The sequence below is a fragment of the Fukomys damarensis genome, unplaced genomic scaffold, assembly GCF_012274545.1.
Source record: "Fukomys damarensis isolate Sample0158 unplaced genomic scaffold, DMR_v1.0_HiC HiC_scaffold_39, whole genome shotgun sequence".
In the NCBI taxonomy this organism is placed as follows: Eukaryota; Metazoa; Chordata; class Mammalia; order Rodentia; family Bathyergidae; genus Fukomys; species Fukomys damarensis.
In genome coordinates, this window is record NW_022900951.1 from 62180114 (window position 1) to 62252202 (window position 72089).

Here is a 72089-nt window from a genome sequence, read left to right on the forward strand (position 1 = left end):
ACAATAGAAAGAAATGAAAGCAATAAAGATAGGAAAGGAAGAAGTTAAATTGGCATTATTTGCTGATGATATGATACCCCACACACAATAAAGAAAGAACTTTGTGAAAAGACATCTAAACTTGATTGAAAGATTCGGTAGAGTAGTTGGGCTCAAGGTAAATACTCAAAACTCAATGCTTACTACTTCTCATACAAATGAGGTGATGTCAATTAATTCCAATCTTTGTCTTTCACTTATTGATCCAGGGTGCATTGACAATAGTTTAAAGGAATACATACCATAGTAATGTGATATGAATTAAAGGTAAATGTAAAACTATAAATAAAACATAGGAAGGACATAAAGATTAAGTCATGAAGGAGCCCAGTCCAAGAAAAACATACCTGAAAAGATTTTATATTTCTTATTAGATGAGATTATTTGCATGTTTTTCAACATGCTGTGTAAAAACAAATATATACTCCTTTGGTCAATTTTCATAAAAATCAAATCAAAAGAGATGCTTAAGAGTTTTCTTGATATAAAGACCTTCCTAGAAGAAGCACAACATGTTAAAGTATAATGTCTTCAAAAATAGATATAGTTCCTCATGTACTGCTACTGTTTTTGTCCCTTTTTGTTTTTGTTTTTTTCCACTACTGGGGATGAAACTATGCTTCCACAAGGCTAAATTCCTAGCTCTTATTACTGCTACTGTTAAAGAGACCAAAATAAACATTAAAGCACAAATCACCAATTTTCCCAGCCCTGGGAAATTTTATCATCAAGTAATGGGAACTTTGAGGGTATACTTAGAAAGAAAGGAAGCATTCAGAGCTACTGGTAAAATGGCACCAGACTATTTATTACTTATTTTAAAGCAATAATGATATATAAATTATCCTATCTAACAACTATAAGCATTTTAATTTTTTTAAAAGTTAAGTGGAGGTAATTGCAATTTATCAACTGTTTTGTTTTGCCAAAGCTTTGCACCTTCTAAATAACTCTAGAATTGAGGTGAAATTTTCTTTTGCCTGACTTCTGATCTTTAATTGGTTCCCCTTTTAGGGAAATGTCAGGAGAGGCTACTTTCATACAAAAGGGAAATGAAGTAAACTTGCAACAATTTCTTCTGACAATATTAAAGTGTTGTTTGTGAAAATAAGGTGAGATATGGTGCTGATGGCTAATTGTCAGGAGAGGGTTCCTTTTCTTCATATATCCAGAATTTGTTTCCAAAGCCCATCAGTTTGAAAATTTCTTTATTGAGAGAAGGATACTATCCTGGAAAAACTGATACGCACTGTCAAAACTCACAAAAGGTGGATTGTTACCAGACAGCTAATTAACAATTATTGTGAAGAACACAACTATCATATGGTCTGAGATGGGTGTTGGTCTGTCAATCTCTTTTTAGTATGAAAGTCAAATTTGAAAATTAACCACAGATTTGAGCTCAATAGATATTTTAAATCAAAGTTAGGAATGGGTCTTCATGGTCAAGCTTGTTTCATTTGACATATGTCAGCAAGGATAAGACCCTATCCCTTTATAAGTCTTCACAAGTCATAATCATATCATCAGTCAACCCACGTTCTCTTGTTCTAATGCTGAAAGTTTTTCTTTTCCATTCATTGAGACCTTGTGATTTTTACTGGCCATCCCTGAGTGAAATGGTTCCATCTAGTTCTCTAATGGTCTGATTTTGTAAAGAGAGCTATTGTTGATCATTTGTCCCCCTACAAGAATGTTGTTATCCTTTGGTTTCTTAATCAGTATATTTGATTCTAACGCTGTCCTCTTTCATTCTTTTACAAACAGATAGTGGATCAAGGGTCTAAACGTTAAAGCAGAAACATTAAATCTTTTGGAAGACAAAACAGGTAAAACCCTTGAAGATGTGGGTATACAAAGTATTTTTAAACAGAACATTTTCACAAGAAATAGCGGCAAAGATCAGTGAGGGATCAGCAAGGGATTATATCAGACTAAAAAGCTTCTGTACAGCAAAAGAATCAACAAATAGAGTGAAGAGAAAATCTAAACAATAAGAAAAATTTTGCAAGCTTCTCCTCAGATAGAGTACTATAAAAAGAACTAAAACAAAAAATTAGCCATCTAAAATTAAATAGCTGGTCAAGAAATGGGCTGGAGAAATGAACAAACACTTCACAAAAGAAGAAATACAAATAATTAACAAATATATTAAAAATGTTTAACAGCTCTGATCGTTAAAGAAATGCAAAGAAAATCAATGCTCAGATTCTGTCTTACTCCAGAAATAATGTCAATCATTAGGAAATCAAACAATAACAAATATTGGTATTGCTGTGGTAAGTAAGGAATCCTCCTGTATTGTTGGTGGAAATGTAAACTAGTACAACCGTTATGGAAATCTCTGTGCAGATTTCTCAAAGAATAAAAATATAGAAATTCCATACTTCCCAGCTCTTCCTCTATTAGATATCTTCCCCAAAGAGATTAAGTCATCATACTACAATGATACATACATACCAGTGTTTATAGCAGCACAACTTGTAATAGCTAAATCCGGGAAGCAGCCTGTATACCCATCAACTGATTGGATAAACAAAATGTGGTATCTCTATATAATTGACTATTACTCTGCTGGAAAGAATAACAAATTTGAGGTCTTTGTAGGAAAATGGATGTGCCTGAAAAATATAATACTGAGTGAAATAAATCAAATACACAAGCTTAAATACTGTATGGTATTTCTTACTTGAGTGAGGCAAAGTACAAGCAAAGAAAATGATAAAGGATGGACAGGAAGGGATAAGAGGAACAATCTCATCCAATAGGAAAGTGTTCAAAGGAAACAAGTGTTAGGAGGATGGGAAGGGGAAATGAGAGGAATAAATATTTCCCATTTATAAGAGCCTAATAACTTCAGTCAGTGTAAACATATATTATAACAGGAGCTAAGACAAATAATATCAACAAGTACGTAAAAGATGATAGGAGAATAAGAGGAAGAGGGGGAGGGGAAAGAAGGGGAAGTGCCTCAGAAAAAAACTGAAACTGTAATATATATATGTGTAACCACTTCCTAATAAGATTATAAACTGCATAAATTACAAATATGTACTAATAAAATAATCTTTTAAAAGCTGAATGCTACCCTTTGTCCTTATGCACAATAATTTAACTTTTCTTCTTTGCTCTAGCTACTACTTAGAATTATCTTTGCAGCTCAAGACCCTGAGTTCTGAGTGTGATTTTCTTACATGCCCCTAGATGCTTTGCACCTTAGTAAGCCTTCCTTCGCAGGATTACTCTCAGACTTTGTTGAGATGATTGTCTTTAATTGTTTGATAATTATTTGCATATTTGCATGTAATTATCAGAATCTGACTATACTAGAGACTCGGTAATCAATAATGTTGATTTATTTCATTATTTATGCATTTATTGAATATTATTTATTCATCTATTACCTCTGTTATTAATTCAATAAACATCCATAAAAATCCTTATTGCTGATCTAAATAGGGATAGAGTGTTGAGAGACATGGTCTTTACCCTCCAGTCACTTATAGTACAGTAAGAGGATAGGAAATATATCATCAACTAAATATTAAATTGTCTCTATAGATGAAGGAGTTAAGAGGTTACTCTAGATGGAGTAGCTAGAGCAAAAGCAATGTTATTGTTAATTTTGAGTTGTATTATTCAGGTTTCCTCAGCCTTTGTCACTTAAACTTGAAGGAGTAATAATTTTCATATTTTTAATTAACCTTTCATGTGTTTTGCTTGAAAATTTCATCGTTTCACAGAGCCTAATGGAATAGAGTGAGACAAGTTGTGAATTGTGGTAGAAGACAGGCTGAAGAACAGTGAGGAAGTCTGATATGCCTTCATTGTTTGTGCAGCACTTTTCACTCCTGTTTGAATAACTCAGTACCAAGAATATTAAAAAGAAGCAAAACTTGATTACCATCATCTGCTCAAGGGACTTACTTTCAGTCTAGGCAAATAAGATTTCTGTGGTGAGACACCAAATGTACTCAACTTCCTCTTTTAACAACCAGTTTTTCAGTCATCAACAGGATGTGTGGGTGTCACCCATAGTTAGGCTTTTTTTTTTACTCTAGCTCATTGCAAAGAAACAAGAGTGCATACCCCATCTGGGCTTCAGGGTAAGTTACAGACTAGCCCTTGGGAGCTGGTGATTCCATGTGGGAGGTTTGGTGGGAACATAAAATTCAATAGAGAAATTGGGAAATTGAAATGGTCCCTGGTTTCTCATCTCAGAATTTTACACCGTGAGCAAAGGTGACTGCTCTTGTATCTTATCGTAGTTTAAAATTAGGGTTATTGCCATTAATCCACACCAGTGCACCAAGAGCATGGAGTCTGTGATGCATCTTACTCTTTGCTAAGGCCTCTTCTTTTCTTTTCTTTTCTTTTTATTTTTTAAGGCCTCTTCTTAGAGTGGGAGCTAGAAAGATTGCACAAAGTAGAAAGCAATGAGTTGCTCTAATTAATCTAATAAAGGGGATATGAATTTCTACTGTATATAGTTTATCTACTTTACTAATGAGGATGTTCATGTATAAGATCATTAATTTTGTAAGTTTAGCTTGCAGAGATACTTAGATCATTAAGACCCTTAAGATTGCCCAGCTAGCTAGTAGCAAAGCTGGCACTAGTATCCATGCCTTATAATACATATAATACATATTACATTTCTCCTACAAGGGGCTGTATCTTCCAGAAAATACTGTGGTGTATTTAGGACCCTGATGGTTTTTAGGTTAGGAAAAGATAAAATATACCAGATGATTTCAGAGTCTGCCCAGAGGGGTTACTTGAACATTTAAAAGATAATTTTTTGGGTCTAAACATTGGCCCTACTTGATAGAAAAGCCCCAAAGTGAGCCATTTATATTTTTAATGATGATTACTCTTAAAGAGTGTTAGCATCTCTCCAGTTCTGAGCTAAGCTGACTAAAGTGAAAAGGGAAATTCCAGTTTCAGGGTGGACTCTGCAAAATCAAGGGAACCATGGTCAGTTTATATAGGATAAGAAATGACTGTGTTGAGCTTTCTCTTTAAAGGAGGAAAGGGGATTTTTGTTTCTACTCTTTTCAAAGTTTTTGAGTACATGGATACATTGCTTGGGGGAAGTTGGTACATGTACATCACCCATCTCAATTCGTGTTTTTTTTTTTGCTTGTTTTTGGTTTTTTGAGACAGTGTCTCACTATGTAGTTCAGACTGCCCTGGAACTCACTGTGTAGCCCAGGTTGGTCTCGAACTCACAGGGATCCTTCTGTCTCAGCCTCCTGAGTGCTGGGATTACAGGCAAGTGCCACCACGCCCTGCTCAATTCCTTTTTTCTTCCCCTTTGCTTTCCCACCCTCCTCCCTCCACCTATCTTGTTCCTCTTTCTTTTTTATTTTTTGGTACAAGTTTGCAGTACGTAATGTTTGCATTCCTTGTCTGGAGTGGTACATGAGCATAACACATCCCAATTCCTTTTGTTTTTCATTCCTTACCCCTTCTTTCTCTCCCCCTCCCTTCATCTCTCTCTCTCTCTTTTTTTTTTTTTTTTTTTTTTTGTACCGGGGATTGAACTTGGGTCCTTGCGCTTGCAAGGCAGGCCACCAAACCAATGAGCTAAATCCCTGGCCCATCCCTTCATCTCTTAATTGCCTTTCTGTTTCATAATGATATATCTCTCTATTTCCTATAATCAATCTTTAATTTTTCTCTTTAGTTTTACTCTAGCTGAGTATTCACAACTTCAAGAATCTTGCAAGGGAGGAAATTTTGATTTTGGCTGTTCAAATGGATGTGGGGAGTCACTGCCATTTCTGTTAATTAGGGAGTTTATCTAAGCAATTAAATACAGTAAAATTAGGCACAGATAAAGTAGGTAATATTCAGGTATACATGAATATTTTGAGTTACACTGAGAAACCAGTCATGTATTTAGAATGATTGTTTTTGACACGATTCAGGTCAAACATAGGTCCTTCTGTGGTCACTTCAATTTTGTGGGGTCCAGCTGAGAAAGTCACTGAGCTCATATTCGATTCTTCACAAACCCTCTCAATGGGGTAGTGCATGAGTCCAAATGAATGAACACATTTCTAGGTGGTTTTTGGTGGTGCTTTATGACTAGTTGTGTTTGAGGTGAGTGAGCAGAGGTCAAAAGGTTTACTTACACATACCTTTACTTACTTATACTTACTTTTGGCCGAAAGGTTTACTTATACTCTAGATCAAGATATTTTATAGGGAAATGCATGTCTCATTAATTCACATGGATTGCAGGGAGAGTAATGAAGTACATACATGAACATACAAGCTGTCAAGAAGTCTAGATTATAACCCATTGTGCCAATGACATTTTGTGTAGCCTTGGAAAAATTGCTTCTTTAATATGGTCTCAATAATCTCATCTATAATAATGGAGGAGGGCTTAGAAAAGATGGTCCTAGTAGTGAAATGATTTTATTATAAGCTGTTAGATACCTGAGAAGAGATAGGTCATGGATTAATAAATAATGGGTCCATGTTAAGGAAATATAACTAGAATGAACCTTCTAGAAAAGTAGTTTATATTATCAAGGGAACCAAGTAATCTTCCCTAATCCTCATACGTTCCTTTCAGGTAATCTGATCATAATAGCTTCAACTTTTGGATCACAGGCAATTATTTTTAAAAGATGATAAATATATGATAAAATACAAAAAGCAAACATGAGAAATGGTTCTAAAATCTGACTTTCACAATGAAAATTATTTTCATTCCACATTTCAAATCTTTTAAAGCCATCACTCCCTTTAATAAACACAAAAATTTCACTACAAGATCATTGTGGATTTGATGTCCTAGGAATAAGAGCCTGGACTTATAGAAAAATCTACCCATGAAATTGAAATTTTCCAAGTAGTGTTGTGCCTAATAGCCAAGGAGATTTTATGGATTTATACTTCTAGCTGTTCATATTATAGAAGAAGTAATTTTGTTTCCCAAATATGTTTACTATAATAATTAATATTTTTTCAAATAAAAAATGTTTTCCATACACTCACTGTAAGAATGACTGTCCTAGACATAGCCATGCCTAACAACTGTTTCTTTGAGGGTACTCTAAACTTAGAAAAGTATAGGATCCAACTAAATCCCTAGAGATGACTGTATACAAATAAATTGGAAATGAACTCACATTTATTTAATGATTTATTATACACCAGAAATGAAAAGCATTACTTTCCCATACATTTTCTATTGTACATTTACAATTACCTATATATCAATTATAAAGTCCTACTTTTCCAAGTGGGAAAAACAATGCCCAGAGATATTAAAAGAATTGTTTCAAGCTAAAGAACCAATAAATGAGTCATGTGAGTCATGACATGATCCTAAGTCTGACCAAAGGAGATGATTCTATCTATAAAATGTTTTCCCAACTGCAATCATGATATCTAATTAGGCCTTCTTTCTAAATGATTAAAAATCCATAAAAGCCCTGCATGGCAATTCAAACTTAAAACTTTAAGATGTTATATTGTGAGTAGTCTAATTGCTTTAATTTATTTCAGGGATAAATATAATTTTTATTTCTTCTAATTAACAGAGAAAATGTCTAGTCTTTCAAAATATATTCAAATCTCTGTTTCTGATGTCAAGCAAAGTTATATGAAATGGATTTGAATTACTTCAGAAAATAACAGTTTCCAATTCTAGCCACTACTTCTTGGCTCTGGTTTAAGTGACAGAATGAGTAACGTGGTCATGAAGCTCAGACTAGCTTGTTTAATTCATGTGGGATAGTCATATAAAGCAAAATAAATTTTTTCAAATGACACACATATATTGTCTCCTTGAACATGGAAAAATCCTCCCAAACAACCTATTTTCTCTATTTAATTTATCATTCTTATACAAGATGACAAGCCCACAGGCTGACCCTATTGTCAAAGAAAAGAGGAGAAACAAAGTTGATAAACATGTTTACTTAACAGTGCTGGTGATTTAAAGATGAGAGTGAAAAGAAGAGGAGGATCAGGAGGGTGAAGATTTGTAGAGTTGATACTCTACAAGAGAAATAATATGCACCTCAACCCCAGAAACTAAATTCCACCCTCCTGGCAGCCACTTAGACCTCACCAGCCTAAAGTAAATGAGATAATTTTTGAGACTAGTTTCCTCATCTATTAAATTGGAAAGATATCTTCAATGATTATTTATAATTTTATTAATGGCAGTTACTGTACATAGATAAGTATTTACACTCATTTACTAATATAAATCAATATATAAGATGGAATGGTTGAATTAGGGGTGGTGTTGGAAATGCTGGTGGTATTATTTGAGGATAGAAGTTGTGAGGGCAGTGCTCATAAAGTCATGCCAAGTTAGAACTGAAAGGGAGGTAAAGATCATTTAATTTATTAACTTTATTGGTACAGTGTAGGTATACAGTATGATGGCATTCAACATTGGAAAATTGTAGCTTTGCATAATTTATCCTGGTTCTTATTTCTCCCCTGTTACCTTGCCTTCTCTCCAACCCCTCCCTACTTACAAAGTTTCTGTTTCTGTTTACTCCTTTTCTCATTTATTCCTTTCCCTACACCTCCAACTTTCCCTTCCCCTTTGGACATTTTCCACCTATTTCACATTATATATTATACATGTTGATCCTTATTTACATTTTTGGTTTCTCACACAAGAGAAATTATTCAGTATTTACACTTGTGTGTCCTATTTATTTCACTTAATAGTATTGCGTCAAGTTCAATACATTTAGACTATAAATGTCTGTAGTTTCTCATTCTTTATGGCTGAGTAGGACCCTTTTATATATATAAAAAAACATGTCTTCTTTATCCAGTCACAAGTTGATGGGTAATTGGTCTCTTTACAAGATGAAGCCATTACAAACTGTGCTACTATAAACATAGGTGCACATATATCACTCTGGTATGATTTTAAAAATTCTTTTGGGAAAATATCCAGTAGGACAATAGCTGAGTCAAATGGGATCTCTAATCTTAGATTTCTGAGGTATCTCCATATTGATTTCCACAGTGGTTGCACCAGTCTACACTTGCACCCACAGGGGAGAAGGGTTCCATTTTCCTTACAACCCCACAATCATTTTGTTATTGTTTAATTCTTGGTAGCAGCCATTCTTTCCAGGATGAAGCAGAATCCCAGTATTGTTTGAATTTGCATCTCTTGAATGACCAGTGAAATTGAACATTTTTCTTATGTTTTTTTCTATTTCTACTTCTTTGTCTGAGGAGTGTCTGTTCATTTCCAGTTGCCCATTTTTGAATTAGGTCTTTAAATTTGGGAAATTTGATTTTTTTCGAGTTCTTTATATATTCTAGATAACAGACCTTTGTCTGAGCAACAGCTGGTAAAGTTTTTTTTTTTCTGACACTATGGGTTGTGTCTTCACTCTGCTGGTCATTTCTTATAATGTGGGAAAACTTGTCAATAAGATGAGATCCCAGTTGTTGATTTTTTTTGGTGTTAGTGCACGTGCAACTGTGATTTTGTTTATGAATCTTTTTCTACACCATTGTCTTCAAGAGGTTTACCTAACCTCTCTTCCAGCAGTTTAATGTTTCTGTCTTAATATTTAGAGCTTTGTTCCATTGTGATTTAAGTTTAATTCATGGTGAGACATATAGGTCTAGTTTTAGTCTTTGCAAGGTGAAATCCCATTGTTTCCCAGCACCATTTATTAAAGAGACTATCTTTTCTTCAGTGAGGGTGTTTGGCTCCTGTGTTGAAGATGAGGAGGCTGAGTGTGTCTGGAGTTGTTTCTTCATCTTCTAACCTGTTGCACTGGTTCTCGGGTCTGTTTCTCTGCCAGTACCATGCTGTTTTTTTTTTTTTTTTTTTTTTTAATTCAATTAATCACAGTAGCTTTGAAGAATAGTTTCAAATTGGGGATTGTGCTATCCTCTGCCTTGTTTGTGTTGTCTAGAATTGCTTTAGATATTCTAGGTATCTTCTGGTTCCAAGTGAATTTTTGGGCTGTTTTCTCCATGTCTGTGAAGTATGCTTTTGTAATTTCAATTTGGATTGCATTGAATATATATACTAGTTTTAAAAATATGGCCATTTTCACTATGTTGTTTCTTCCTAACCAGGAGAAAGGGATGTATTTCCATTTTCTGATATCCTTTTTGATCTCTCTTTTAGAGTGCTTTGTTTTCAGAGTAGAGCTCTTTAATTTCTTTTGTTAGGTGGATTCCTAGGTATTTCATTTTTTTGAATGCTATTGTGAAAAGAATTGTTTCTCAGTTCCTTTCTCAGTCTCTTGTTCATGTACAGGAAGGCTATTGATTTTTGTGTGTTAACCTTGTATGCAGCTACTCTACTGAATTTGATTATTAAGTCTAGAAGACTTTTGGTGGAGTTCTTGGGGTCTTATTAATAGTATTATGTTATCTGCAAATAATGACAACTTAACTTTGTAATTTCCTGTCTTTATTCCTTTCAATTTTTACTCTTGTCTAATTGCTCTGGCTAATGTTTCCAGAGCTGTATTGAACAGGAGTGGTGATAGTGAACAACCTTATCTTGTTCCTGATTTTAGCATGAAGGATTTCCTTTTTGACCATTCAGTATGATGTTGAGTGCTGATTTTTTTATAGATGGTTTTTATTAGTTTGAGATAAAGACTGTCTATTCCAATTATTTGTAGAGTTTTTATCATGAATGTTGGATTTTGTTGAAAAATTTTTCTGCGTGTATTAAAAGATCATATGTTTTTTTCCTTGGCTATTTAATATAGTGTATTATATTTATTGACTTGCATATGTTGAACTATGCCTGCATTACCGAGATGAATCCCACTTGGTCGAGGTGTATGATCTTCTTGACGATCTTCTGCCTTTTGTTTGCCATTAACTTCTCGAGGATTTTTGCATCTATGTTCATTAGGAATGTTGTCCTGTATCTTTCTTTTTCAGTTAGGTATTTCTCTGCTTTTGGTATCAGGTAATGCTTGTTCCTAGGAATGACTTTGGGATCATTGCCTCCCTTTTAATTTCATTGAAGAGTTTAAATACTAGTGGCAATAGTTCTTCTCTAAATGTCTTTAGAATTCAGTAGTGAAGCCATCAGAACCAGAGGTTTTTCATCACTCATAAGTTTTTAATTATATTTTTAATTTTGTTTATTACTATTGTGCTGTTTAGAATTTTTAGGTATTTTTTGTTTAACTTTGTTAATTCATATGTGTATAGGAATCTGTCTATTTCTTCTGTGTTTTCCATCTTATTGGATTGTAGGTTCTTAAAGTAGGTATTGATGATGTTCTGGGTTTTATGCTGGGTCCATTGTAATTTCACCCTTTTTATTCCTAATTGCATGGATTTGGGCCTTTTTTTTTCTTTATTTGATTAGGTTGGCTAAGGATTTGTCAATTTTGTTTATTCTTTTAAAGAACCAACTCTGTTCTCCATTGATTATTTGTATCATTCTCTTAATATCCATTGCATTGATTTCTGCTCTGATCTTTTAAATTTCCTCCTTTGCATGACTTTAGGTTTGTACTGCTCTTCTTTTTCTAGAAGTTCGAGGTTCAGCATTAGGTTGTTTAATTGAGCTCACTTTGTTTTCCCAATATGAATATTCAGTGCTATGAATTTCCCTGATAAGATTGCCTTCATTTTGCCCCATAGATTCCAATATGTTGTATTCACATTGCCATTTAATTGTAAAAACTGTCTAATTTATTCTTTAATTTCCTCTGTGACCCATTGCTTATTCAGAATTGTGTTGCTCAATTTTCATGTGTTTATGAAATTCTTGCAGTTTCTTTTGCTATTGTTCTCCAATTTCATCAATTATGGTCTGATAATATTCAGGGGGATTCCATCAATTCCTTTGCACTCATTTAAATATGTTCTATTAGCAAGTGTGTGGTCTATTTTGGAGAACAACCTGTGCGCAGCTGAAAAGCATATGTATTCTGATTGTCTAGGGTGGAACACTCTATAAACTTCTGTTAAGTTCATTTGTTCAAGAATTTGATTGAGTTCTAGTATTTTTTTCTAATTGATCTATCTACTTGTGACAGTGGGATATTTAAGTCACTGCTACTATTGTATTGGTGCTTATTTGATTTTTTTATGCCTGTTGGTATTTGTTTTATATAGTTGGGTTCAGTAGTATTTGGTGCATATGTATTTATGACTGTAATCTCTTCCCCTAGGATTTTTCCCTTTGTAAGCATGTAGTGTCCTTTGTCCCTCTTTTTTTTTCAGCTAATTGAGTTTATTCATTGTTGGGACCTTGTACCTCTACATGACAAGTCTTGATTCTCATTTTTTCCCCTTACCCCTGCCCTCCCTTCACCCCCTCCTCCCCTCCCCATCTACAAACACTTTATTTTCATCTTTTCATTATCTCACATTATTTTCTTTTCCCTTATTACCCTTCCCCTACCCATCCCACCTTCCCTACACCTTTAGCTCCTTTGTCCCTCTTAATCAGAGTTGGTTTGAAATCCATTTGATCTGCAAAGAGGATAGCTACTTCTGTTTTTTGCGGGGGTTCCTATCACATGGGGTATTGTTTAGCATCCTTTAACTTTCTTTTTTACCCTCATTGAGTTTATTGGTACATTTTAGGTATACAGTACAATTACATTCATCATTGAGATCTTGTACCTTTACATGACAGGTCTTGGTTCTCATTTTTTTCCCCTTGTCCCTGCCTTCCCTTCACCCCTCCTCCCCTCCCCCTTTACAAACACTTCATTTCCATTTTTCATTTTATCATATTTTTTTCTCTTATTAGCTTTCCCCTACCCTTCTCCACCCTTTAACTTTTAGTCTGAGTTTCTTTTATAATTAAGTGTGTTTCTCATATGCAGCATATCGTTGGATCTTGCTTCTTGACCTTTTTTGCGAGTCTGTTTCTTTTGACTGGTAAATTGAGACCATTAACATTGATGGTTATAACTTATATGTATTGACTTATCCTTATAACTTTTTTATTGTTGGTTTCTCCCTCATTGCATTTAATTTCGTGTCTTGCCTGATGTATTTATTCTGTTGGGCTTTGTGATGTTGTGACCTTCATTTTTTTCCATAGAATATTGTTTAAAATTTTTTTGAGTGCAGGTTTTATTTTCATGAAGTTCCTCGGGTGTTGTTTTTCATGAAAGCATCTTATTTCACCATTGATTTTGAAAGATAGTTGTGTAGGGTACATCAATCTGGAGAATTTTTTCTTTTAGGGCTTCCAATACTTTACTCTAGGCTTTTCCTGACTTGGGGGTTTGTTTAAAATGTCTACTCTGATTCTGATGGGCTTTCCTTTGTATATGATTTGTTTCTTTTCTCTAACTGCTTATACAATTTTGTTTTCTGTTTGGTTTCTGGAATAATGACTACTATATACCTAGGTGTATATATATTCCTGGGTAGTTGGAGTCCTATTTGCCTCCCTGATCTGTTTGACAAATTCTTCTACACTGCTTGGAAAATTTTCTGCGATTACTTCTGTGAATATTTTTTTCTGTTTTCTAATCTGTAAAAGGTATAATGATAATCAAGTCACTAACTCTGATTACTGTGAAGAGTAGAGATTTCAAATTAATTTAACTCACTTTTGACACATATAATACATATATAAACTTCTTGAATTTAGTATTTCATTCAGATCTAAAATTTTGATATGAATTCTATCCCAGAATAATATAAACATACATAAAATGTATTTTTGTGAAACCATTGCATTAAGTTAGTTGGTTGAAAAGAACAGATGCCTTTGGATAGATTTTGTAGGTATCTCATACTGTCTTGGATTTAGCTCCAATGAATAATATTTAAAGACCTGATAAATTTTTGTTCAGACATAAAATTTAGTTAACTCCGCAAAAGAAAGTGATCAAGGCTTTAAAACTCTTGTAAATATGGGATTTCTTTTGGAAATTGAAAGTTACATCTGCAGGTCTTGAACCTCTTAGGTGTGCACATTTCAGAGACTCTGTTATGGCTTATGTCTAGATATCCCTTCCAAAGCCTCATGCAGTCATAAGTGGGGATTTTTCAGAGGTGGCTGGATCTAGAGGGTGTGATATTGGGATTAAGGATAAGTAATTACTAAATCAGTCCATTAATTGGTTTGGCGCTCACCCTAAGCCCAATAGCCTAAATAGAATATAAAAGATGCAGAAAGAATATGCTAAGGTTCTTTTGACATGCTTGTTGGTTCCTTTGCTTGCATGCTTGCTGTGGGCATTTCTCTTCTGTAATGCCCCTCTGCCTTGCCACACTGCCTTGGAGCCAACTGATTATGGCCTGAAACCTCTATAATTTGTGAGTTAAAATAAACCTTTCCTCTAACTTTGTGTATCATGTATTTTGCCTCTACAATGAGAAAAGTAAATAAGACAGATTCCAATGTCAGTATCCTTTTCTTTGCCAATTTTTCTACAGAGTAGGGAGAGAAAAATTATGGCTGTTGCCTGAAAGAGTAGCTCATGGGAGAAGTTTGAGAAGTAAAATTACACAAGGTTCTGTTAACTGTGTACTTAGATTCCACATTCTTACCTTTATAAATGAGTGCTTATGAGCCATGCCCTTAATGCATACCTAACCCTCTGCTAAGCAAAGTGAGTGATATATAAGTCTGAGGTATGGAATGTTCCTTCAGAGAGATTACTTTCTCACAGTTCATCCTATAAATCCAGTAGAAGTTTAAAAATGAAGGGAGTAATACTAGGATTGCCAAAGGAAAATGCAACTCACTTGGAGTTGAGACATGACATTGTGTTGGCATAAAATATGGACATACAATATAGGATCCAGGAAAAATGAATTTGATGAGTTTTAGTCTTAAATCTATGCCAAACTCCTCATTAGGAAAATTCTTAGAGGTACATTTTAAAGTCAATATTAGTTCATAGCTTGTGGCTGAATTTTTTATTTCTCTGCTGTAATCTCTCTTTTGTGAGTGTCTTCATGAGCTGTAGTCAAACTAGTAATTTATTTTCCTGATTGACCATTGGTAAATTGTGCTACCAAGTGTCATCCAATGGAAGTGCTTGCTGGTAAAAATGTCATGGGTGTCCTCATTCACCTTACTGGCATTGTGTAACTTCTGGCTCTTCCCAAAATAAAAAATCCATGAAAGGTAAATATTTTAAATCTATTCAGGATATCAAAGAAGCCATAACAGCACAACTCATAAAAGACAATTTTCAGAACTGCTTGAAAAAGTGGTAAGAATGATTGGACAAGTGTGTTTGAAGCCAGAAGAAGTATTTTGAGGAGGTTAAGAACAATGGGTCTTCTACTGTAAAAAATAGTAAAATTTAAACATCTTCTCTAGTTGTAAGTCACACATCATAAACAACTGTAGTAGATGACACAGAAGCAAACTCACCACATTTTTTTTAATATGCCTTGTATACCTCTTACAAATGCTTTGAAGAAGAAATATAACACGAGGCAAATAACTGGTTGAACAACTATTCTGAGAAGTTTTTTAAGTACAGAATAAAGGCAACAAAGAGCAAGAACAACGTGCATAGAACAAAAATAAATATTTTGGGATTGTATGACATTTGATGGTGACAAAGCTCTAGTTGAGAAAGAAAGAGAGTGGTGATCTGGAAGTGAAAGGGAATAACTATTGTAACAAGATCTTGAGGTAGATAAGAGGAATAGAAATATGCATTTGGCTGTGCTACGAGGTACAGTAAAGATTAAATATGTGTTGAGAGAGGCCAATGGATGAAATTGAATTGCTTCTCAATAACTTCAACTTCTCTGTGAGAAGAGGAATAAACCTATCTGCTGGGAAATGTGTGAGATGGAAGAACTTGAGAAAAGTGGAAGTTTACTTTAGGTAGAGTTGTGAAGGTGCTGAATAGCCACTATGATAATAGAAAATACTAACATGATACATGGGAAAAGAGACTAGAGCAAAATCCTTAGACTAGAGATTGTTCATATTTACTATGATTGCAAATATATCTTGTTATTTTTCCTATGGCTGTATAAGCATTTGGACAGAAAGAAAGGAAATGGATTGTGGACTTGAACTTGGATTAGGGATTTGCCATGCTTATGCAGTAGAAAAATACAGAACCTGACGGGTATAGTTCTTATGTGAGAGTATATGATGAAGTATTTAATGTAGCCTGGATAGGTGTCAAAGAAAGATGAAGAAATATGCTAAAAGAAGTCAATATATAAGGACATTTGAAGTCTCCAGGAGAATATGGAGCAAATTAGTGTGCTTCGATTTGAAATGGAGTTCCACCTTTATTTTAGAGAGAAAACTATTTGAAGAGTTAGGAATTAATGAAACTTGGCAGAGTAAAAAATTGCAAAGTACTGGAATAAAGAAGAGGTAAAATCATTCAAATTGTTAGGAGAGGTGAATGCTGGTAGATGCTGTATAAGGAAATTGTTTAGACATATGCAAAGCAGTGTTTTATTTCATAACATGTTTTTTTTTATTTTTAATTTTTTTCTCTGAGTATATTGGTACATTTTAGGTATACAGTACAGTTACATTCATAATTGGGATCTTGTACCTTTACATAACAGTTCTTGGTTCTCATTTTTTCCCCTTCTCTTTGCCCTCCCTTCACCCCCTCCTCACTTCCCCATTTATAAACACGTTATTTCCATTTTTTCATTTTCTCATATGTATTTCTTTTCCCTTATTGCCTTTCCCCTACCCTTCCCACATTCCCTACACCTTTAGCCTTTTTCTTCCTATTTCACATTGTCAATTATCTCATTAGGATCTTATGTACTATTATAGTTTTTCACACCAGAGAAACTATTCGGTATTTAAACATGTGTGACTTATTTATTTCACGTAGGAGTATATCCTCAAATGTATCAATTTTCCTGTGAATGAGTCTAATTTCTCATTCTTTATGGCTGAATAGTATACCATTTTATAGAAAACCCACATCATCCTTATCCAGTTTCCAACTGAAGGGCAAATGGACTGTTTCAAAGTTTTAGCTATTACAAACTGTGCTGCTATAAATATAGGTGTACATATATTACTGTGCTATGATTCTTTTAAATCTTTTGGTAAGATACAAAGCAGAGGGATGCCTGGGTCAAATGGAAACTCTAGCTCCAGCTGTTTGAGGTATCTCCATATTGATTTCCATAGTGGTTGCACCAGAGAAGGGTTCCTTTCTCCCCACAACACTGCCAACATTTGTTATTGTGCCATTTCTTGATAGCAGCCATTCTTTGTGGGGTGAGGTGGAATCTCAGTGTTGTTTTCATCTGCATCTCTCGAATGACCAGTGATGTGGAACATTTTTTCATATATTTACTTGCTGCATTTACTTCTTTGTCTGAGAAATGTCTGTTCATTTCAGATGCCCATTTTTGAATTGGGTCTTTATATTTGAAGGGGGCTGATTGTTTTGAGTTCTTTATATATTCTAGATAATAGTCCTTTGTCTGAGGAGCAGCTGGTTAAATTTTTTTCCCACATTGTAGGTTGTCTCTTAGTTCTGTTGATGCTTTCTTTTGCAGTGCAGAAGCTTTTTAATAAGAAGAGATCCCAGTTGTTGATTCTTTCTGCTAGTTGCCACGCTACTGAGGATATGTTCATCATAAAGTCTTTTCCTATCCCGGTGTCTTCAAGAGATCTGCCTAACTTATCTTCCAGCAAGTTTGGTGTTTCTGTTTTAATATTTAGATCTTTAATCCTCTTGGATTTTTATTTATTGCATGGTGAAAGATAAGGGTCTAGTTTTAATCTTTGGCAGGTTGAGATCCAGTTTTTCCAACACCATTTATTAAAGAGGCCATCTTTCTTCCAGTGGGGACAGTCAGCTCCTTTGTCAAAGGTGAGATAGCTGAGTACATCTGGAGTTGTTTTTGTGTCTTCCAATCTGTTCCACTGATCCTCAGGTCTGTTTCTTTGCCAGTACCATGCTGTTTTTATCACAGTAATTGTAGTATAGTTTCAAATTAGGAATTGTTATACCCACTGTCATGTGTCTGTTGCCTAGGATGGCTTTTGCTATTCTAGGTCTCTTAGGTTCCAAATGAATTTTTGGATTCTTTTTTCTAGTTCTGTTAAATACAGTGTTGGAATTTCAATTGGTATTGAATCTGTATTGCAGTTTTGGTAGTAGGCCCATTTTCATTATGTTGATTCTTCCTACCCAGGAGCAGGGGATTTCTTTCCATTTTCTTATATCCTCTTCAATCTCTTTTTTCAGAGTGCTGTAGTTTTCAGTGCAGAGGTCTTTTGCTTCTTTTGTTAGATTGATTCCTAGATACTTCATTTTTTTTATGCTATTTTGAGAGGAATTTTTTCCCTAATCTCTCAGTGACTTTGTTATTTGTGTTAAAGAAGGCTATTGATTTTTGAGTGTTGACCTTGTATCTGGCTACTCTGCTGAAAGTGTCAATTAAGTCTAGAAGGCTTTTGGCAGAGTTTTTTGTGTCTTCAATGTAGAGTATCATATTTTTAAGCAAATAGTCACACTAACTTTTTCCTTTCCTATCTTTATTGCTTTAATTTCTTTCTCTTGTCTAAATGCTATGGGTAATGTTTCCAGAATTTTATCAAAGAGGAGTGGTGAAAGTGGGCATCCTTGTCTTGTTCCTGACTTTAACATGAAGGTTTTCAATTTTTGGCCATTTAATGTGATGTTGGCTGTTGGTTTTTCATAGACAGCCTTTATTAAGTTGAGATATAGACCATCTATTCCAACGTTTTACATTTGGTTTTTGTCATGAGTGGGTGTTGAATTTTGTCAAATGCTTTTTCTTCATCTATTGATAGGATTATGTGGTTTTTGTCCTTGGTTCTGTTAAGTGTATTACATTTATTGACTTACGTATGTTGAACCATCCTTGCATTCCTGAAATAAATCTAACTTGGTGGGGATGTATGATCCTTTTGATGATCCTCTGTATGCTGTTTGGTAGTATCTTATTAAGGATTTTTTTTCATCTATATTCATTAAGAAGATTAGCCTGTAGTTCTATTTTTTAGTTTCATCTTTCCCTGGTTTGGGAATCAAAGTGATACTTGCTTCCAGGAATGAATTTGGAAGTATTGTTTCCCTTTCAATTTCCTTGAAAAGTTTGAAGAATAATGGCCATAGTTCTTCTCTAAATGTCTTGTAAAATTCAGCAGTGAATCCATCAGGACCTGGGCTTTTATTTGTTGGTAAATTTTTAATTACATTTTCAATTTCACTGATTGTAATTAGGGTGTTTCAAATGTTTCTGTCTTCTTTGTTCAACTTTGGTAATTCATAAGTATCTAGAAATCTGCCCATTTCTTTTGTGTTTTCCATTATTATAGAGTGCAGTTTCTCAAATTTGGTATTGACTATCCTCTGGATTTCTGTTGGATCTGTTGTGACTTCACCTTTTTCATTCCTGATTGCATGGATCTGAGCCTTTTCTTTCCTTTTTCTGATAAGGTTAGCTAAGGGTTTATCAGTTTTGTTTATTCTTTCAAAAAACCAACTCTTAGATTCATTTATTTATGTATCATTTTCTTAGTTTCCATTGTATTGATTTCTGCTCTTATCTTTATAATTTCCTCTCTTGTTCGAGCTTTGGGATTTTCTTGCACTTGTTTTTCTAGGAGTCCAAGATAAATCATTAGGTTGTTTATTTGAGCTCGCTCTTTTTTCCTAGTGTAGACATTCAGTGCTATGAATTTGCAACTTAGAACTGCTTTCACTGTGTTTCATAGATTCCTGTATGTTTTATTGGCTTTTTCATTTATTTGTAAAAACTGTCTGATTACTTCTTTAATTTCCTCTGTGATCCATTTATTTTTCAAGAGAGTGTTGTTCAATTTCCATGTGTTTGTGAAGTTCTTACAGTTTCTTATGCTATTGATGTCCAGCTTGATTGCAGTAGATCTGATAATATACAGGGGAAATCTTCTATTCTTTTGCATTTATTAAAACCTGTTCTGTGAGCTAGTATGTGTTCTATCTTAGAAAATGACCTATGTGTAGATGAAAAGAATGTGTATTCTGATTTTGTGCAGTGAAACACTCTATAGACATCTATGAAGTCCATGTGTTCAAAAGCTTGGTTCAGTTCTAGTATTGTGTTGTTGATCTTTTGCCTAGATGATCTGACTATTTGTGATAGTGGGGTATTTAGATCCCTCAGTACATCTGTATTAGTGCTATTTGGTTTTTCATGTTTTTTAAAATTTGTTTTATATAGCTGGGGGCATTTATATTTGGTGCATATATGTTTATGATTGTCATCTCTTTCTCTTGATTTGTTCTCTTACAATGATGTAGTGGCCTTGTTTCTCTCTCTTAATCAGTTTTGGTTTGAAATTAAGTTGTCTGTGAATATGTTGCTACCCCTGCTTTTTTCTGAGCTCCTGTCACATGGAGAATTGTTTTCCACACTTTCACTTTCAGTCTATAAGCTTCTTTTTGCACTAGGTGTGTTTCTTTTCTTACTTTTTTTTTTTTTGTACCAGTGAATGACCTCTGGTCCTTGTGCTTGCAAGGCATGCCAAAGAACTGCTGAGCTAAATCTCCGGCCCTGGTGTGTTTCTTGTATACAACATATTGTTGGATTTTGCTTCTTAATCCATTCTGCCAGTCTATTTCTATTGATTGGTGAGTTGAGGCCATTGACATTGATGGTTATAACTGATATGTACTGACTTATTATTGTCATGTTATTGGCCTTTTGTTGACCCTTTTTACTTTTCCCCCCCTCTCCTTTTAGTTTCTTGCCTTTCCTATTTGATTTGGTCTGTTGGGCCTCATGGTGTTGTGATCTTCATTGTCTTTTTCTAGGATATTGTTAAAATTCTTTGTAGTGTTGTTTTAGTATTCATGAAGTTTCTCAGGTGTTCTTTGTCATGGAAGTATCTTATTTCCCCATCCACTTTCAAAGAGAGTTTTTTAGGATACATCAGTCTAGGGTAGAGATTGTTTTCTTTTAGTACTTGAAATACCTCACTCCAGGCTTTCTGACCTGAGGGTTGGTGTTGAAAAGTCTGCTGTGATTCTGAGGGGCTTTCCTCTGCATGTGATTTGTTTCTTTTCTCTTACTGCTTGTAGTATTTTGGTCTTATGTTGGGTTTCTGAGATCTTGACTATCATATGTGTAGGTGTAGATTTTTTTTGATCATAGCTAGTTGGAGTCTATTATGCCTCACTTATCTGCAAGTCAAATTCTACCCCCCTGTTTGGGAAGTTTTCTGTCATTAATTATTTGAACAGCTTTTATAAATCATTTGAATTTTTTCCTGCTACTTCATGGATTCCTATCAGTCTCATGTTATTCTTCTTTGCATCATCTAGGAGTTGGTGGATTGATTTCTCATGATCCCTTACTGTTTTTTTTTCAGCTTTAATTGAGTTTATTGGTGCATTTTAGGGATACAGTACAGTTACATTCATTGTTGGGAATTTGCACCTCTACATGACATGTCTTGGTTCTCATTTTTTGCCCTTGTCCCTGACCTCCCTTCACCCCCTTCTCCCCTCCCCATCTGCAAACACTTTATTTCCATCTTTTAATTATCTCACATTTTTTTCTTTTCCCTTATTACCCTTCCCCTACCTGTCTCACCTTCCTTACACCTTTAGCTCCTTTCTTCCCATTTCTAAATATCAGTAATCTTATTAGGATCTTCTGTATTATTTCAGATTTTTCACACCAGAGAGACTATTTGGTATTTACACATGTGTGCCTTATTTATTTCACTTAGGAGTATATCCTCAATATGTGTCCATTTTCCTACGAATGAATCTATTTTCTCATTCTTTATGGCTGAGTAATATTCCATTTCATAGAAAAACCACATCTTCTTTATCCAGTTTCCAAGTGATGGGCAGATGGGCTGTTTCCAAGTTTTAGCTATTACAAACTGCCGTTATAAACATGGGTGCTCATACTTCTCTGTGATATGATTCTTTTAGATTTTATGGAAAGATACCCAGCAGAGGGATGGCTGGGTCAAATGGAACCTCCAGTCCAAGCTCTTTGAGGTATCTCCAAATATAAAGACCCGATTCAAAAATGGGCATCTGAAATGAACAGACATTTCTCAGACAAGGAAGTAAAAGCAACAAGTAAATATATGAAAAAATCTTCCACATCACTGATCATTCAAGAGATGCAGATGAAAACAACACTGAGATTACACCTCACCCCACAAAGAATGGCTGCTATGAAGAAATCACACAATAACAAATGTTGGCAGGGTTGTGAGGAGAAAGGAACCCTTCTCCAATGTTGGTGGGAGTGCAGACTGGTGCAACCACTATGGAAATCAATGTGGAGATCCCTTACGGTTTTTAAGAGACCTCTCTTTTCACAGTTACTGACTGTGATCCTATCTTCTATATCTGAGGTTCTATCTTCGCATTCTTTTATTCTGTTGTGAACACTTTCAGTAACATTTTTAATCTCCTGGATATCTGTTTGAATCTGTTTCATGGATTCCATTTCTTTCCTACGTTGGGCATTCATTGTTTCCATTTCTTGCTTATGCTGGGCCTTCATGGCTTCTATCATGGTCCTGAGCTTTTTTTTTTTTTTTGTCAATTTCTGTTCTGGAGTCTCGAATCATGACTTTCATTTTGCTCACTATCTCTATGATTATCTGGGAAATTATTTTTTTTCTTTTTATTTCTTATTGAGTTTATTGGTGCAATCTAGGTCTGCAATGCAGTTACATTCATTACTGGGATCCTGTACCTTCACATGACAGGTCTTGGTTCTCATCTTTTTTGAATTTTTCTAGAGCCTGATTGATCTTTTTTGTTACTTCCTGTGCTGTGAGTTCAGAGTGTCCTGGTGGTTCACTATCAGACTTTTCATCCTCCTTTGCCCTACTGTTTGCCATTGGTGTACTGGAAATCTGTCTTTGTGCCTTGCTTAAGTGTTTTCTCATTTTTATTTTTGCTGTCGGGTTGTACTTTTAGCTTTTGAGTCTGTAATGACTCATAGACATTCTCATTTTCACAATATCAGAGAAAACAACTTGTTAAATCAATCACTATCCTTTATCCCAATCAATACAATCAGCAACACAATAGGATAAAGCATAACTTGCAAATTGACCACTTGTGGTAGTCATAAATCTATTACCTTTAAACCATGTGAATTAAATTAAAATCAAGAAGCAGCCCAAAACATGTCTGCAGGGAACAAACTCCTCAACATAGCATATTTACCATTCAGGATGGGGGCCTAGACAGAGTTAGGACAAGAGTTGTAAAAAATAAAAGAACTACAGAAGCTTTGACGAGAAGGCAGAGGACATAGAATCACCACACGATCTTTAGGAAACTGTCAAATTTAAAAGTGATATACATAGTGCAAGTATAAGGACCAGAATATATCCCCTTAACAGCAATAGTGGCTCACTTTCCCTTGAAACTACTGACCCTTTAGTGAGGCACAATGATAGAACAAAAATTTTAAGAAAAAAGAAAAAATGATAAAAGAAGAAATCTGAGTCATGGCAGGAGTGGCAACAGAAAGGGAGATGAGGGACAATATGGTGGAGCAAGAGACTGAGTTGGTGAAATAGGAGAGAAAAAAGAATTTTTAGAGTGGAATGAGGAAAAGAAAAAAAAATGACTTTGAAGGGTGTCTTTCAGTCTATATCTCTGCTGTCATAATACAAAACATGTGCAGCCATGTGCAGAACCAAATCCCCTATTCAGCTAGCTGATGGCAGACCCCTGTGATGCAGACTGACCTCAGGCTGCAAGGTCCAAATTGAGCTCTCTGACCTCCTGCAGGGTTGAATTTCAGACAGTTCTACTACAGGTTTTCCTTGCCCTTTCTTTAAAGATGTTCAAAGTTGGGAGCTCAGAAAATTACCCTTTATAACCAGATATGCCTCTGTAGAGTGGGTCCAAGGACTGGCACAATCAGAAGGTCTGACGGGGGTGTGTTCATGGGTGCTGGCAAGGCTACACTCCTGGGATGGTGGCACCCTCAGTGAAGGGCACAGCTACCCGGTCCCTCAGACTGGGCCCCGGCAGGCTGGAGGGTGAAGAGATGTTGGTGGCTTTCCCGAATATCACCTTCCTGGCCCTGGAGCAGCAATGGCGGTACCCTCAGGGGAGGGCATGGCTACCAAGTCCCACTGATTGGGCCCTGGCAGGCCCGAGGTAGAGCAGATCTTGGCAACTTTCCTGAATCTCACCTTCCTGGAATTCTTCATAGCATTTCTTATGTAATATAATTATCTTTGACTCTTAGCATAGTCTTGAAAACTGGTTAGTTCCATATCTGATTTCTGCTGTAGACTCTAATATTCTTGTCATACCAATTTCAGAGCTTATTCTTTATCATTTAGACCCCTGCAGCAGTAGAACTATCAGCTTTGTTGTTGCTGTGGACAGTCATGATTTCTGCTCTGAAAAGTCTATGCCCAAGTAAACCCTCAAAGTTTGGCAAACCTTTACTGCTGATCACTTTATTTACGGACAAATGATTTGGACTTCCTGTGTTGCATCTTTCTTATCCATGTTTCATGTTGTCAGTGTGTTAATGCTAAAATTTAAGTAAGGCATTAGTATATCTTTTCTCAGAATCATTTGTGATTCCCTATACAGTGCATTCACAAGCTTCTATGTGCTGGTCCCTCTAGCTTTATAACCTATTTTCTTTGTCACTGCTTCTCCCTAATCTCATCTTCCATTCTACTTTACCTCTTACCCTGTTCACCAGCTCAGATAGAATACTTACTATTCCACTTTATTAGTTTATTTTTATTTTTGTACATTGGCATTTTTACATGTTGTCAACCCATCCCCAAATCTCTCTTCCATACTTTCTTTGTATACATCCTATACATCTCTAAAACTGCTCATTGAACATTGACATGATTGGAGATGCACTTTCAGTCTTCCTCTTATGTGAATTGCTTCCAAAATAACATGTTTTTAGCTCTGTTAGCTCTTTCATGCCACATTTAAAAAATCTACCATATTTAGTTTAGTACTCTTAGGTTTAGCTCTTCAGGGAAATGTAAACTTCTTGAGTGCAATAACTAGGTATTATTATTATCTGGAACTTCCCCATCTACCATCCTCAACAATTCACATATAAGATTCACACTTAGCAGAATTTCAGTTTGTTAGAGGAATCACCAAGTCTTCAGCCCCAAATTAATGATATTGATAACAATTAGGGTAGGTTAGTATGATTATGGAAACATTTCTTGAAGAGAGACAACTTATAATTTTGTCTCCAATCTTGTCTCTACAGGTGCCTAGCTTGATACATGAACCATCTTCTCTTGCTTGCAGTGCTCTATTTCATATAATTTGATAGAAGTAGTACAACATGGTGAGAAGCACATTGAGAAAGAAGTCTACACATTTGGGTTCTGATCCTATGTCTACCATAATCTGACCCTTTATCCTTGAATTGGAAATGTATTTCTTTCCTATATCTCCTTATCTGCAAAAACTATAGTAGTGATATTATTGTTCTACTTAGCTCAAAGGGATGATGCTCGGCTAACATGAAGTTATTTTTGCCATGTATGCTACTCATTTCAGTTCTCATTTCAGTTCTCATTTGTCATGTATGCTACTCACTTCAGCATTATTTCTGGTGGTAGAGATTTTTTATGAAAAATAAAACAAAATTTCATTAGAAAATACTAAGATAATAACGACATTTCATACTCTGTGTATCATTATTTTTGAAGTACTTACTCAGAGTAGAAGACAGACCAAAATGATTTTTTGGGGTACAGGGGATTGAACTTGGAACCTTGCACTTGCGAGGCAGGCGGTGGCACCATTGAGCTAAATCCCCAGCCCAAAATTATTCTTACAAGAATATTTTAATAGCTAGATGTTGGAAGTTGATTAAAAAAATGTTTCCAACAAACGATACATGCTCCTTAGAGTTTGGAGAGTTTGGCAGGGTTAATACAGAGCTTGTGGAATTTGTATTAATTGGCTAATTTATTGCAAATTTATACTAATTGAGTGATGGGATTTCTGCCACAATAGAACGCACAACTGCCAATGAAGTCCCTGTTCCCAAATGAAACCAAGACAGCCTCATCTTTATTCTCCACATTCTGGTCTTCACAGCTCTATCCAGAATATTCATGAGGCTCTACTTACAGCATTCCAAAGTTGCTTCAAACTGCATCTCCAGACCTTTCCAAATAATCTCACAAATCAGTTCCAAAGGCTTCTAAACCATGTGGTCAGATTCAGTCACAGTACAGAATTCTGGAACCAATTTTCTGTATTTTTCACTTACTTGCTGATATACAACACCTAAGAGCCACAACTTAAAATGGATTAGGCTGAGTTTGGCTCATGTTAGGGGATTCAGTCCATAGCTCTCTTTCTGAGACAGCACCATTATGGTGTAAAGACGACAGAAGAAAGATGTTCACCACATGATGGACAAAAAGCAGAGTCGAGGAGCAGTGCCAGGGAGGAAAGTTAGCGACCAGATTTAATACCCAAGGTCATGCCTCCATGACCCACCCAGATACACTCAAAGGGGTATCTATTTAAGTTCCTCAGTGGCTTACAAGCCAGTCAAGTAGACATATTTAAAACTAACAACACAAGTTCTTTAAATAGGAAAGATAGGTGCAGGGAGTATCGATGCTAATCACCTAAACTGAAGACAGCATTTTAGGGAAACAGCAAGTAGCAGAAATTTATTAGCTGCTATGTAAAGGCATATATTATTTTGCCTAACGCTTCTATCCAGATTTTGATTAATAGCTTTGTGTTATATATTCAACTCAGTCCAATTTTACTAATATTCTTTGAATGGTTAATTAATTATAGGTTGGGTCTTGGTTATATACTGATCAACAAACACATTTTTATGATTTTCATGAAGTTACCACTGCAAGTGAAATAGCCAATAGACAAGTAAACAACATCTGAACTACAAATGTTCATGAAATGAAGTAAAAGAATAAAGAGCATGAGGATATGTAATATGTGAGATTCCCTTGATAGCGTTGGTGATGAATATCTCTCTTACTTGAAAACTGAGATTAAAAAGGGATAGTATGGCCAGGGATTTAGCTCAGTGGTTCTGCTGCCTGTCTCACAAGCACAAAGTCCTGAGTTTGATCCCTGGTACCAAAAACAAACAAACAAAAAACAAAACAAAACAAAAAACAAAACAAAACAAAACAAACACAAAAAAAACAAAGGAGGCAGAAATAGAAAGATCTGAAGAAAGAGAATTCAGATAGAACAACATAAACAGGTATTGAAGTCTTTGTAATACAAAAAGCTTGGCTTGTGCTAGGAACTATGATATCTCAGTGTAGCTCAAATGAGAATTAACTGATGTCTAAAGATCCAAAAGCCATAATAGATAAAGCCTTTAGACCATAGTGATAAGTTTAGAATTAATGCTAACAGAAAATGAGAACTAGTAAAGGATTTTAAATAAAGCAATGACAGGGCTAGAGATTTAGCTCAGTGGCTCCGCTGCCTTCCTCACAAGCTGAAAAATTTCATTAAAAAAACTCAACCTACCTTCATTCAGTCTGTAAGAAAGAAAAAATTTTGGAAAGCAGACTATGAGACAATAAGCTCACACTAAACTGTGAGATTCAGAGACATATAAAGTCACAATAAAAAAGAGGTGTGAAATTCAACTCTAGCTTGCGGTTTTCTCCAATTAGGTTCTGTTATTTAATATAGAAGTGCAATCAAGTGTACCTCTTAAGTAAGTGAAACTGTTCATACCAATGAAACAAAAATAAACAGCTATGTTTATTAGTGCAAAAGTGGAAGTTTGATTTGAATAAGTGTTTTTAGTTCTTGGAATTGAAATGCACTTGTAACTTTGCTCTCAGTGTTTTTATGCATGATGTATGATGCAGTGCCCATACTGAAGTCAAAGTGGGTACTGGGGAGGGATGGTTGGCATGCATATGAGTGAGCAGGTATTTACTTCTGTCCTGAGAGACAAACTATAGGAGTTTAGAGTCATAAGATCATAGTGTCTTAGAATGGAATTAGAAAAGCTCTATGATATAGTGTTTTTCACATGTCAAAAAGAATGTCATTTAAGCTAGCTGCATTCTACTATAGCCTCTCTTAGTCAGGAAGAGGCCAGTGGCATGGTGAAACTAGCAAATCTTCTCTTAGTCATTTTCCTTATCATTTCTAGTGGCATAGAGAGAGCAGAAATGATCTTGCTTTCTTAATCACTTTCTTCATCATAGGGACAAAACATTCAAGACCCACAACTTAAAGGTGGACACATTTATTTTGGCTCATTTCAGCAGCCTTAAACACAGAAACTGGCATGGTGTATGGGCTTGGATAGAGGAAAGCTGCTCACATCATAGCAACCAGGAAGCAGAGAGAGAAAAAGGAAGAGCCAGAGAGGGAGATATACCCTTCTAGGTCATGGCCCCAGTAACCCACTTCTAAACAGGTCCCATCTCCTAACGGCAGGTCAGCTGTATCAGCACACCCCTCTGATAATTCCATTACCTCCCATGAGGCCAGCCTCTGAATGTATGAGGCCCGGGTAGGGGGCATTCCAGATCCCAACCACGATACCTGCATTATGCTAAATCCTATCAGTGCAGTTTTAAAGTTTTCTTACTTAAGACAATTTATTACATCTCTCTGTACCTCAGTTTTTTCATCTGCATTCTGAAGGTAATAATAATTCTATGTCTTCCAACATTTCAAATAATTAAATTAGATAATATGTGTGGAAACTTCTTTTGTTGATTCTTTTTTCATTAAATTTATTGGTAATTTTTAGGTATACAGTACAGTTACATTCATCATTGGAATCTTGTACCTTTACATGACACATCTTGTTTCTTATTTTTTCCCCATACTGCCGCCCTCCCTTCACCCCCCACCCTTCCCTACTTACAGAGACTTTGTTTCCGTTTTTCCTTTTCTCATATTTTTCCTGTGTTTCCTTGCACTTGAAGTCCTAGATATTTCTTTTAAGAGATTTGTGGACATGATAAACTCCTTTCTTTGCTTTGCTTTTTTAACCTGTATTAAATAGAGTCCAAATTAAATCATTTCTAAAGGTCCTTCTCAGTCTGAATATTGCAAAGATAATTAAAATCAGATTTAGTCAATTGCTATCCTTTGATTTTAATCTGAAATTTGTACAACTTCATGACCAGACCTTGAGAAGCTCTAAAAATTACCCTACTCTGTCCCTATCCTAATACACAATAAAAACCCACACTAAAGCATATAACATCACTAAAGATGTCAAAAAATGTCTCCCTGTAATTAGTACTTTGATGATTGAAAAAATTAACTCTTAAATTATTTTCAGAATTTATTTTGGTAGTCCTGCTTTGCTGGTGCCTTTAGAGATGTTCTCTGTGATTGTTGGTAAATATATCATACTCATGGTATCATACCAGTACAAGGTTCCTCTTCGAGGAAGAAATTGGTCTTTTTCAAGAGGACATGGGGAGAAATGCACTAGTTCAGTTTTAAAATTCATATATTGAAGTTTTTCATGTAAATGTAGAATGAGATATAACCCAGTGGGGATGGACTGAAGGAGAACCTCAGAGTCAGAAGCTATTATAATAAAATAATGTAGGCTCAAGTAGGCAGGCCATTTTCTAAATTCTGACATTTCATTGTAGGAAGTCAGGACCCAATGAGCAAGGTGAAGAAAGGAGAAGCATGGGTATCTAAAAGATGAGGTTGAATTTCTTCTATTGCTATTGTGAATGAGCAGCATTCACTCTAACCAGTGCTTTTGATAAGGAAAATTTTGAGGAGAAAGAAATATAGTCAAATGTTATATTGTTTCTACCTTTGTGAGAACAATAGATTGAATATTTCAAGAAAACCTTCCTGGTAAGACTTAATGTGGAGAATCTGAGAAAGCAATTATGAGATAATTCCACCATTCCTTAGTTGATTCCCTGGGAGACTCGTCAGTCATAAATTTTGCTTAAGCCTTTGCATTTTATTCTGTAAGTAGATCCCTTCTAATTTTAATATTCAATCTATTCTGGGCTGGGGCTTTAGCTCAGTGGTTCCACTGCCTGTCTTACAAGCTCAAGGACCCAATTTCAATCCAGGTACAAAAATAAATCTAGGTAAAAGAGGTCTAGTTGTTGACTAAGGACTACTTAACTGTTTCACTCATTGTTTTCTTTGAACAGAGATCATAAACCAATGACTTACCTTGATGAATATACTGAAATATTCAAGATGGATAGCAATGGTATCAGCAATACTGAGACTACCTGCAATATCACTAATATGAAATTTCAGTACTCCCTCTATGCAACAACCTACATCCTCATATTCATCCCTGGTATTCTGGCCAACAGTGCAGCCTTGTGGGTTCTATGCTGCTTCATTGGAAAGAAAAACAAAGCCATCATTTTCATGATCAACCTCTCTGTAGCTGACCTTGCTCATGTGCTGTCCTTACCCCTTCGGATTTACTACTACATCAACCACCACTGGCCTTTCCAGAGGGCCCTTTGCCTGCTGTGCTTTTACCTAAAGTATCTCAATATGTATGCCAGCATTTGCTTCTTGACATGCATCAGCCTTCAGAGGTGCTTCTTTCTCCTCAAGCCACTAAGAGCCAGAAACTGGAAGCGTAAGTACGATGTGGGCATCAGTGCTGCCATCTGGATCATAGTGGGGACTGCCTGTTTGCCATTCCCCATCCTGAGAAGCACTGGCTTAGGCAACAACAGTGACTCCTGCTTTGCTGATCTTGGCTACAAGCAAATGAATGCAGTGGTTTTGGTCCCAATGATTACAATTGCTGAACTTGCCGGATTTGTGATTCCCGTAATCGTCATTGGATGTTGTACATGGAAAACCATTATATCCTTAAGACAACCACCGATGGCTTTTCAAGGAATCAATGAGAAGCAAAAAGCACTACGGATGGTTTTCATGTGTGCTGCAGTCTTTGTTATCTGCTTCACTCCCTATCATATTAACTTTTTTTTTTATACCTTGGTAAAGGAAACCATTATTAGCAGTTGTTCCATTGTCAAAAGTACACTGTATTTCCATCCTTTTTGTATTTGCCTTGCAAGTCTCTGCTGTCTTTTTGATCCGATTCTGTATTACTTCATGGCTTCAGAGTTTCGTGACCAACTATCTCGCCATGGCAGCTCCGTGACCCGTTCTCGTCTCATGAGCAAGGAGAGTGGTTCATCAGTGGCTAACTAAAAAATAAAATAACTTTTTAATTATGAACCCAATGTTCTTAGGATTTTTGAAAAGGCCAGATTTATCAGCCAGATAATTTCTTTAATTGAACCTTTGAAAGAACAGAAATAGATTTTTTGGGGGTGATAATTGTGGTCATAAGAAGAAGGATGTTGGAGGCAGAGTATGAAAAATGTGGGATGAGAATGTAAGATAGAATTTAACCTATTTCTTTTTTTTTTAAATTTAAGGCATCCTATTAGTTAAGAGCCCTGGGATCTTGCTGAGTAGATCAGAACAAGGTAGAAATTACATTGTTACTCAAGTTTGTTCTGGATTTTCCATCCCTTGCCTGAGCATAATTTTTTACAGATATTTTTAACCAAATAAAAATTGTCTACTTTAGATTAAAAATTTATTCAGTGAATTGCATATTGTTAATAAGATACAGTCAACAAAGGTGTCTTTTTTAGCAGGTAAAATGAGACCTCATTCATATGATCTTCACTTCTCAAAGTATCCAGCCTAATAGATAAAGTCATAGGCAAAGGGGCATGAAGGATTTAAGCAAAATGTATATGTTTCCAGACTCTAACCTTGTTACTGGAGTAAGGTTATGTAAATTTATCCATTCCTTGAAAATTTATTGAAGGTCTATTGTATTCTGGGATATTACTTTTTTAGCTCCTTTCGTATATAGCATATTATCTGGCCCCTGCATTATTCTCATGTGGAAATTAATAAATGGAATACAAATGAATAAATGGTATCTCAGAGAAATGAAACATCTTGCATTGGGACAAACAGTGGTAAGACAAAATTTGCTCAGAATATAGCACAAATGCTCAAGTTATTCCCTTTGATTGTGTTATATGTCTTGAGTTAATGCTGCTTGATTTCAATGGTGAAAACAGACAAAAGCTAAGACATATTAGATGAAAGCCATTTCAATCTGATTTTCAAAGTCATATCAGTATTTAGGTTACAAGGTTTCCAATGACAGATACAATGTTCTAATAGTGTACCAATTTAAAGCTTTCTGATGATAAAGGAGTGTAATAAGCTCAAATATTTCAATGTTTTCTACAAAACATACTTAAGGAATAACAAAGTTCATATAAAACCCATAATTTCATTAAACACAGTTGTAGTTCTGAATGATGAACATTTGATAAAATATAGACTTTAAAATATATGCCATATTCTTAATACTACATGTCACTCAGAACACATTTATGAGACTTTTAAGAAGCTTTTCTGTAAGCAGAGCACACAGTATATTTGAAATGGAAGCTATTATCACATTGTGAATGAGTATGAGAAATAATTTGTATCTCTTCCTGGAAATTTTCTCATATTAATTCTTCCAAAGAGTATGGATATTGTTTCAGCATCATTAAGGTAGATTTGAAGTTAAGCAATCCTTCAGCTTGGAATTTGTGAAGCTCAATTCATCACGTTTACCTTGTATATCTGATATTGTTTCTCCTTACATTTTCTGCATATTTTCTAAGAATGTAGGCCTTTGGTGTTCAAAGAAGATAAGTTTTTTTTATATACTGGGGGACAAACTTGGGTCCTTGTGCTTGCGAGGCAGGCAGCAGAACCACTCAGCTAAATCCCCAGCACAAAAAAGATAAGGGAAATGGAAATCATTAGAGTGCCTATTTGGACAGACTGGCTATAGAAAAGGAAGAAGACAAAAATAAAAGTAGGAATTTTTTAAAAAGTTCGCTGGTTGTAATTATTATAAAGTAATAAAATGTGTGTGTGTTTGTGTGCCCATGCTCATGTGTGCAAGCTCATGCACCTGCACTATATTAACCCTTATCTGTAGGCACCACCTAACAGGGCTTCCAAATGTACTTGGAATTAAGGGCAGCATTATCAGAATCACTGTATGCATGGCTGCAATTTAAAGAGATGACTCTGAAAGAAATTTATTTGGAAATACATATCCTGGTATGTTTATGGAGAAAAAGAACCTCATCCATCAAGGATCAAACTTCATATTCCCACCTTTCAAGTGGTTGCTGATAGGTGCTGCTTCATGGACTGACTATGTGGTTTAGTGGGTAAATTAAAATATGTAGCTTTTTTTTTGGGCCACTATTATGATGGATTCTTTGGGTTGTTTATGATATATTAATCCCTTATGTTGTCAGAGAGAAAAACAAAACAAAACAAAAAATCCAAACAAGCAATTGTTGATTATTTGTTTGAATTTAATTTTATTGGCCCACAGTCCACTTATCTCACATTCATCATAGGGAATTTATACCTGTACATAATATATCTTGATTTTTAACCCTTCTTCATATGCTTATTTACAAAATTTTTTTTCTCATTTTTTACTCCTATTCCCTTTTCTTTCTTTTTTAATGATTTCATTATTAATTTAGATGTTTAAGCTCTCGCACTAAGTTTTTACAAGCTGGTGGACACTGACAAATTATTTCTTCCACAGAACTATAACCACACACTCCCAGACAATATAAATATATGGTTGAACTAACATTAATACACATCACCATTTTATCAATTACATAATAATACAAACTATCAAGTATCCAAATATTAAGTTACACAGCTCAAAAGGCATATAAAATATTACATGTCTGCTCAATTCATTAGCAGAAATTCACTTCTGTTTATTGCAAGAGGTTGGGAAGAGAAGAAAAAAATAACATTTCAAACAAAAATACATTGGTAAATAACTTCTGATAAGTATGAAAAAATTACAAGAATTTCAGAAATTTTATGATTGAGAATGGTTCTGGCTATAATAACAAAGCATCTATACATTTTAAAAATATTTACTAAATTAAAGAGCACATTCTACATGTTCTGCACAAGACAAAGGCAACATTTTACTAAAAATATTTACTAACCCAATCCTAGGCTTTTTTCAGGCCCTCCCTGTTAAGCTGCACCTTGAAGGCAAGCATTAAGTTAACCATAAGCCTTTTTGGTCTGAGATATTAAAGACATGTGCCTCTGTAACAATGTAGATTTTCAAAATAGAGGTTTCCCAGAACTGCGCAAAATAAAAACCTTGTAGAAAGACATATAATAATCATTGTAAGACTTGGTAAAAATAAAAAAGAACCATTAATGTTTCCTCAAACCTGATGCAGAATGGTATGAGTGTGAGATGTAACCATAAAGCAAGCAGACATGTTTGAAATGACTGAAGGAACAAACCACTGTCTAGAGTGTTCTCAGTTCCCAGAATTTTGGTTCTATGTGATATTAAGAATATAAGAGTACTGTGCTGGGTATTTAGCACCTACTTACTAAATTTATTATGTATCTTCTTTTCAGCTGCACATGGGTCATTCGCCAAGATAGATCACATACTAGCTCACAGAACAGGTTTGAATAAATGCAAAAGAATCAAAGTTATTCCCTGAGTATTATCAGATCATAGTGCAATCAAGCTGGAGATCAATAGCACAAGAAACCATAGGAGCTCCACAAACACATGGAAATTGAACGACACTCTCCTGAACAATCAATGGATCACAGAGGAAATTAAGGAAGATATCAGACAGTTTTTACAAATAAATGAAAATGCCAGTACAACATACAGGAATATATGGGACACAATGAAAGCAGTTCTACATTGAAAATTCATAGCACTGAATGCCCACACTAGGAAAACAGAGTGAGCTCAAATAAACAACCTAATGATGAATCTTAGACTCCTAGAAAAACAAGAGCAAGAAAAACCCAAAGCTCAAAGAGAGGAAATTATAAAGATAAGACCAGAAATCAATGCAATGGAAACGAAGAAAATGATACAAAAATAAATGAATCTAAGAGTTGGTTTTTTGAAAGAATAAATAAAACTGATAAACCCTTAGCTAACCTTATCAAAAAAGGAAAGAAAAGGCTCAGATCCATGCAATCAGGAATGAAAAAGGTGAAGGCACCACAGATCCAACAGAAATCCAGAGGATAGTTAATACCTACTTTGAAAAACTGTACTCTAGTAAAATGGGAAATACAGAAGAAATGGACAGATTTCTAGATATTTATGAATTACCAAAGTTAAACAAAGAAGAGAAAACATTTGAAACACCCTACTTACAACCAGTGAAATTGAAAATGTAATTAAAATTTTACCAACAAAGAAATGCCCAGGTCCTGATGGATTCACTGCTGACTTTTACAAGACATTTAGAGAACAACTATGGCCATCACTCTTCAAACTTTTGAAGGAAATTGAAAGGGAAGCAATACTTCCAAATTTATTCCTGAAGCAAGTATCACTTTTATTCCCCAACCAGGGAAAGATGCAACTAAAAATCTGAACTACAGGCAAATCTCCTTAATGAATATAAATGAAAAATTCTTAATAAAATACTAGCAAACAGAATACAGAGGATCATCAAGAATATCATACATCCTGACCAAGTCGGATTTATTCCAGGAATGCAAGAATGGTTCAACATATGTAAGTCAATAAATGTAATACACTATATTAATAGAATCAAGGACAAAAACCACATGATCCTCTCAATAGATGCATAAAAAGCAGTTGACAAAATTCAACACCCACTCTTGATAAAAACACTGCAAAACGTTGAAATGGATGGTCTATATCTCAACTTAATAAAGGCTGTCTATGAAAAACCAACAGCCAACTTCACATTAAATGGCCAAAAACTGAAAACCTTCATGTTAAAGTCAGGAACAAGACAAGGATGCCCATTGTCACCACTCCTCTTTGATATAATCCTGGAAACATTAGCCATAGCAGTTAAACAAGAGAAAGAAATTAAAGCAATAAAGGTGGGAAAGGAAAAAGTTAAAGTGTCATTATTTGCTGAACAATATGATACTCTACACTGAAGACACAAAAAACTACCAAAAGACTTCTAGACTTAATTGACACTTTCAGCATAGTAGCTGGATACAAGGTCAACACCCAAAATCAATAAACTTCTTGTACACAAATAACAGACTCACTGAGTGGGAAGTTAGGGAAACAATTCCTTTCACAATATCATCCTCCAAAAATTAGTATTTAGGAATCAATCTAACAAAAGAAGCAAAAGAACTCTGCACTGAAAACTACAGCACTCTGAAAAAAGAGATTGAAGAGGATATAAGAAAATGGAAAGATATCCCCTGCTCTTGATTAGGAAGAATCAACATAGTGAAAATGGCCATACTACCAAAACTGCTATAGAGATTCAATGCAATGCCAATTGAAATTCCAACACTATATTTCACAGAACTAGAAAAAAGAATCCAAAAATTCATTTGGAACCTAAGAAACCTAGAATAGCAAAAGCCATCCTAGGCAACAGACACATGACAGTGGGTATAAAAATTCTCAATTTGAAACTATACTACAATTACTGTGATAAAAAGGGGATGGTACTGACAAAGACATGGTACTGGCAAAGAAACAGACTTGAGGATCAGTTTAACAGATTGGAAGACACAAAAACACAAAAAACAACTCCAGATGTACTCAGCTACCTCATCTTTGACAAAGGAGCTGACTGTCCCCACTGGAGGAAAGATGGCCTCTTTAATAAATGGTGCTGGAAAAACTGCATCTCAACCTGACAAAGATTAAAACTAGACCCTTATCTTTCACCATGCAATAAATAAAAATCCAAGAGGATTAAAGATCTAAATATTTAAACAGAAACACTAAACTTGCTGGAAGATAAGCTAGGCAGATCTCTTGAAGACACTGGAATAGGAAGATTTTATGATGAACATATCCTCAGTAGCGTAGCAACTAGCAGAAAGAATCAACAACTGGGATCTCATCTTATTAAAAAGCTTCTGCACTGCAAAAGAAAGCATCAACAGAACTAAGAGACAACCTACAATGTGGGAAAAAAATTTAACCAGCTGCTCCTCAGACAAAGGACTATTATCTAGAATATATAAAGAACTCAAAACAATCAGCCCCCTTCAAATATAAAGACCCAATTCAAAAATGGGCATCTGAAATGAACAGACATTTCTCAGACAAAGAAGTAAATGCAGCAAGTAAATATATGAAAAAATGTTCCACATCACTGGTCATTCGAGAGATGCAGATGAAAACAACACTGAGATTCCACCTCACCCCACAAAGAATGGCTGCTATCAAGAAATGGCACAATAACAAATGTTGGCAGTGTTGTGGGGAGAAAGGAACCCTTCTCTGGTGCAACCACTATGGAAATCAATATGGAGATACCTCAAACAGCTGGAGCTAGAGTTTCCATTTGACCCAGGCATCCCTCTGCTTTGTATCTTACCAAAAGACTTAAAAGAATCATATCACAGTGATATATGTACACCTATATTTATAGCAGCACAGTTTGTAATAGCTAAAACTTTGAAACAGTCCATTTGCCCATCAGTTGGAAACTGGATAAAGATGAGGGTTTTCTATAAAATGGTATACTATTCAGCCATAAAGAATGAGAAATTAGACTCATTCACAGGAAAATTGATACATTTGAGGATATACTCCCAAGTGAAATAAATAAGTCACCCATGTGTAAATACTGAATAGTTTATCTGGTGTGAATAAACTGTAAGAGTACATAAGATCTTAGTGAGCTAACTGACATTGAGAAATGGGAAGAAAAGGGGTAAAGATGTGGGGAAATTGGGAAGGGTAGGGGAATGTTAATAAGGGGAAAATGAGACAATGAAAAAAATGGAAATACAGTGTTCGTAAATGGGGAGGGCAGAAGGGGTGAAGGGAGAGCAGGGACAATGGGAAAAAATGAGATCCAAGACCACCTGTCATGTAAAGGTGTAAGATCTCAATAATGAATGTAACTGTACTGTATACCTAAAATGTACCAATAAACTCATTAGAAAAAGAAAAAATATGAGAAAATGAAAAAAAGGGAAATAAAGTGTTTGTAAATTGGGGAGGAGGAGGGGTTGAAGGGAGGGCAAGGGACAAGGGAACTAATGAGAACCAAGAACTGTGATGTAAAGGTACAAGATCCCAATAATGAATGTGATTGTACTATATACCTAAAAAGTACCAATAAGCTCAATAAAATAAATAAAATAAAATTTTAAATTTCTTATGTGTCATTGAGATTCTCACATGGGAATAGCAATAGAGACATAACAATATTGGGCGATTTCTGGGAAATCAATTGGTACAAACGTTAAGCACAATTTATATGCTGAACGGTAAGAATCATGTGGTGATAGTCCAAATACATTGCTCATAAGCCCAACACAGAGGTTGCGATTCTGTTAAGCTTGTGTGAAGCCTATATAAGTTCTTTACAATGCTCCTATGGAAGCTTCTTTAGACTCATTCACAGAGCCAAAACACGGGCTTATCTTTATGACAGTGAGGTCTTGCCTTGAGCTGCACATCCCAAGCAGTTACACCAGGCACCCCAGTGTTATGGCATGTGATGTTGTTCCTGTGACCATTGGAGTCTTTGAAGTGCCGCTGTATTTTAGGATGATACTTCTCCAGATATAAGAGTTGCTTGCTGTTAAAAGCTCCATGCCTCTTTTGTCTTATGAAGTGTACTGCATGTTTGTATTTCATTCCACCTTCAATTAATGCTAGGGCAACAAGCACTGGAGCTCTCCCAAAGCCTGCAACACAATGGACAGCAATACAACAACCAGGTTCTTTACAAAATTTAATTTTTACAAGATTTAACCAGTCATCATCAATCTGGTTGGACGGTGGTGCGCCATCATCAAAGGGCCAGTCAAAAACATGGATGCCTCCCTTCTCCACAAGAGTAGTGTCATACATTGCTTCACATACTCTTACTATTGTGCTAACTCCATACTTCTTGAGTTCCTCTATAAACTTGTTTAAATTTTCATTGGTTGGATTGTGTGTAATGAGGAATCTCACACTCTTGTATGTGACTTTCACAGGAGCTGGGCAGTTCATTCGTGCCATGCTAATTTAGTTTAAAAAAACACTTAAGAGGATTATGAAAAATTTTAAAACTTGAACAGAAATGATGCAAGAAACTGAAGTCTACTTCAATATACTCCACTTGAACTTCTCAGTGCTTTGAGTATGGTCTTGGGAGTACCATAAGATGAAATGTACCTCCAAAGAAGAAGTAGCAATCCTTGGAGCCAGTAATACTGAGGCAAGAGAAAGGAAGTGCACTAAGGTTTACCCCATCCAGGTCAGAACTCTTGTAAAATGCTCTATGATATCAATTCACCATTTCTGTGTCCAGGTAAGCCTCTCTCATGGACTTCTCGGTGGAGCAGGAATGGGTTTCTACAGTTCACTTGTCTGCATAGAGGTCGTGCCCTTCAGAAACTCCATGAATGTGTGACCGAGAACACTACAGAACTGAGGAATATGTCTACTCATTGAAGATTGTAGCCTAATCATACAGATGGTCCCGAGGCAGCAGCGAGGCGGGCGGCAGTGGTGGGGCAGGGCTCGGTGGCACCAGGAGACCATGCAGCAAGCAGAGAGGGTGCGACGCCCCCTTTTGTTTTTTTGTTTTTTTTTTCCTCATTGAGTTTATTGGTACATTTTTGGTATACAGTGCAGTTACATTCATTATTGGGATCTTGTACCTTTACATGACAGGTGGTCTTGGTTCTCATTTTTCCCCTACCCCTGCCCTCCCTTCACCCCCTTCTCCCCTCCCCATTTACAAACATTGTATTTCCATTTTTTCATTTTCTCATTTTTCCCCTTATTACCTTTCCCCTATCCTTCCTACTTTCCCTACACCTTAGCCCTTTTCTTCCTATTTCACAATGTCAGTTAGCTCATTTAGATTTTATGGACTTTTACAGTTTATTCACACCAGAGAAACTATTTGGTATTTACACATGTGTAACTTATTTATTTCACTTAGGAGTACTTCCTCAATATGTATCCATTTTCCTACGAATGAATCAAATTTCTCACTCTTTATGGCTGAGTAGTATTCCATTTTATAGAAAAACTACATTTTTTTTATCCCGTTCAACTTATGGTCTCTTTATGGCTGAGTAGTATTCCATTTTATAGAAAAACTACATCTTTTTTATCCAGTTTCCAACTAATGGGCCAATGGGCTGTTTTCAAGTTTTAGCTATTACAACCTGTGATACTATAGACATAGGTGCGCATATATCACTGTGATATGATTCTTTTAATTCTTTTGGAAAGATACCCAGAAGAGGGATGGCTGGGTCAAATGGAACATCTAGTCCTAGCTCTTTGAGGTATCTCCATATTGATTTCCCTAGTGGTTTCACCAGTCTGCACTCCCACCAACAATGGAGAAGGGTCCCTTTCTCCCCACAACCCCGCCAACATTTGTTATTATTTGATTTCTTGATAGCAGCCATTCTTTGTAGGGTGAGGTGAAATCTCAGTGTTTTTTTCATCTACATCTCTTGAATGACCAGTGATGTGGAACATTTTTTCCATATATTTACTTGCTGCTTTATGCCCTCCCCCTTTTGTTTCTTAAAGGCTAGAAAATCTTACAAATGGTGTAGTGGAAAGGTGACAATGCTTGATCTGATGATACAGCAGCTCAAGAACTTAGCAAGTTTGCTTTAAAATATTACAATAAACAATAATTTAAAGTCTTATGATTATCACAGATACAAGCTATAAAAAAAGAGGACACCAAAACATACATCATTTAATTGATTTTTCAACAAGTCAACACTAAGGCCCTATGTTGCCCTAGAATTTCTGGAAAATGTCTGTCTTAAAATCCACCTAGAATTCTTTCAGAACCTAAAAACACTAATGAAAGGCTATTTAAACTTCTTCTGGTTTTGGTAAAAATGAGGGAATTATAATAATTTTTGCAATTCATGTGAATTTAAAAGCAGTGTTTACATGATTAGGTATTTCTTTTTAACTCTAAAAAGCATTAAATACTACCAAAATATAGATATCGTACTTTTCATTAATTAAATTTATTGCATTTTTAAAATATGTGATTAATTCTACTAAAATACTAAGCATCAAGCTTTTGTTTTAAAATTTGAGTCCCCTGTTATAAAACTGCTTCTATGAAAAAAATTGTTTCCTTATATATTTTCTGCATATTCTAAGAATGTATACAATAATTGGAAGATGACTGCTTATAATACTACTTTTAGAACACATTGCTATTTTAAGTAGTAAAAAGTATTGATATCATGTTAACATTTTGAATTAGTACTGAACCTTTAAGTACATTACATATGCACTTTGTAATTACAAGAAAAAGTATGCTATTATCCTCTAAGACTTTGAAGAGACAATTTCCAAAATTCTGAAATTTAGTATTAATAAATAAATTTTTTGGTTCCTTAACATTTTAATCTTTAAACACAATTTTGTTTTGGAAAGGAAATTAGTTTTATTTTTGACTTAGATATTCATCTGTCCAAGTGCATCATATGTACAGCATCTTCAATGTACAGCATCTTCAATGTACAGAATTAATACTATGGAAGAAATGGTTTTACAGAAGCTGAATTTCAAATGGGATACTAAGGGAAAAGAAAAAAAAAAAGTTAGCAAAATTTGCTAATAAAACTCAATGCCTGGGACTGGCCAGTGACTTTGTCAGTTGCAATGGCATTGGTCAACCTGCTGTCTTGCTTTCTCTCTCTCAGTTCTGTCTTTTAGTTTTTTCTCAGGCTTTTGTTGTATAATGGGCAGGATGTTGGAACCTAACTGTACAGGTGTCCAGTAATGTAGCCCGGTGGGAATTTTGCAAGTTGATTCTAAATATATACAGACAGAAAGCATTCTTGGACATACTTTTTTTTCTTTTTATTGAGTTTATTGCTACAATCTAGGTCTACAATACAGTTACATTCATTACTGGGATCCTGTACCTTCACATGACAGGTCTTGGTTCTCATTTTTTCCCCTTGTCCCTGCCCTCCCTTCACCCCCTCTTCCCCTCCCCATTGATAAACTCTTTATTTCCATTTTTTCATTTTCTCATATTTTTGCTTTTCCCTTAATTCCTTGCCCCTACCTTTCCCCTTTCCCTACACCTTTAGCACTTTTCTTCCTATTTCACACTCTTAATTATCCCATTAGGATCTTGTGTACTATTAGTTTTTCACACCAGAGAAACTATTCAGTATTTACACATGTGTGACTTATTTATTTCACTTAGGAGTATATCCTCAATATGTATCCATTTTCCTATTAATGACTTTAATTTCTCATCATTTAAGGCTGAGTAGTATTCCATTTTATAGAAAAATCACATCTTCTTTATCCAGTTTCTAACTGGACATAATTTTATATTAAGGTTGGAAAAAGAAAAAAAACTGAGAGTAGGGTTGTGCTGAATACTATAATTTTATTACAATATGGAGGAGGTGAGTAATCAACAAAACTGTAAATGTTAGAGTCCTATAATATAGAGGATCTTGAAGGCCAGGGATAAAATTTGAACATTTAAGTGATGTGGTGAGGCACCTTGGGTCATAACATTTTAAAAAATAAAAGGCTTATATATAAGAAACTTTGAGAAAAAAAATCATTAGACAAAATTTCATAGACAAAAATTCTGGTGGCAAATATATATCTTTGTTTACTAGTTCATTCTGCTATTTTGATTAAATAGATAATTTTACAAAAATATACACAAATGCTTAGACATTAAACTTAAAAGATAATATAAGGGTCCTTATATTGATCATCATATTTAATTATCACAATAACTTTATGAGGTGCTATAATTACTCTCACTTTTCAGATTGGAGAAAAAACTAGTGATGTTGAGTAACTTGTTCTATTACATGTAGTTAGTAAATGTTAGAGACAGGATATTTAAACCTGTGGAAGCAAAGTTTATAGCTTAGGTTCTTAACCATGATAGATGTGATAAAAAACTGTGGTGAATGTTTCAATTTAAAAAACAATTATTACAGTTATACTCATTCTAGTAATCATTCCCATAATATTCTCCTTCATTTCAAGCACATTAGTCTCATGATTTTACCAGTTTTTGAAACATTTCTGAAAGTCCTCTTTCATGATTGTCTTTAGTTACCAAGTAAGAGCCATGTCAATGTCCTAAATCAATTCAAAATGAATAAGTTTTATTATCATTTTGACTTTGGGGATAAGCCAAAAGACTTACAGATCTGGTGAATAAGGTGTGTAAAGAAGAGTAATGTGTTTAAAAGCTTGCCTTTCTGTTGGATGGCACTCTGCAGAAGCATTCATTATATATTTTTGAAAATCACATCTGGTAGAGTAATCATGAAAGAAAACTTCCAGAACTACTTAAGAAAGTAGAAAGAATGATGGGATGAGTGTGTTAGAAGCAAGGAGGAGTATTTTGAGGGGGATTGGTGGCAATGCACTTTCTAAGATACCTTTTAAAAGTTTAACATTTACCATATATTTTGCTCATGCTTTGTATTATAAGTCTGCATATTGCTATAGTGGAATTAACTATATCAATGGGAAATGGTTTTTTTTGCATAGTTTTCCTTTCATGCAAAAAAGCCATATAATTAGAATGTTGTAATAACTGTGTTAAGAGATATTTTTATAACATTTTAAAACCTCTTTTTAAAATACATCCAATTATAATTTGTTAATTAACAATGAAATATTTTGGAAGTTAAAATTTAAAACTTCAGTTTTTCACAAACTATCCCAATCGCTTATGTAGCAGTAAATTTTTAGGGTTAATATGAATATATATGATGCTATATTAATTTTACTCATAATTACACAATTGTATAAAAAAGTTTAGCTATTTTGGGGATCTGATTATGAATATAATTTTCTACTATATATTTTTATGATTTTCCAAAACTTATTTGGCAAACATATTTTCAATCAGGACATAGTAAATGTGATTTTGCAAATATATGAATGAAAACAATTGCTTTAGAATGAATAGATTTGAGGGATAAAATTAAAAAACAAGACACAATGGACAGTTTGTAAATATAAAATCATATAAAAGGGATGTAAATTCTGAAGCATCTATGAAATGTTTATGAAAGTTTATTATGTACTAGGTCATAAAGAAAGCCTAAGATGCAAAAATCAGTAACTACATATTACATTGTATATCTAAAATTAGAACTGGGAAGTATAAATAGTAAAAAAATAGAAAGTACAGAGTTATCAAAATAAAATAAAAAATTAAAGGTACTAACTACAGAAATATAATGTGAAATCACTGAAAATCTTGATATTGTTTTCTATTCTAAATAATTATGAATGAAGAGTAGAAAATTTGAACACTGAGATTTCACCTCACTCCACAAAGAATGGCTGCTATCAAGAAATCACACAATAACAAATGTTGGTGGGGTAGCGGGGAGAAAGGAACCCTTCTCCATTGTTGGTGGGAGTGAAGACTGGTGCAACCACTATGGAAATCAATATGGAGACACCTCAAAGAACTAGGATTAGAGGTTCCATTTGACCCAGCCATCTCTTTTCTGGATATCTTTCCAAAAGAATTAAAAGAATCATACCACAGTGATATATGTGCACCCATGTTTATAGCGGCATTGTTTGTAATAGCTAAAACTTGGAAACAGCTCTCCTGCCCATCAGTTGGAAACTGGATAAAGAAAATGTGGTTTTTCTATAAAATGGAATACTACTCAGCCATAAAGAATGAGAAAGTAGATTCAATCATAGGTAATTTCCAAAAGAATTAAAAGAATCATACCACAGTGATATATGTGCACCCATGTTTATAGCGGCATTGTTTGTAATAGCTAAAACTTGGAAACAGCTCTCCTGCCCATCAGTTGGAAACTGGATAAAGAAAATGTGGTTTTTCTATAAAATGGAATACTACTCAGCCATAAAGAATGAGAAAGTAGATTCAATCATAGGTAAATGGGTACATTTTGAAAATAAGTCACACATTTGTAAATACCGAATAGTTTCTCTGGTGTGAAAAACTAAAATAGTACTCAAGATCCTAATGGGTTAATTAGCAATGTGAAACAGGAAGAAAAGGACTAAAGGTGTAAGGACAGTGAAAAGCATAGGGGAAGGGGAATAAGGGAAAGGGAAAAATATGAGAAAATGTAAAAATGGAATTAAAGTGTTTGTATGTGGGGAGGGGATAAAGGGAGGGTGGGAACAAGAGGAAAAAATGAGAAGCAAGATCTGTCATGTAAAGGTATAAGATACCAGTAATGAATGTAACTATACTGTATACATAGCATGTACCAATAAATTCAATTTAAATAAATAAAAAAGAATAGAAAATTTGAAAAACTGATTGCATAAAAGTTAAGAAAAGTATTAGAAACAAATCTTCACTATAAAATACTATAACTGAAATGTTCTTTAAAATTTTTAATGAATACATAGTTCCTAATTTTATATTGCTTTTGAAAACCATAAACAGAAGAAAGTTAATTCATTTTCCAATGTTATTTGTCATTATTATGAAACATAAAATAATGCTATTTATTAAAAATATAGTCAGATAGGGCTGGGGATTTAGCTAAGTGTTTCTGCCACCTGCCTCACAAGCACAAGGGCCCGAGTTTGATCCCTGGTACCAAAGGAAAAGAAAAAAAAATTAGATATATAAATAAAACATTGGAAAGTATATTTAAACAATACACTAAATACTAATATTATCATACATAAACTAATTTCACAGGATAATTTATTTAATTTTAATTTTATTGTAATTTCAGAAATATAAGAAAGGTCTACTTTGTTTATTGAATTATATATAAATCTATCAATGTCAATTTCTCCTTCCTCTTCTCCTCAATCTGTAAATAAAACTATCTTCAAGGAAAAAATCCAAATACTTTCCAATCTATGTGAGGTGGGCCAATAAAGCAAACAACAAGAATTATCTTACTCTCTTTACTAGATATTATCAAGTAATTATGGAGGTTAAAATGCACAAATATGTCATTTTATTATTACAATTTATTGAGAAATGGAATTCAATCATGATTTTATTATTAAGTTTCAGAAAAATTAACTTTGATGTATCTCCCTCCATTTGGAAACTATAAATGCTTGAACTATGCAAAGGAATAGATTTGTAGGTGATAAATACATGGTCTGTGTCTTATGTGTGGGGAGGAAGAAATATTTGCTAGCAGTTTATACAGACAGTCCCTGTAAAGGATTATGGACAAGATAGTTCTTTGACTATTTAAGTATCTATCTAGGTATCTACCTATTATATATCTATCTACCAAGACAAAAATCCAGACAAGCCATATAAGTATGGACCAATGTTACATTTTGGGATTTTGTTGAAATTTTAAAATTAAGAACTCTATTTTATGGAAAGGTAACTATAAACTATATAATATACTGTAATGGTCAGACACCAATAAATGCAAGTGCTTATTTCCCCACATTAAAAAAAAATTTCCCCTATCTATTTGAAACACATGAAATGCTTGATGTAAAGGAATCCAGCCTATCTTTGTCTTTGGAAAATCTGACTTAGTTTAAACAATATTACTGAGCTTCTTTCTATGTCATCAGAAAGCCACAGCAGTGATTCATTAGTTCCTGTTTCACAATGTGGCTAAACTTGACTTTTCACATATATGTAAAGATGCCCTGGGCACATTCCTTTCAACCACTAACCAATCAGAGTGGCGAAGTCCTCTCATGGATGGAAAACTTATATATAATGTAGGAAAAGCACATCAGCATGGTAAAGAGTTTGAAAACAATCTTTTAAAAAAGAGGGAGAGAGAAAGCAGGAAAGTTTCAGAAAAATTAAGCGTAAGATTTACCTTGCTATTTTATGACTTTTATCTCCTTTAGAGTTGATTTCAATTCCCAAATTCTTTTCATTCAGGCTACTTTAACTTGCCTCTCCTATCCTAGCAGTCTCTGTTCTCACATTCATTTGTTCACTTACCTAATCAGTGGAGTATGTAGAACAGAAGCTTTAGATTAATTTCAAGCCCTGGTTCTTTTACTTACTGTTTGGTTGTTGTTGGGCAAGTCATTTTACCTTATTTATATGGACTTTCTGAGCCTCTGTTTTCTCATATATAAAAGGAAACTATCAATATCTGTCTCCCAAGACTTTCATGGGTATTGAATAAAGAAAGGCAACAGAAACATTCTGTGATATATTTACATATTAATAGATATTGCTTTACTTTTCTCCCTGTATTGTTGAGTATAACAAGTGGAAGACACATTTCCAGATTTTTGAATGGATTTAAAGACAATCTCTACCTTTGAACAATTTCAGTAAAATCTGGATATTTTTACTTTGCACCTTCCCATATACACATACTTATCTAAACTTACTTGTCTGTCTCATTCTTTCAGAGCTCTGATTAAAGTTCTTTAAATTAATAAATATATGATAATAAGTTCATCCATCTTATGAGTATACTGGATGACTCCTTCAGGATATATGAACATTTGAAATAGTGTTCTTGGAAGGTATATGGCAAACAGAAAAATTGATTAATAGTGGGATTTAAAGTGTTCCATCCATTTAATCTTTCTGTAACTACCAGTAGAAGTGGTTTTATATTCTGATGATGTATGGAAACAAGTCTTGCTAATAATTTAGTGCAATGAAAAACTACACCTTTTTGAGAAAGCAATTTGGCAAAATGTTATTAAGAAATTTAAATATTCAAATATTTTGACTTAGTAACTGTATTTTGAGAATTTCTTAGTAAATTAAATATGGAAAAATGGAGGTCATAAAGGCCATTGTCCTGAGCTCCAGAAGATAGAAGAGAAGTGAATAACAGAGAGAGGGTTTTTCTCAGGAACCTTGAAAATTGAAGCCCAATGAAAAAGTGAAGAGAATCTCTGTAACAAAGGCAGAACAGACCGCTTTAGTTGATTGCCTCAAAGTCATTATCAAAACCCAAAGACCAACTATATTAGAAAATCAAAGTATTAACTCAGGAATTAAGCCAAGGACAGTACCAAAATCAGAAATAGAAATGAGAAGACGTTTAAGCAAGACACAAACACAGACTTTCATCTCACCAAAGGCAAATTCTGAAGTGAACAAGGTGGAAAAGTATGACAATCAACCACCAGGACATCCTGAACTCATAGCACAGGAAGTAACAAAACAGATGAATGAAGTTCTATTAAAATTCAGAACAGAAATAATTTCCCAGTTAACTACAGAGATGATGAACAGAATGAAAGACATGATTACAGACTCTACAACAGAAACAGATTAAAAAAAAATAGATGAATTCAGGACCATGATAGAAGCCATGAATGTCCAGAACAAGAAAGAAATGGAAACCATGAAACAGAGTCAAACAGATATCCAGGAGATTAAAAACTGTATTGAAAGTATACACAACAGACTGAATCAATCTGAACACAGAATAGCAGACATAAATCACAGCATGGCTGTCAGTGACCATGAAAAGAGATCTCTTAAAAATATCAAGGGAAAATGAGAAATCAATCCAAAATCTCCCACACAATTCAAAGAAAAATAATAAAATGCTGAGAGGAGTCCATAAATAAGAAGAAAGTACAAATGACACAAAAATCTGTTCACAGAATTAATGACAACTTTCCAAACAGAGTCAAAGAATTTGACATAGAGATAAATGATGCATACAGGATGCCAACTAGCCATGATAAAAAAATCTACACCTAGATATACAATAATTAAGATCCTAGAAACCCAGCAGAATAACAAAATACTACAAGCTGTTAGAGAAAATAAACAAATCACATGCAAAGGAAAACCCATCTGAATCACAGCAGACTTTTCAACACAAATCCTCAAGTCAAGGAGAGCCTGGAGGGAAGTATTTTAAACTGTAAAAGACAACAGCCTCCATCCTAGACTGATGTATTCTGCAAAATTATCTTTCAAATTTGAAGGGGGAATAAGATGCTTCCATGACAAAGAACACCTGAGAAACTTTATGAATACCAAACCAGAACTCCAGGCAATTTGAAACAATATCCTAGAAAAACAAAATGAAGGTAACCCCTCCATGAGGCCCAACAGCAAATCCATTAGGCAAGGAAAGAAATTAAAGGGATAGGAGGAAAAAAAAAAGAGTCAAAAACAGGATGATAACATGACAATGATAAATCAATACATATCAGTTATAACTATCAATATTAATGGCCTCAATTCACCAATAAAAAAAATAGACTGGCAGAATGATTTAAAAAGGAAAATCCAGCAATATGTGGTATACAAGAAACACACCTAGTTCAAAAAGAAACTTATTGACTAAAAGTGAAGGGATGGATAACACTTTGCCATGCAGCAGCAGAACAGAAAATAACAGGGGTAGCCATTTTATTTTCAGATAAAGTAAATTTCAAACCAAAACTAATTAAAAGAGACAAAGAAAGTCACTACATCTTTTTAAAGGGAAAAATTCTAGAGGAAGAAATGACAATCATAAATATATATGCACCAAATGCTAATGCCCCCAAGAATACAAAACAAATATTAATGGACATGAAACACCAAATAAGAACTAATAAAATTGTAGTGGGAGAAAATCAATATGCACTGTCACAAATAGATAGAAAATCTAGACAAAAAAATCAAGAATGAAATACTAGAACTAAACTAAACTTTTTAACAAATGAACTGAAGAAATGTCTACAGAATGTTCTACCCCACAAAATCAGAATATACATTCCTTTTGGCTGCACATGGGTCATTCTCCAAAATAGACCACATACTCGCTCATAGAACAGGTTTAAATAAATGCAAAGGAATCAAAGATATACCATGTATATTATCAGACCATAGCGCAATTAAATTGGAGATCAATATCATAAGAAACCATAAGAAATTCACAAATGCATGGAAATTGAACAACACTCTCCTGAACAACCAATGGGTCAGAGAGGAAATTAAAGAAGAAATTAGATAGTTTTTACAAATAAATATAATGCCAGTAGAGCATACAGGAATCTATGGGACATAATGAAAGCAGTTCTATGATGGAAATTCATAGCAATGAATGCCCACACTAGGAAAGCAAAGCGAGCTCAAATAAACAACCTAATACTGAATGCTAACCTCATAGAGAAATAAGAGCAGGACAAATGCAAAGCTCATAAAAGGGAGGAAATTATAAAGATTGGGGCTGATATCAATGCAATGGAGATTAAGAAAATGATAGGAAAAAATCAATAAATTAAATAGTTTTTTAAAAAGAATAAATAAAATCATAAACCCTTAGGCAACCTTACCAAAACAAAATGGAAAGAAAAGGCTCAAATCATTTAAATTAGGAATGAAAAAGGTGAAGCCAATACAGATCTAGCAGAAATCTAGTGGATCATCAATACCTACTTCAAGAACCTGTACTCTAATAAAATGGAAAACATAGAAGAAATAGACAGATTTCTAGATACATATGAATTACAAAGTTTAATGAAGAGGATATAAAAATTAAAAACACAGCAATTACAATCATTGAAATTGAAAACATAATTAAAAGTTTACCAACAGAGAAAAGCCCAGGTCATGATGGCATCACTGCTGAATTAACAAAATATTTAGAGAAGAATGATTGACACTACTCTTTAAACTTTTCAATGCAATTGAAAGGGAAGCATTACTTCTGATTTCATTCCTGGAAGCAAGTGTTACTTTGATTCCTAAACCAGGGAAAGATGCAACCATCAAAGAGAACTACAGGCCATTCTCCCTAATGAACATAGATTCAAATATCCACAATAATATACTGGCAAACAGAATACAGGGGGTTAACAAGAAGATCATACACTCGGACCAAGTTGGATTTATCTGAGGGATGCAAGGTTGGTTCAACAAACAGAAATCAATAAGTGTAATACACTATATTGACAGAGTCAAGGACAAAAACTATATGAGAGTCTCAATAGATGCATAAAAGCATTGGACAAAAGTAAACATCTATCCATGATAAATAAAACCTGAGGAAAATTGGAGTAGATGGGCTTTATCTCAACCTGATAAAGGCTAATGAAAAACCAACAACCAACATCATACATAATGGCCAAGAACTGAAAGCCTTCATGCTAAAATCAGATACAACAACAGGAGAGAGAGAGAGAAATGAAAGGAATGAGATAGCAAAGGAAGAAGTTAAACTGTCATTATGTGCTAATGATATGATACTCTACAGAGAAGATGCAAAAAACTCTGCCAAAAGACTGCTAGACATAATTACCAGATTCAGTAAAGTAGCTGGATACTAGGTAAATACTAAAAAATCAATATCCTTCTTGTACACAAACAACAGGCTTACTGAGAGAGAAATTAGGAAAGAATCCCTTTCACAATAGCATCCAAAAACTGAAATGTCTAGGGATCGATCTGATGAATGAAGCAACAGACTACTACTGTGAAAACTACAGCATTCTGAAAAAGAGATGCAAGAGGATATGAGAAAATGAAAAGGCATCCCTTGATCCTGGGTAGGAAGAACCAACATAGTGAAAATGGCCATACTTCCAAAACTGCTATACAGATTCAATGAAATCCTGACTGAAATTCCCACAGTATATTTCACAAGAGTAGAGAAAACAACCCAAAAATTCATTTGGAAATATAAGAGACCTAGAATAGCTAAAGCAATTGTAGGCAACAGAGATATGAAAGGGGATATCACAATCCCCAACTTGAAACTATACTACAATGTCATTTTGATAAAAACTGGCAAAGAAACAGACCTGAGGATCAGTGAAATAGGTAAAAAGATTCAGAAACAACTCAAGATGTTCTCAACTACTACATCTTTGACAAAGGAACCAAACATCCTCATTGGAGGAAAGATAGCCTCTTCAATAAACTGTATTTCAACCTACCAAAGAATAAAACTTTATCCCTCTCTTTCACCATGCACTAAACTACAATCCAAGTGGATTAAGATTCTAAATATTAAAAAAGAAACATTAAACTTGCTGGAAGATAAGCTAGGTAGAACTCTTGAAGACATTGGCATAGGAAAGGACTTTATGAACAAATCCTCAGTAGCACAGGAACTAGCACAAAGAATCAACAATTGATATCTCATCTTTTTAAAAAGATTTTGCACTGCAAGAGAAACCACCAATAGAGCTTAGAGACAACCTACAATGTAGAAAACCAAAAAGAATGGCTGCTATCAAGATATTAACTAATAACAATTCCTGATGGGGTAAAGGGGAGAAAGGAATCCTTATATATTGTTGGTAGGAGTGCAGACTGGTGAAACCACTGCGGAAATCAATATGGAGATACCTCAAAAAACTAGGTTTAGAGGTCCCATTTGACCCAGCCATTCCTCTGTTAGCCATCTTTCCTAAATAATTAAAATCAGAGCTGGGGATTTAGCGCAGTGGCTGTACCACCTGTCTCACAAGTGCAAGGGTCCAAGTTGAATCCCTGGTACCAAATAAATAAATAAATAAATAAATAAAAGAATTAAAAGATTCATACCCCAGCACCATATGTGCATCCATGTTTATAGAGGCTGTTTATAATAGCTAAAACCTGAAAACAGCCCAATTTCTCATCAATTCAATACTGGATAATGTTTTTTTTTCTCTCTAAAATGGAATACTACTCAGACACAAAGAATGATAAATATTTATAGCTATATGGATGCACATTCAGGCCATACTGTTAAGTGAAATAAATAGGACACACATGTGTACATACTGAATAGTTTCTCCGGTGTGTACAACTAAAAGTGTAAATAAGTTTCAAGTTGTATAATTGATAATGTGAAATAGGAAGAAAAGGTCTAAAGGAGTAAGGGAAGTGAGAAGAGTAGGGGAAAAGAAATAATATGAGAAAAGGAAAAAATGGAAAAAATTCTTTATAAATAGGGATGGTTGGAGGGGGTGAAGGGAGGGCAGGGGTATGGGGAAAAATAGGAGCCAGGATACATCATATAAAGGTACAAGATCCCAATGATAAATATAACTGTATTGTATAGCTAAAAAGTACCAATAAACTTAATGAAAAAATAGAATCAAAATCAACCAACAAAGAAGGTCAAAGTGCCAGTGTCAAATTAGAGGAAACTGCAGCATATTCAACAGAAAAAAATAACATATAAAAATGAGTTATTAGAAGTGAATATGAAAAATACAAATGTACACACGGGAAAAGGACAAAAGACAAAGAATGGTAGTATAGTAAAAAATACAGGTTATGAATAAGCATGGAAAATGTCAACCTTAATCTTAAAGTAATAAAGAATTACAAATATGAGACAGAAAAATTGGAAAGGTGACAGAATAGCAGCAAATCATCACTTTTTGTGAACCTAGAATCTGCACACCAGGAAAACAACTTAGTGAGAAGAAGCAAAGGTCTCTAGGAATCAAGAAAGAGCTGACAGGCAAATTGAAATCCCAGAGAAACTGGAGAAATTGAAGACAATGTAGAGATGTGAATGAAGCAGTGTGGAAAGGTAACTGGATTGTAGAGTACCTGTCACTGCATACACAAAGTAAGCCAAGAGGTGGTTAGCAGCCCTATATAAACAATGGACTGGCAGCACTAGATCTATAAAAAGTCCATGAATATTGCAAACTGCAAATATAATGTGAGGTTTTACTCTAAAGTGAGTTCTTCCAAATGGCAGGCAGTACCCACCATATTTGTGAGTGATACAATCAGGAGATATTTTGAGAAGGGATTTATTGTTTAAGACTGAGCTATTCTGAAAAATCAGAAGTCACAGAACAACTACAGTTCAGGATTTTTGGGGTTACCATATTTCAGTGACAGAGTGAGAGATACCCACAAGAGAGTCACAGGGTGGAGTAGGGCTGGTCACAGACACTCTGAGAACTTTAATCATCAGTGAGTTCAAGCTGAGGAGGACATGGTATCACTCTCCATAGTGAGAAGCCAGTGCAGTCTTGTGTTATTTTCTGAAAGAAGTACAGGGATTAAATTCAGGGGACTATTTGATTTGTCTTATTGCCTACTTTCAGGACAGTATTCTGTGGGCTATTCTCTTTCCCCATCTGCCAATATTATTAAGGATATGCCTCGGCTTGGATTACAGCCACATCCCAGGGAGTACAGACAGAGAGGCTTTAACAAGAGAGACACCTCACAAGCTCATAGGTGACAAAGCTAGTCAGAGACAGCAGTAATTTGGAATTCACAGAAGGACACAGACACTAAAAGCTGCTGGAGAGAAAGAATACATTCTGAGGCAGAGAGAACACCATTTTCTAATCCTGCCCATTGAGAAAAACAAGGCATGATTCAGCAAAAAGTACATGTAGCAATACAGCAGTATGCAGTTGGGAGTCATTATTCCTCTCCAATATCTGGTAGATTCAATCTCACAGGCTCTGGAAAGAAAGTACCCATAAACCTAAACACAGAACAATTTTTTTTATTCATTTCTCTGTTTTTGTTTATTTGGTGTTTTTATTTTGTTTCCTTTGCTATTTTTTTCTTTTCTTTTACTTATAATTTTCTATCTTCTTTTATCTTCTTTACCTAATTCTATTTACTTTCTTTTATTAAAACTTTTCTTTGATGTGTTTTGGTACTGGGGATCGAACTTGGGCTCTTCCACTTGCAAGGCAGGCAGTGAAACCACTGAGCCAAAACCCCAGCCCAAATTTCTTTTAGAGATTTTTTTTTTTTTTTTTTGGTACCGAGGATTGAACTCAGGTATTTGTGCTTTCGAGGCAGGTGACAGAACCCCTGAGCTAAATCCCAGGCCCTTTCTTTTAGAGTTTTAAAAAACTTTTTCTCCTTCTCAATTCTTTTTCATTCAAATTTTGTTTCTTCCTTCATTTTCCTTTTCTATTAATCTATTTTTATCACTTAAGCTTTATGAATTTTTGATTTTTTAATCTATTCTATGCTATTATTGATTATTTATTTGTAATTGTTAATAATGATATAGTTGTTACTTTTAGTACATAGCTATTGTATGTCAGAATTTTGGTTTGTTTTTGTCTATATTATTATTGCCACTCTTTTTCCAACAATAATGTTGTAGATTGATTTGGTCATTATTATATATCAATATCTATTTATTATTTAACACTATTACTATATCTGATTTATTTTCTATGTTTATTGTTTATTCTAATTGGTTTTTACTCTGTGCCAGTATGTGATTTATCTTTGTGTCATCAAGATTACTATGATTTGTTTTCTCCTTTCTGAGTGATGTAAGTGATCAAATCCCCAGAAGGTTGGACTAAAAAGACCCTCAAATATTGCAACAAATAAGGTAAGAGGGATATAAACATCTAAACATAGTCAATCCAAAGGATAAACAACAGGGAGACAGAATCCAAATAGAGATCACCACAGCAGTGGCAGAGATTTTTCATGGTGTAATTCAACCAGCACTATGAAAATAATAGAAACACATAGAAACAAAACAGAAAGATGCCTCTAAAAATCTTTGAATCCCAAAAAGCTAATCCCATGGGAATTAAAGAAGAGGAAATTACAGGCAGTGTCTGAATAAAAGAACAAATAGAAAAGGTATTTGTACAGATCAAGGAAGGACATAGGCAAATCCATATGATATTTAATGACCATAAAGATAATTAAAATAGACAAATGATTTAATAAAGACATATTCAGTGAGCTTAAAGAAGAATTAAAAATTAAGCTGTTTTAAACTATACATTATAAGATATGAATGATCTTATTGGTAAATACTTAGAAGTTATGAAATGAAATAAATAAAAATTCAATATGTAAATATTAAATGAAAGCATTGGTAGCAGTTTTGACCAATAGACATAATGGTCAGAGTGTCAGAGCTTGAAGACAAGATAAATGTAGTAAGATCACACACACATTCAGTGACATCCTAAAAACAAGATATCACAGGAGCTGCCAAATGATCTAAGAGAGCCTCAGATTATAGGAATGATGGAAAAATAAAAGCATGACTGAAATTTTCTAAAGCCTTATTCAAGTAAATCATAGCCAATTTTTATTCAAATGCAGGAAAAGAATTCAATATTCAACCACAAGAGACATACAGATCCACAAATAGCCACAAGAAAAGAGTCCCTCTAAGATATACCATAAGCAAAATTACAGAAACTCAACAAAAAGAAAATACTAAAAACTGTCAGAGACAAACAACAAATACCCCATAAAGGTAAATTTATCAAAAATCAGAAGATTTCACACCAGAAATCATGAAGGTTAGGAAAAGTTGAAGCCATATCTCTCATCCTGCATTAAAATCAAATCAAAATGTATTACAGAGTTAGATCCAAGAAAAGAAACACCGACTCTGCTGTGAGATAAAACATATAAAGCACTTAAAGACCTAGGTATAGGGGAGGTCTTTCTGAATGGAAAAGCAATTGCACAAGAAATAATGCCAACAATCAACTAATTAAATTATATCAAGTTGAAAATCTTCTGCACAGAAAAGGAATCAAACAACAGTGTTAAGAAACAACCTACAAAATGAAAAATTATTTTGCAGCTATTTCTGTAATAGAGGACCAATATCTAAAGTACATAAAAAACTAAAATTTAGATCCCTTAAAACAAAAGACCTGATCAAGAAATGCTTAATTAAAATAGAGATTTCATAAAAGCACAAATAGTTATAAGTACATGACAAAATGTTCAGTACCCTTAGTCACTAGAGAAATTTAAGTCAAAACAACAGTGAGATTCCACATTGCTCCGCAAAGAATGGCTATCATCAAAATCTCAAATAACAAGTGCTGGTGTTCAACCCCTTTAGAAATCAGTATGATGAATCCTCAAAAAATTAAAAATATAAATTCTATCTAACCAGCTAATATCTCTTCTGAATATCTGCCTGAAAGAGTAAAAAGTATATATTACAATGGTATATGTATATCCATATTTAAACCAGCACAACTCAAAATAACTAAAGCCTGTTGGCTGTCTATATGCTCATTAACACATGATTTGAAAAAGAAAATTTGGTATATATGCACAATAAAGCACTACTCAGTCATAAAAAGGACAAACTTGAATCATTTGTAGGGAAATGAATACACCAAAACACTATAATAGTAGATAAAATAAATCACACAGAAAATGTATGAGCATATAACTCATAATGAAAATATATTTTTATGTATGGCAAATATATACTAGTAAACAATTTTAAATAAGAGATATGTTTCTCTTATTAAACGACAAAAATTTAAAGAATTGATAATACATATTATTGCTAAATATTCCTAGAAATAAAAACAGTTAGTTGAATTTCAAATTGCTGTTTCAGGAATTTTCTTTTTGTGTTCAACAATAGCATTTCTAGAAACATAGTTTTCTAAAGCTTATCTTCAAAGGAACAAATTTAATATCCTTTTAAAAATTGAGTTTATTACTACTTTTAAAGTATGCAGTACAATTACTTTCATAATTGGGATCTTGTACCTGTACATGACAGATCTTGGTTCTCATTTTTACTGCATATCCCTGCCCTCTGTACACCACTTCCATCCCCCCCATTTACAAAGACTCTGTTTCCAGATTTTTCTCTTCTCATATTTTTTATTTTCCTTTATTTCCTTTCCCCTACTCTTCCTACTTCCCCTAGACCTCTAGCCCTTTACTTCCTATGTCACATTATCAGTTATACAATTTGGATCCTATTTGCACTTTTAGTTTTTCACACCAGAGAAACTATTTGGTATTACACATATGTCTTATTTATTTTACTTAAGACTATGGCCTCAATATGCATCCATTTCCCTATAAATGACTATAGTTTCTCATTCTTTATGGCTGAGTAGTACTCCATTTTATAAAAAAAACCCCACATATTTCCTTCATCCATTATCCAACTGATAGCCAAACACTTTTAGTTTTTCACACCAGAGAAACTATTTGGTATTACACATATGTCTTATTTATTTTACTTAAGACTATGGCCTCAATATGCATCCATTTCCCTATAAATGACTATAGTTTCTCATTCTTTATGGCTGAGTAGTACTCCATTTTATAAAAAAAACCCCACATATTTCCTTCATCCATTATCCAACTGATAGCCAAAGGGCTGTTTCCAAGTTTTAGCTATTACAAACTGTGCCACTATAAACATTGGTGCGCATATATCACTGTGGTTATTCTTTTAATTCTTTTGGAAAGATACACAGCAGAGGGATATCTGGGTCAAATGGAACCTCTAATCCTAGTTCTTTGAGGTATCTCCATATTGATTTCTGCAGCGGTTGCACCAGTCTGCACTCCCACCAGCAATGGAGAAGGGTTCCTTTCTCCCCACACTACTGCCAGCATTTGTTATTGGTTGATTTCTTGACAGCAGTCATTTTTTCTGGGGTGAGGTGGAATCTTCGTGTTGTTTCCATGTGCATCTCTCAAATGACCAGGGATGTTGAACGCTTTTTCATATATTTATTTGCTGCTTTTACTTCTTTGTTTGAGAAATGTCTGTTCACATTAGAAGCCCATTTTTGAATTGGGTCTTTATATTAGTGGGTCCTGATTTTTTTGAGTTCTTTATATATTTTAGATAATAGTCCTTTGGTGAGTAACTGGTAAAAATTTTGTCCTACACTGTAGGGTGTCTCTTAGCTGTGTTGGTGGCTTCATTTGCAGTGCAGAATCTTTTTAATAAGATGAGATTCCAGTTGTTGATTATTTATGCTAGTTCCTGAGCTACTGAGAGGATTTGTTCATAAGGTCTTTTCCTATGTCAATGTCTGCAAAAGTTCTGCCTAACTTATCTTCCAGTAAATTTAGTGTTTATGTTATAATATTTAGATCATTAATCCACTTTGATTTTAATTGAGTGGATGGTGAGAGATATAGGTCTAGTTTTAATATTTGACAAGTTGATATCCAATTTTTCCAATACAATTTATGAAAGAGACTATCTTTCCTCCACTGAGGATGGTTGGTAGCTGAGTACATCTGAAGTTGTTTCTGTATCTCCAGTCTATTCCACTGATCCTCGGGTCTTTTTCTTTGCCAGTAACATGCTCTTTTTATCATAGTGACTTTGCAGTACAGTTTCAAGTTGGGGATTGTAATAATCCCTGTCATGTCTCTCTGTTGCCCAGAATGGTTTTAGCTCTTCTAGGTCTCTTCTGGCTCCAAATGAATTTTTGGATTATTTTCTCTAGTTCTGGGAAATATACTGTTGGAATTTCATTCAGGATTGCATTGAATCTGTATATCAGTTTTGGTAATATGGCGATTTTCACTATGTTGATTCTTCCTACCCAGGGGTTAGCTTTCCATTTTCGTATATCCTCTTTGATTTTTTTTTCAGAGTGCTATAGTTTTCATTGTAGATGTCTTTTGCTTCTTTCCTTACATTGATTCCTAGATATTTCATTTTTGGGGGCTGCTATTATGGAAGTAATTGTTTCCCTAATTTGTCTCTCAGTGAGTCTATTATTTGTGTACAAGAAGGCTATTGATTTTTGAATGTTGACATTGTATCCAGCTATTCTGTTGAAAGTGTCAATTAAGTCTGGAAGTCTTGGCATAGTTTTTTGGGTCTTCCATGTAGAATATCATATCATCAGCATATAATGACAGCTTAACTTCTTCCTTTCCTATCTTGCTTTAATTTCTTTCTCATGTCTAATTGCAGTGGCTAATGTTTCCAGAACTATATTGAACAGGAGTGGTGATAGTGGGCATCCTTGACTTGTTTCCTGATTTTACTGTGAATGTTTTCAGTTTTGGGCCATTTAACATGATGTTGGCTGTTGGTTTTTCATAGATAGCCTTTATTAAGTTTAGATAGAGAAAATCTGTTCCTATTTTCTTCAGGGTTTTTGTCATGAATGGGTGTTGAAATCTGTCGAATGCTTTTTCTGCATCTATTGAGAGGATCATATGGTTTTTGTCCTTGAATACATTTTACAGTGTATTACATTTATTGATTTATGTATGTTGTACCATCCTTCCATCTCTAGAATAAATCTGACTTGGTCAGGGTGTATGATCTTCTTGATGATCCTCTGTATTCTGTTTGCCAGTATCTTTCTGAGGATTTTTTTCATCTATGTTCATTAAGGAGAATAGCCTGTAGCTCCCTTTGTTGGATGCATCTTTCTCTGGTTTGGGAATCAAAGTACACTTGCTTCCAGAAATGAATTTGGAAATATTCAATTACATTGAAAGGTATAAAGAATAGTGACAGTAGTTATTTTCTAAATGTCTTGTACAATTCAGCAATGAAGCCATTAGGACCTGGGATTTTCTTAGTTGGTAAAATTTTAATTTAGTTTTTAATTTTAGTGATTGTAATTGAGGTGTTTAGAATATTTTTCTTTTTTGTTCAACTTTGGTAATTCATTAAATCAGTTCAAGAAATCTGTCCATTTCTTCTGTGTTTTCCATTTAATTAGAGTATAGGTTCTCAAAATAGGTATTTATGATCCTTTGGATTTCTGCTGGATCTGTTGTGACTTAACCTTTTTTGTTCCTAATTGCATGGATCTGAGGCTTTCCTTTCCTCTTTTTGACCAGGTTGGCTAAGAGTTTATTGATTTTATTTATTCTTTTGAAAAACCAAGTCTTTTATTCATTGATTTTTCACATAATTCTCTTAGTCTGCATTGCATTGATTTCTGTCCTGATCTTTATAATTTCCTCCTTTGTATGAGCTTTGAGCTTTTCTTGCTCTTCTTTTTCTAGGAGCCTAAGATTCATCAGTAGGTTGTTTATTCAATATTGCTGATGTTTAAATTTTGAAAAAAAGTCCCATAAGTAAATAATATTATATCTCCACATTAAATACAAAACTCAGGTTTATAGAGGTTGAATGATTTGACCAAGTTACATAGCTAGAATATGACAGCATCAGACTTCATTTTTGTGTGTGTGTGGTAGTAGGGCTTGAATCAAGTACCTTTGCACTGAGCCACATACCCTGAAATTTTTATTTCTATTTTATGTTGAGACAAGCTCTTGCAGTGTTCCTTTGTTGCCCAGCTTGGGCTGAAATTTACAACTTTCATGCTTTAGACTGTGAGAGTGCAGGGATTACAGGCAAGCACCATCATACCCAGCAAGTGTCAGGCTTTGATTTGAAAGGATATGGACAATAATACTGAATAGTGATGAATAAAATAAGTAATTATTTTATAGCAACTTACCTTTTGGAAAGGGCTATTTCATAAAGTAATTAAATTTTTACTAAATTTGTTTTAGATAAGCATTGATACTATCTCTAATTCAATGAAATAGGCAACAGGTTCAGGGGCATGAAGTAAAGCAAACCCAAAATAAAGAGTCAATAAGAACTCAGAGTTTGGTTGGCTGACCCCAATTTTATGGTCTTTCTATGACATTACATTTTTTGGTTACAAGATTCCACATTTTGTGTCACCTCAAAATGTAACACATGATACCTTATCATGACCACACCTTAGTGACATCATTCGTCAGATACCCTTTTGCTCTCAATTTGACAGTAAACTCCATTTGGTTACTAGAGTCTTAAAAATAACTTTTCTGAGGTAATAGAAATATGCAAAAGTATGTGTATATTTGTGTGTGAAATTTATTTATTTTATTTTTTCCCATTAAGTTTATTGGTACATTTAAAGCAAACAATACAGTTACATTTATCATTGGGATCTTCTACTTTTACATGCTATGTCTTGGTTCTTGTTTTTTTCCCATACTCCTGCTCTCCATTCACCCTTTTCTATTTACAAAGACTTTGTTTCCATTTTTTCCATTCTTTCTTTCTTTTATTTTCTTTCTTTCTTTTTTTTTTTTTTTTTTTTTTTTTTTTTTTTTTTGGTACTGGGAATCAAATTCAGGACCTTGCACTTGCAAGGCAGGTGGTGGAACCACTGAGCTAAATCCCCAGCCCTGTGTGTGAAATTTAAAGAGAGTGACAGAGACAGACATGGATAGTGAGATAAGAAGAGTCACAGACAACATCAAAATAACAGACTCAAAGTCTCCATGGAATAAAGAGGAAATTCGCCTCTGCAAGCCAACTTTTAGAAATCAAACAAATGCACATTAAAATAAGAAGTTTTTTATTTATGTGCCTCAAAAATTGAGCAAGAATTTCCAAAAGGAAAAAAATAAAGCAATGATGAAGCTGTTGATAACATTCAAATTCATACACTCTTAACATTCTCTATCTTCACATTAGAGATGTTCTTTTTAAGGTATCAATGAGCAAGCATATTTTATTGTCATGTTGGGAGCTAGAAAGAATCTGATAGAGTGTATTACTAAGATGTAGAGATGATTAGGTGTCATGTGCTGCACTTCAAACAACTCAAAATGTGAAAATCAATAACCACAAATTAGTGTCATGGAAATAACAAAATAACATAGAATTTGAAGTCAGACAATCTGAGTTAGTTTACCTCATTTGAATTCATTCCTTAAACAGCAAAATGGAAGTAGTTAGAATACTTATGTCAGAATTTAAGTAAGAATTAAGTGACTTTATGAAATAGTCCTTTATAAAAGCACTGTAAAAATACTAGTTTTTAAAATGTCTTTTAAAATAACATTTTAAGCCAGGCATGGTGGCACACACCTGTAATCCCAGCACTTAGGAGGCTGAGCCAGGAGGAATGCTGTGAGTTCAAGACCAGCCTGGGCTACATAGTGAGTTCCAGTTCAGTCTCAACTACATTGTGAAACCCTGTTTCAAAAAACCAAACCAAAACAAAACAAAAAACCCCAAAAACAACAAACCAATTTTAAAGCTTTTTTCTATTTTTAAAGTCATATTTATTTTAGTGACTCATTAACCTTGTATTACAGTTAGGAATTTAATGTAAAGATATAGCTATATGTGTATTCACCACATTATAGTCACTATAGATAAAATATTGATGAAAATGTGTAGAGGAACAAAGTATGCTGTATGCAATGAAAAAGTAAATATTATGAAGTAATTTAAAATGATATTTCATATCATCTTACAATAAAAGGTATTAATAATACACTGTTAGTAAGACAAGTAGATTGTAAAAATTATAAACATTTCAAATTTTGAATGTATGGATAAAGGAACTTTGATTTATACTTATTCTCTTTTTTCCTTCCTTATTTTGCCATTTCCCACTTTTTATGTCTTTCTTTTTGCTTATTTTTGTCTGAAAAATACTTTCTCACTGAAAATTAATAACTTTCACAATTAGAAGTAAAGGATATGTTCCATTGAAAAAGAAAATATTTTACTGGAGTAAGTTGATTAAATAAAAGCAAGAAGAAACTATGTTAAAAGATAATATTGAATAAGATATTTTAAAAATCCATAATTACTTCTTTTCTCTGAAGCTGAAAATTTCATTAAGAGGATTTTGCTGAGACTAATCAGATACTTATCAAAGAAAATCAGGAAGATGCTTTTTATCCTCTTCACACATGAACAACTTAATGTCTCGAGTCTGCAATGACAATTACAAAATATTATTTCACCAACCTATCTCATAAACTACAGAGATTCTCTAATCTTTTTCCTCCAGTATGATGGAAAAATTACATTTGTCCGTGGTCAAGTTAAGTAGCATCAGTAAAATTTGCTGGTCAAGGACATTATTTTCAAAGTCTTCCCTCATCTCCACATAGGCATTTTAAAAATTGCATATACTTTCGAGTATGAGATACATCATTAAAAATGATGCTGTGCACTATCACCACTCCTCTTTGATATAGTTCTGGAAACATTAGCCATAGCAATTAGACAAGATAAAGAAATTAAAGCAATAAATATAGGAAAGGAAGAAGTTAAACTGTCATTATTTGCTGAACAATATGATACTCTACATTGAAGAGCAAAAAAACTCTACCAAAAGACTTCTAGACTTAATTGACACTTTTAGCAGAGTAGTTGGATACAAAGTCAACACTAAAAAATCAATAGCCTTCTTGTACACAAATAACAGGCTCACTGAAAGAGAAATTAGGGAAACAATTCCTTTCACAATAGCATTCAAAAAAATGAAGTATCTAGGAATCAATCTAACAAAAGAAGCAAAAGATCTCTACACTGAAAACTACAGCAATCTGAAAAAAAAGATCGAAGAGGATATAAGAAAATGGAAAGCTATCCCCTGCTCCTGGGTAGGAAGAATCAACATAATGAAAATGGGCATACTACCAAAACTGCTATACAGATTCTATGCAATTCTAACTGAAATTTCAACACTATATTTCACAGAACTAGGAAAAAGAATCCAAAAATTCATTTGGAACCTAGGAGACCTAGAATAGCAAAAGCCATCCTAGGCAACAGACACACAACAGTCAGTATAACAATTCCCAATTTGAAATTATACTACAAAGACACTGTGATAAAAACAACATGGTACCAGCAAAGAAACAGACCTGAGGATCAGTGGAACAGATTGGAAGACACAAAAATAACTCCAGATGTACTCAGCTACCTCATCTTTGACAAAGGAGCTGACCATCCCCACTTGAGGAAGGATGGCCTCCTTAATAAATGGTGTTGGAAAAACTGGATCTCAACCTGCCAAAGATTAAAATTAGACCCTTATCTTTCACCATGCACTAAATTGAAATCCAAGTGGATTAAAGATCTAAATATTAAAACAGAAACATTAAACTGTGCTTGAAGATAAGTTAGGCAGAACTCTTGAAGACACTGGCATAGGAAAAGACTTTATGAACAAATACTCAGTAGCATGGGAACTAGCAGAATGAATCCACACCTGGGATCTCATTTTATTAAGAAGCTTCTGCACTGCAAAAGACACCATAAACAGAACTAGGAGACAACCTACAGTGTGGGAAAAACTTTTTACCAGCTTCTCCTCAGACAAATGACTATTACGTAGAATATATGAAGAACTCAAAACAACCAGCCCCCCCCAAGTATAAAGACCTGATTCAAAAATGGGCATCTGAAATGAACAGACATTTCTCAGGCAAAGAAGTAAATGCAGCAACTAAATATATGAAAAAATGTTCCACATAACTGGTCATTTGAGAGATGTAGATGAAAACAACATTGAGATTCCACCTCACCCCACAAAGAATGGCTGCTATCAAGAAATCACACAATAACCAATGTTGGCGGGGTTGTGGGAAGAAAGGAACCCTTCTCCATTGTTGATGGGAGTGCAGACTGGTGCAACCACTATGGAAATCAATATGCAGATGCCTCAAAGAACTGGGACTAGAGGTTCCATTTGACCTGGCCAACCCTCTGCTGGGTATCTTTAAAAAAGAATTAAAAGAATCATACCAGAGTGATATATGCTCACCCATGTTTATAGGAGCATAGTTTGTAATAGCTAAAACTTGGAAACAGCCCATTTGCCCATCAGTTGGAGATTGAATAAAGAAGATGTGGTTTATCAATAAAATGCAATACTACTCAGCCATAAAGAATGAGAAATTTGTTTCATTCATAGGAAAATGGATATATATTGAGGATATACTCCCAAGTGAAATAAATAAGTCACACATGTGTAAATACCAAATAGTTTCTCTGGTGTGCAAAAAGTATAATAGTACATAAGTTCCTAATGAGATACTTGACAATGTGAAATAGGAAGAAAAGGGCTAAAGGTGTAGGTAAAGTGGGAAGGGTAGGGGAAAGGGAATAAGGGAAAAGGAAAAAATAAGAGAAAGTGAAAAAATGGAAATAGTTTGTAAATGGGGAGGGGGTGAGGGGGGGAAGGGAGGGCAGGGAGAAGGGGAAAAAATGAGAACCAAGACCTGTCATGTAAAGGTGCAAGATACCAGTAATGAATGTAACTGTACTGTATACCTAAAATGTACCAATAAACTCAATTAAAAAAAAAACGAATGCTGCTATGTGAAATCTACAGTCTTTCAAAATCTCTGAGATCCTTTTGTATGTTACAGATCCTTAAATAGAAATATATTGAATTAAATTTTTGATGAAAGCCCAGCAGATGTATACAAATCCTTTCCCCACTTTCCTAATTTGTTGATGAAAGTTAGAGTGGCTATATACCAGGAAAAACAACACTTGTTCTGGACACAAACAACAGATTTCTGCATGACTGGCAAGGATTATTATATTGTGAAGGAATCTGACCACAGCCATCTTGTCTAAGCCCAGACCACTTTAAATCCCTTCCCCCTTTCATGCTTTTACATATTCTGCATATGTATCATCATGGGCAGATAAGTTCCAATAAGAACAGTGGGGAGACGTGGCCTTCAGATGGAACTTTAAATTTTGACTCAACATTCAGGCTTGATTTGTTCTGTAAGATGCAGAAAAAATGGACAGAAATCCTACATGTCCAGGTTTTTATGGACCTATACCAAGCTCCAAATTGTACAGTCTGTTATGCTACTGATACAGAAGATATAATATGAAAATATTACATCTCCCAAGCTGTTAGATGGCTGATATGCCAAGCTCACATTATCTAAAGATCAAAGAATAAATTCTTGTAACAATAGAGGTTAAGAGTAGAAAAATAATTATTGATAGGACAACTCCTAGGAGGAAGGAGGAGACTTGAATGCATAGCCTGGGACCCCACTTCACAGAGAAGTTTTATAGAGCAAAACACAAGTGGGTACACTGTGTGTTACAGCTATGATTAACCAGTAAGTTCAGAAGTACAGTAATTTGGGTAATAATGATCCAATGGTTGTACAATTAATATAACAAGGGTGCATGGAATGAACAACGACTTTTTCTAGGAAATGATTGGTCTGGAGATCTTGGTAACTCACTGAGGTGACTGATGCCTATTTAGACTTCTTTAGGCTTTGTGTCTGTCTTTTGAGGAAGTATGCAGGCCTTATCATCTTGTTTTTATCATGAAGCCTGGTTTCCAACAGATGTGTCCCTGGCCAAAGTTGCTATGTTTCATCTTTGTCTTGACTCTCTCAGGAGCCTAGCCCTATCTGAGTGCCTATAATATTTCTACCTGACTTACCTGTCTATAATACTATGTACCAATAGCATCAGTCAGAATGGAACCAGACCCTGTAGAAATCAAACACCTGAATGCCTCCAAAGGATCTCAGATATCTATTATATGAGTAGTAGGGCCATTAGAGGACCTAGGGACTCCTGAAGTAGACACAGAATTCATCTCAGCTGCTTCCTCTACTTCATCCTATTCCAAGGCCTCTTGTCCTATCCTACGTCCTTATCAATCTATATTCTCCCTATTAGCAAAAGAATCCAGCCTCTTATGTAGCAAGAAGAGGCATTTATCATCATTACACTGACTCAAAAAATCCATGTGAATTATTAAAAGCCTCCTAATATTATAGAAAGCTAAATTAGGTGGAAATATTATATAGGCAGCCAGACAGGGCTAGGCCCTCAAGAGAGTCAGAGCAAAGGATGAAAACACATTACAACTGTGGCCAGAGCCATGTGTATTGGAGTCCAGGCCCCCAAATAAAGAAAATGACCACGTCTACATATTTCCTTAAGGGATAAGTGGTAACACCTGTCCCAATAAAGTCTAGGTAGACATTAATCACTCCAGTGGGTGATGAAGACCTCTGGATCCATCATTTCCTTAAAAAGCTATTTGTTCTTTCCACATAAACTTGCTATATGACTTGCTTCCTGTGATGGTTGATTGATTGTGTCAACTTGAGAAGTGTGTTTAAGAGAAGCTTAGCTAAATTATCTCAGTAATTCCATGTCCTAGGGCATGGAAGATCCACCCTAGGTTTGGCTCCTTCATAGAGGAGTCACCTTAGGGAGGCTCATCAACTGGATGTTATAAAGGGTAAAAGAGGAAGGGCACTGCTGCTTCTGTTCTGTTCTGAGAAGCTCAAATCTTCACCTTGGATATCACCTCCTACCTTCTAGTACAGACTCTTTGACTTCTTGTGTGTACCCTTCATTCTCCCAACATAGACTCTCCAGCCTTCCATCACAGACTCATTGGCCTCATGATACAGACTCACATGGGACACTTTTGTAAGCTCCAGACCTTCAGCTAAATCCATTGGTCTCTAGTGTCAAGACACTCTCTTTCTCATCCAGCTCTGTGGGTGGCCACTGAAAGCTAATCTTGTAAATTCACACATATATTTGCATATCTTGTGTTATATCTGTTTCTCTAGTAAATATGACTGATACACTTCCCCACTGGATCAATATTACCTAAGCTGCTATACTTGTAATCTTATTGCTTGAACATAATTCTGTCCCTCATGGTACCCATCTAAAGATTTTGCACTATAAATCTTCCCCTGTGAAGTAGGGTCCCCAGCAACCCACTTGGGACCCTTTCTTTCTCTCAGGAGCTTAAATGTCTCCCTGTAATAAATATTTCCAACTCTCAACTGTCATGCCTGGCCTGATTGAGACACTTTCATCAAACATGCAACCCTCCACAAACAACAGGAAATAACTAGAGAGCCATGCTGCCCTCAGCAAATGGCCATAAAGAAAATTTAGGACATGACACACAATCTCTCTGTTACTGAGAAGTCAGTGTTATCTACATACCTGCACTGACTGTCCTGGGAACTTTGACCTCAAATACTTCACCAAAATTCCTTAGGATTATAATCCCATCCCTATGCCCTATAAAATATTAACTTCTCCTCCCGCCAGGTGCTGATATTATTCACAACATCAGCATGCTTGTACCCAGAAAGAAGTAAATCCAGCCTTTTTCTCACATAAAGCCTGTGTCTGGTTGGTTTATCATGCACTGTTTGCAACATTAAACTCCTATTTTCCTTAGAATTCATTCTTCAAATTTAGGGAACACTTACTTGGCTGACATTTAGTTGGTTGGGTGTTATATTAGCTCCCCTATATCTTTCGGATGTCCTATATTATTATTATATGTCTCAGGGGAAAAATTGTTGTGAAAGTACATTTTCCTTTCATGAGTGACACAGAGTAAACAAAAAATTGACTGAATCACAGTGGCCCTGCTACAGGCTGAGTCTGACGGTCCCTGAGGCTGAAATAAGGAACTTAACCCATTCCTTTAAAATAAGTATGTGGGTCCACTGACTCCTATCATACAAAAAGAAATTTCAGATTGCATCAGTAAAATGAGGCATAAGAAAGATTTATTAGAGGAAGATATAGGACACACTCAAGTGGATTGTGGGTGCTCAGGGAAATGAGACACAAGCTATAAGTCAAGGTAGGACACACATTTAAAGGCTGTTATCAATGTGGGTGACCTTGGATGTGTATTCTGTCTGCCAGGTTACAGTGTAAGCCATCCACATGGGATAGAAGTGGAGATAACATATTAGACATGCTGCCTCCACTGCAGCTGCATTTTGGGGTGGAGGTAAGCTAAAGGAATAGGCAAATTGCAGGTGAAAAGCAAATGGGCAGACCTATTTGCAGATGAAAGGGACCTGCCTAGCTTTGCTGTTTTGGGAGTAAAAAACCTGGCTTTTCAAGCTGCAGTTTTTTGTTTGAAAATATAATTTGAAAATTGTAGTTTCCTCGTCACATTTTAACATCCTTTTTTTTAAAAAAATTTCTTCTATCCTATCTCAGATCCAGATAGATTCATAGGTGAGTAACATACTCTGACTATACATTGCAATCTAACTTGAGCTGATCCTCAAGTACTGTTTTCTACTTGATGAACCCCTGAAGTAAAAACCTGTATGTAGGTAGCAGCACAGACTAAGGCTGATGACATGCATGCCTGAAATTATACCAAAGAGGTGGGCACAGATGCACTACCCACAAAGGGTCCTATTGGCAATATCAGATGGGAAATTAAAGTTGTAAGAAGCGTGATGATATTATTACTTATTTGAGCAAGAAAATTTATGAATAAGCCAGTCAATTGTGAAAAGATTAGAGAAATCACCAAGACAAGGAAGAAAATCTGCTTCTTTCTGGGATGCCTAACAGAAACCCTCCATAACTATATGCTAACTCACAGATGTGACAAGTTTTATTGGGAACATATTTTGTTAGCCAGTCTGCCCCAGATATTTGTAGAAAGATTCAGAAGCAGGTTATAGGTCCTTAGATCCCTATTAATGAACTTTTAAACTTTGCTTTTGGAGTCTTCAACAACAGAGACAAAATGGAGGCAAATGCCAAGGCCCAGAGGAAACATTTACAGGCACAAGAACAGGCTCAATTATTTACTTTGTTATTATTAAATAAAATCCTGCCTCCTCAGAGAAACCCCAAGGCTCCACAAGGAAATCAAGCATATGTGAGAACAGATGGCTGCGACTGCTGTGGAGAACCTGTACACTGCAAAGTGACTACAGTAACCATGGCCCTCCGCCTGGCATGTGCTCTCCCTGCAAAGAGGGAAAACAATGGAAGCACAATTGCCCTTTCTCCTGAAGGAGGTCACTTGCTTCTCTTTTGGCTGCACTAGAATACTGAAGGTTCTTGAGGTCTCTCAAAGTCCCTCTCAACAAAGTGAATGTCACCCTGGAAGACCCTGAGGTAACTTTTGTTGTGTCAGGTAAAAATATTCATTTTTATACTGGGGCATCTTTTTCTGCCTTGCTCAAATAGCCTGGACCCTATTTAAAAAGATCTGTGTTGTGACTGTGTTTTGACTAAGTCCAAAAAATTTATGATGGCTTTAACCTCAGATTTGGGAAACTAATTTTTACTCAAGCTTTCTCAGTTTTCCCAGAATATCCTACCCCATTACTAAGAAGATAAATTTTCATTTGTTTAAGAGCAATTCTTCATCTGGCACCAAAAATATTCACCTCCTTTTTTGGGGAACACAAACATCAGACCCACTAAATGATGTATTTATAGATGCAACTAGGGAAATTTTATCAGAAGTAGATGCACAAATCTGAGATACTAAACCCCAGGAAAGGCAGTTTCTCTGTACTGTTTCTCCTCTGTGAAGCCCCTCTGCCACATCACCCAGTTTTAAAAGCCAGCTGATTATGGACTGAAATCTCTACGAAAAGTGAGCTGAAATAAACCTGTCCTTTTTAACTTGGGATGTCTGGTATTTTGTCATAGCAGTGAGAAAGGTACCTAAGACATCAGGAAAATCAACTCTTACTCCTTAAAGTTTCTTTTAACAATAAGCCCACCACAAACCAAGACATAACTCGGAGGCTGACTAGTGATGAACAGATTTTGTAAGATTTGAATTCCTAGCACCGAACTCATAGCTGTACTTCTCTGTGAGATCATAAAAGTGCTTGACTATTAGCTCCTAGATTGAATTGTAAAACAGCAAGATACTTTTCAAATGCTCAAAGACCTATTGCAGTCATCTCCAGCTTTAGAAAATTTTGATTTATGTAAGCCACTTTCTTTATAGCCAAAAAATGAAGCATAGTACTGGAGGTCAAAGGCTGGGAGACATTCTTCACCTGGTAGCTGACTATTCTAAACAATTGTACTCTGTGCCATGTGGATTGCCTGGATGTCTATGTGCTGTGGCTGGCATAGCATCCCTGGTTGAAGAAGCTACCAAATTAACTCTAGGACACAAACTGGAAGAACCAATCCACCTCTGGGTTCAAAATGTTCCTGAAGTTAGAGGACACTAGTGTGTAAGTGGAGAACAGCTACTAAATATTCAGCCCTCTTGTTAGAATCTACATAGATAACTTTCAAGGTGTGCCAAACTTTAAATTCATCAACCTTTTCTCTTATCCTAGAGGAAGGAGATAGTCTACTTCATCTCTGTGTACAAAATATAGAAAACGTTTACTCTAGCAGGCCTGATCTTGAAGACTAGATCTTAGACAACACAGGTGCCATTGTTTTTCACTGATAGGAGCAGTTACATGACTAATGGGATGCAGAGGGCAGGCTATGCAGTTTTTAGTTTCCAAGAGGTGATTGAGACAAAAATCACTTCCTTCAAACACCTCAGCACAAAGAGTTGAAATCATCACCTTTAATTGAGCCTTATGACTGGGACAGAAAAGGCAAGACAACATCTATAAAGCCTTAAGCCATGCATTCTTAGTCCTTCATACTCATGTGGACATATGGAGAGATAGCGCTTTTAAAAGAAAAAAATCTCTAACTAAGCATGGCCCCTAGATTTCCACTCCTAGAAGCAGTGTGGCTTCTAAATAGAAGTAATAGAATGCAGAGGACATGTGAAAGGAAATTATTCTA

The 72089-nt window shown here is 34.8% G+C and overlaps 2 protein-coding genes across 2 annotated transcripts; one reads left to right on the forward strand and one right to left on the reverse strand.

Moving 5' to 3' along the window:
• The first annotated feature begins 4111 nt into the window (after positions 1 to 4111).
• On the forward strand, positions 4112 to 31511 carry LOC104874320 (putative P2Y purinoceptor 10). Its single transcript, XM_010641325.2, has 2 exons — positions 4112 to 4145; positions 30143 to 31511. Exon 2 carries the CDS (start codon positions 30156 to 30158, stop codon positions 31176 to 31178), a length of 1023 nt encoding a protein of 340 aa, XP_010639627.1. The 5' UTR covers positions 4112 to 4145; positions 30143 to 30155; the 3' UTR covers positions 31179 to 31511.
• A 6946-nt stretch (positions 31512 to 38457) lies between these two features.
• LOC104874342 (protein tyrosine phosphatase type IVA 1-like) lies at positions 38458 to 39072 on the reverse strand. Its single transcript, XM_033760486.1, has one exon. The coding sequence runs from the start codon at positions 39070 to 39072 to the stop codon at positions 38458 to 38460; it is 615 nt and encodes a 204-aa protein (XP_033616377.1).
• Between the last annotated feature and the right edge of the window lie 33017 nt (positions 39073 to 72089).

What these genes read in the sequence shown, in the direction of transcription:
- LOC104874320 (XM_010641325.2), top strand. Translation starts at nt 30,156, where the DNA reads ATGACTTACCTTGATGAATATACTGAAATATTCAAGATGGATAGCAAT.
- LOC104874342 (XM_033760486.1), bottom strand. Translation starts at nt 39,072, where the DNA reads ATGGCACGAATGAACTGCCCAGCTCCTGTGAAAGTCACATACAAGAGT.